Source organism: Coptis chinensis, chromosome 8 (assembly GCF_015680905.1).
Source record: "Coptis chinensis isolate HL-2020 chromosome 8, ASM1568090v1, whole genome shotgun sequence".
Lineage (NCBI taxonomy): Eukaryota > Viridiplantae > Streptophyta > Magnoliopsida > Ranunculales > Ranunculaceae > Coptis > Coptis chinensis.
In genome coordinates, this window is record NC_141463.1 from 6,995,235 (window position 1) to 7,067,323 (window position 72,089).

Below are 72,089 nucleotides of genomic sequence, written 5' to 3' on the forward strand. Positions count from 1 at the left end.
TTCATGTGGTTCATTCATGGGTATGATGTTCGTGCCAGAAGGATTGAAAAACTCGTGAAGAATGGGAGAGGCGAGAAAGTCGAGTGCAAACTCAAGGTTATGTTGAAAGGGTGGAGAATGGGAAATCGTGGTGATAGAATGTGGGTGGGTTTCTATAGGTGGTAACTCATTAGAGGCTCTCAAGAATTCGAAGTATTCGTCATCCAACTTGTCTAGATTGACATGATAATCCTCATCTACAAAAGTATGTGCATCATTAAGGTATTCGTCAATATCCTTAGTAATGAAGTTGGCAAAGAAATTATGATCTTTGTCATCCTCCGTAAGAAGAATGAGTACCAACGTTGGAGTTATGACATCAACCGAACTAAAGATCATGTTGATCACACCATCCATAGTTTGTGGCATCAGTTTGAAAACATTTATTTCTACAGTGAGATTTCCAAAGTACATGGTCATGGAACCATCACGACAATTGATGAGGGTGTTTGCAGTTGCAAGAAATGGATGCCTTAGAATGATAGGAATAGAATCATAGGCAACCTTCTGATCCAGAATGACAAAATCAATGGGATAGTAAAAGTCTTGGACCTGTACCAGGACGTTTTCCATAATGACTTCGAGATACTTAATGGAACGATCGGCTAACAACAGAGTCATGTTGGTAGGTTTAAGCTCATGAAGACCTAGTTGTTTAAACAGGTAATATGGAAGTAAGTTCACACTAGCTCCTAGGTCTAGTAGTGCAGTAGTAGTATATTCGTCACCCAAAGTGCATGGAATGGTTGGTCTACCAGGGTCCTTATATTTGACAACATGATTGGATTCCATGATGGTAGGGAACTATTCGGTGAGGAACGCTTGTTGGGGAACATTGGTTCTCCTTTTTGTTGTGCATATATCTTTCAAAAACTTTGCATGTTTTGGCAATTGTTTAAGGGCATCGAGAAAAGGTAAGTTGATGGTCAAATTCTTAAAAGTTTCTCTAATCGCATTAAAATTTTCATCAGGTTTGTTCTTTGCCAAACGGGCAGGAAACGGTGCCTTGGGTATGAATTTGGCATATGGATCGGCCTGCTCCTTTCTCAAGTTATTAGTTGATAACGTATTTGGAATTGGTGTTTCTAGTGTAGGTTCATTATCAGAAACAGGTACGTACATTGGAAGTGTCAGCTACCTTTGATTGATCATCTGGCATATGTATCTGATTGTCTACGGTGTTGCCAGATCTAAGAGTTATAATTGCATTCACCTCACCTTGGTTTGGATTACTTGTACCAGGTGCATTATTGAGTTCAAAGGCAGTGTTTGCTGGCTTAGGGTTTGGAACAACTTGTCCAGGAAACACGCCTTTCTGACTCTTATCCTGAGCTAAGAGTTGAAGCAATTATTGGATAGACGTCAATATTTGAGATTGTTGGTTCATGTAAGCCAAGAAAGTCTCATTCGTCTTATCAGTAGCGAGTTGCACAGGTGGTGCAACAGGGACTAATTCACGGTTATTGCTAAGAGGTTGAGGATGATAGCCATAACCTGGATTGGCTGGAACAAGGTTGTGGTTAAGATTGGAATTACTTGGAAACTAATTTTGACTTTGTTGGTACTACTGATTATTTCCTTGAAGGTATGGAATATAGTTGGTAAATGATCTAACAGGTGGATTGGCAAAACCTGGAGGAGCCATCCGGTGGTATTTGGGGCAAAAAAAATTTGGATTTTGTCTCCAAAGTGCATTAGGGATGTTGAATGCACAAGCCTCTTTTGATGGTTGTGAAAATGAAGCATATAACAAGGGACAATACGCATCAGGATGGTCAGTACTTAGACAAAGAACACATGGGGAGGTGTTAACGTTCATGACCTGTTTTGGTTTTTGATCGTTTACCTGAACTGCTAGGGCATCTACTTTTTTAGTCAGGGATTCTATCAGATTTTTTAATTCGGGATAGGGTTTTACCTCAAAAATAGATGTAGCTTTTGTAAAAGTGTCCTTAGATGACCTAGAGGAATCAATGTTACCCCAATGTGTACCTCTTGTTGCTTGTTTTTCAAGAAAATTATATGCTTAAGTAGCTCTTTTGTCCATGAAGCAACCGTCGTTCATTATATCAAGTGTTTCTTTTTGACGATCGGAAAGTCTATTAAATAATGAACGAACAAGGACAGCGGTGTCGAGCTGATGATGAGGACATTCTTAAAGAAGATCAGTAAATCGACTCCATGCCTCCGTAAAGGATTTATGAGGATTTTGATGAAAGAATTGGATTTTCTGAAGCATTTCAGTAGTTTTCTTCTGAATATAAAATTATAGCATGAAAGCTTGCACAAGTTTATTCCATGTTTCTATGGATTGTGGTTGTTGTCCTGCTAGCCAAACTAACGCTTTATCAGCTAAAGTGAAAGGAAACAACCTAAGCAAGACTTGTTCGGTAGAGACTGATGGATGGTGAAATGTGGTGGCTACTTGTTGAATCCTACAGAGGTGATTGTACAGTTTCTCATGATCTAGACCATGATAAACAGGTAATTAACAATCCAAAAACGTTAGGCGGGATTCAAAAATCGCCGGCAATATCTTCAAGTTTGATGCAGGAAGAAGGTCCTTCCTGTAAGGCAGTATAGAAGTTCGAAAGGGGCTTCTCAGCTGGTGGAGTTTCGTCAGCCATAATGAATGAAGTTAATGGCGACAAGGGATCATGATGATTTTTATTAATAGATGAAGAACTATGTTGAGATGAGAACTTACGCAATTTCCTATCGTATTTTCTCCTACGATAAGTATGTTCAAATTCTTTATTATTACCAGATCTTAATCTCATGCAAGCATAAAATTAGATCTGATGCACAAAAGGAACTTATTAGTACTTGAATTTTATTATTGTTTGAAACATTAGAAGTGAACAACGTAGGCCTAAGCTGCTGCTAACGTAGCAGTGAAGCTAGGAATACGTGTGCATAAACCAACAGCCAGGTCACAAAAATGATATGAGGGAGATTTTTCGTGCAAACATGGTTCTAATTAAGTAACCTCAATCTTTTAAGTTTCCTAGACACCGTTGGAATATGTTTAAGATTTATAGGATTTTTTTTTTTTTAGTTAATTAAAATTTATGCAAGGGATAAAGGCACAACATTTTTTATTTATTTATTATTATTATTATTATTTTAATTAAAATTTGTGCAAGGGATAAAGGCACAACATTTTTTTATTTTTTAATTTTTTTTTTAAAAGTTATGCATATAAAGTACAATCATACAATCATGGAATCATGCAAATACAACTCATGCGTATAGAATTGAAGTACAATCATGCAAATACAACCTACTTATACATGACTAGATACAGTAGCATGTAAAGTTACTCTACTCATACGTATAGAAATACTAATAGGCAAAGTTGTATCATTAATAAATACTTCGATACTCACAGGCAAATACACATCAGTAATACGTATATGTAGGCTAAGAGGCAAATATATATTACGTATACGTATATCTACGCTAACAGACGAATTTATACTACATGTGTTCTGCATAATAGTTTGATTCCGTCAATAATCATTGAGATTTCAAATGTCATTTAGAGAGCAGCTTCACCCCGAAGGGCTTAGAAACAACTTACCCAACTCAGATTTTAACCCTCGTTGGAATGTTCTCCTCTTTCTTAACAAAATCAAATTATTAAACAAAACATGGTCCTCATACGTAGATAAATACTAAACATGTATCAATGTTTAATTATATGTAGAAATAAATATAACCATGCAAAATAGAATCAATGGCATGGATATAAATATTAAGATGCAATACGAATTCACTTACGCGTATATATTCGTTAATAGGCATACGCACATGATTCATACATATTTCTAACCTAATATGCAAAGAATAATCTATTAACTACGACATATTAGATAACACATGTGAATCATACAATAGTATATTAATATTAGAACCTGGTAGCGTCCCGCAAGTCGGCCAAAGAAATGAAATGGTCGTTACAACCCGTGGACGTCCCTTACTCCAGGAGATATTTGAAGTAACTTTTACAGGTGCAGAGAACTAGGCCTAGTACTGGAACGAGGTAGAACAGGAGGTGCTTGCATTGAAAAATGATAAAAAAAACATAGACAAATCACCAGCGCACTCAAGGTAGCACTAGCACATGCAATCCTCAACCCGCGCACGCGATACAAAACGTGTATAGTCAGCTCAAATTTTTACAGGCGTCTTAGATTATGTTGCAGACTAGTTTCCAGGTCCTAGTCTTTGGAACCTGTAAGTGCAACAAAAAAACAGGAGACGGATCAGTAGCGAAACGTGGGAAAAAAAAATGAAATAATGGATTGGGGGGGGTCCCCTTGGAGCAATTCCATCTTGTAATCAATGGTCCTTTGGTCTTTAGAATGGCAGCGGCGCTATTTGATATTAGCACTTTTGCGGGGTAAAGATTTGAAGTTTTTTTTCCGTTTTCGTACCAACACTCAAGTTCCTTACTCATGTTCTTCGTGTGTATTGTTAGAGTAAGGGTTCGTTTCAACTTAAGACAAGGATGACATTGCAACTAGAATTGTTCAAGGAAAACTAGTGAGAAGGATTTTTTTATGATTGAGTTATACTAAAACTACTTAGCTTACTAGTGAAAACTAGCTTACTATTGATTAAATCTAGTTTATTGCATCTTTAATCTTTCTTAGAATTCATAGACAAATCTTAATAAAGATTAGAGTTTTGATCCCTAATAATATAACTCATCTCTAAAATCATATTGTTAGCATGGGAAACAAAAGCAATGACTTATCTCTAAGAAATCACCTAAATTCCTAACTATACTCTACACCAACTACCATTTTGGGGTAGGATATAAAGTCTAGTTTATTTGTCCTAAACAAATAACTAGAATTCAATAACAAAAGTTATTCCTCACATGAGCTTCATTAACCTTTCACAAAGGAAGGTTTTAGCTCATGATCATGGGATTACCATGCTTATGTGTGATGTTATTATGAAAGAGTAAGAAGAAGAATAAGAGAAGAAACTAACTTTGCCTTAAGGAAATGTAAATTTTATTTAGAAGAACATAAGTGTTCCACCATTAAAACTATTACAAAAAACTTAACATAAAACAAGCAAAAGAAAAAAATACAAAACAAGGAATGAATGCTCTCATTTTCCAACTTACTACATATGAGAGCATTCTCTCTTCCATCCCACGTGAAGCCACCTCCCACATTAAATTCCATCCTATCTAAAACTAAATCAAGACAAAATAATCACTATTGCAATAATCTAAAGTCAAGTCTTGCTAATTAATGAGATGCAAGGTGTCATGTGGTGCCAATTATTTGTTTGACTTGTGAGGTTGACTTGGGACGTGATGACTCATCCAATATTGTGGGATCGCAAAGTGGGTCCACGTGCTGTGTCTAGTGGCGGGCCAATATTTTGACATTTTTATAACTTCTCGCCTTTGCATAGAGTCCATCACACTGATCGTCTGAGCGGCTCACTTGCCGAATTCAGAATCCTGGTTTAAAAGATATAAGCTTCAGAAGCTTGATGCTTTCTGACTTGATTCTGTCTATTCCGTGCTTAAATACTGGTTTTATTATTATTTTTACGTTGGTTGTGCAAACCTGCAAAAGCACGAAATTACAATTATTTCATGATTATTAAGCACATAATTAACCAAAATGTTACGTCTCTACGGGGTTTTATAATACAGTTTTTGGTGCTTATCAATATGCATAAAAGAAGAGCAACAAGAATTATCATAAAGTGGTGAATAAATGAAAGAGCAGAGATAGATAATATCATGATGGCCGGATTATGAATCAGTATAATATTTATATTTGTTGCTGAAGTATAGGAAGAAAATCTGGAAAAAAAAATGATAAAAACAATAGATTTCTATTAGGACATATTAACAAATTTATTACTATTGTTAATAATATTGAGTGACATGTGGTGATGTGGTATTAGACCCACACACCCACATACTTTTTGAGCAACATACTAAATTTTTGAGCAACATACTAAATTTTCTGCTTCTAAGGGCATCTCCAATGGAGAGTGGAAAAATCCACCTCCACATAGGCTCCACATAGGCGCCATTAGGATTATACACTCTAGAGAAATCCCAAATACATAAAGTGTATATTTACTATTTGTGGCTATTCCAATGGTAGGTGGAGGCAAATGTAAAAAATAGATAGAAACGGACTTAAACCGTCACGGCCATTCAAAATAATGTAAAATAACGGATTTGGTCCGTCGCAAAAGCTTAAAACAAATAGTGGTCTACTTTCAAACGTCATTCAAAGCAACGTCCGTGTTTTTAACAGTTTTAAATCAATCGAAATATCGGACTTAGACCGTCGCATAAACAGAAAAAATAAAGCTTCAAACGTGTGTTGAAGTGGCGTCCGAAGTTTTTAAGTTAAACGTGACGTTATTTTAAGTGACGTCCGGGCTTTTTATTAACTAATAGCGAGAGGGGGAATTCCCCACCCTCTCTATTAGCTAATACACTATTACCTACGGTATAACACCCCCATTGGAGAGAGTTTTTTTATATTTAGGGTGTAAAATTTCCACTCTATACGGTTTACATCCCCCATTGGAGATGCCCTAAGGGTGATTGAGAGAGTGTTGAGGACTATTTGGTCTTTTACTCCTTTTAACTAATTTTAGTTTGATACCCTCCCATGGAGGGAGATTGCCATTATGGTAAACTTTGACAAGCACCCTACATGGGCTTTTGTCGTTGACTCTCTAACAGGCTAACAACAACAGCGTCATCTGGAAGTTGATGAGAACACACATCGCATGGTATCCCATTTCAAAAGGAGGTGGTTATAAGATCCACATGTCAAACCTGACCGAAGCCAAGTCTAAACCCCATACTGTAATGACCCACCCCATCCTACCATGTCAATATTGTCACTGCGGACCACCAACAGTGTGTGGTTTCTGGACTCCGGACAGCAGTTTCCCAAGAGGTCACATATTCTTGGACTACTCCTGCCTAAGCACGCTTAACTGTGGAGTTCCCACAGAATCCACAACCAAACGATTCGGAAAATACATCAACGTTAGGATTTGGAGGATCAATTACTCATAGCCAAGATATTTGGATAGCCGCCTAAGCAAAGTGGGATCACACTATGGCACAACTATCACTCATACCCGAGCAAGGCGCCTTTACATCATACCCCTCCTTGGGCCACTCCTAGGAGGTATCACACACACATGGTGCCCTCGCGGATCTCCCACCTAAACTTGATATTGTCCCCAACATTAGCCACCACACTGAGCCTAATCCATAGTTGGGGTTCATATACGGTGTAGGGTTTTCACTCAAAAGGCATCAACGCTATTAGAGGTGAAAGCCCACTCGATGTCAAGAATTTAGAGATGATCATGAACACATAATCTTATAGTAAATGGTGAAAATAAGGTGCAACTAACACATTCTGAACAAGGCCTCAGCCATGCAATGCTTATACAGGTTTGGCTTCTTAAAACTGACCAAAATAAATTTCATGTAGATAAAATTGATGTTTTGTACTATGAGCTTTCACGTTTTTATCACTATATACCATGAACTTTTTTTTAAAAATGATTTAGGCTGCAAACTTTATTGAAAGCTTTACTTTTGGCCACCGTTACTATTATATTACAAAATGTGCTTACGTGGCTAATCGGATAGGTACCACGTCAGCTTCTGTTAGTACATATAGGCACCCCTTCGTACACATAGGCATAAATAGTAACGGTGTCCCAAAGTGAAATTTTCAATAAAATTCGTGACCTAAATCATTCGAAGAAAAAGTTTATGGTCTAAAGTGATAAAAACATGAAAGTTCATGATAAGCAACGGCAATTTTATCTTTCATACACGTACTACAACAATATATACTCAGGGGCAGAGCCAAAAGTGTGCAAGGGTGGGCAGCTGCAGACCCTGAATTTTCCCGGAAAATAAAATAAAATAAAATAATAAAATAAATAAAATAAAAAATCGTAGTCATGTTATGTCATGGGTAACCAAAATGTAGAAGTGTAACTCTATTTTATTCATTAATCAATCACCTTTAAGCAAAAAAATTGTCATGTCATGTCTCAATGTATCATGTGGGTTGGTTGAAAGAGATATTTAAAGTATTGATTCTGAAGCAATCATGCAACACTTTCATAAAATAGATACTAGCGTGTACACTTGTAATTTTTTGTTTGATTTCGAGTTTTCAAAAAATCTTTTTTTTTTAATAATTATTGTACACATATTTGGAATAGGTGTAATAAATTTTGAGTGGCTTTTTTAATTAGTTGAATATTAATTTTCCCACGAAAATACTCGTCGTGGAAAAAAAAAACAGTGCCAAACTATGGAAACCTTTTAGACAAAATATATTAGACAATAGTACAATACCCAACAAATGGTCAATAGTTTCCGACTTTGGTATCACCACAAAATGATTCGACTACTGAAATCAGATCTGAAAAAACGATTTTTAGAAGAGTTCAGAAACCATGAAAGCAAAGTCAAACTGCAAAAGTACAAGCCAGTACCCCAATACCCCACAATAGATAATAACAAAAGTCATGCCGATAGACTAGAAAGGAATAGATTTGTTTTCAGTCCCAGTAGCTGCATGTACAAGCGTACAATAGCTTCCCTTCTACCCAATAATACATTGATTGAACTTCGCTGATTGCATTACAGACTACAGATACCAGAGTACGTGTCACGCGAAATGCCTGGATGCGAGGCAGCAACAAGCTACTGCACGAGAAATGAATCTAAATAAAACTCCCAACAATTAGCCAAAACCAGACCAAATTAAACTTTTACTATCAAAAAACGAAAATACCAAATTAAACTTTGCTACTCCGTGGCTACATTGAATGAAGATTGAACTATTGAAGTAGTTCAACAGACGGGTTTAGCCATTGAGTTTAGCCATAGTTGTGAACTTTCTAGTTTTGATACAAGGCCAGGAAGTTTAGACTTAACTATTTAATTTGGTTCCCGGTTAGCATAGCTCAACACGTAAGGACCCTCCTGATAGGGAATAAAGGGGCGCACGCCCTTGGTTTGTTCTCTATGAAGTGTGCCACGCCTTGTGAGTTATCTTATGACGAGTTTATTTCTTTCGGTAGTTTTGAGCCCTAGTTTGTTTTGGTCCATATTTTTGGGTATGTTTTAGGTCGCCTATATAATGCTAAGTGTAGGGTTTTGAGAGTTACTTCTGGTTTATTCAATTTATTTGATCGACTCTGGGTTAAAAATCGACTTTTATCGATTCTCGATTAGAGATCGATTATTTTAGATTGTTTGAGAGCTAACGCTTCGCCACTCCTACATCAATGTTGGAGTTATCCCTCACATGAGGAAGAAGGAGAGAACCCGGTATTGTTTGTGTGAAGAGGTTTGAGCGAGCACACGCTAAGAAATGGTCTTGCCCAAGGCTCCCTTGGAGAGAAAGAGAAGATAGTTTTTTTCAGCACTCTTACGAAACAAGTCTCCTGGACTTTTCTGAGAAAAATCAAAGAAGGCGCGTGCGCGCTTGGATTGGTTGCACGTGCTCATGCCTAAACTTGTCAGTTTCTATTTTTCTCCAGTAACCGCGAAATTGCAGTTTACTATAAAAACAGAAGTAAGATTTTGAAAAACCTAAGTCTTGCTTAAAAACCCAATTTTGAGAGCAATCAAAATTGAGATAAAACCCTTGTAAAGAGAAAAGTTTGTAAGGAGAGATGAACAATCTAGTAATGTGGAGAGACTTGAGAGGAGTGATTGTAATCTTCCTTCTCATACTTATAAAAGGATTAGCTCTTGTGGAAGTAGACATCATTGGCCAAACCAAGGTACATCTTTGTGTTTGTGGTATATTTTACTTGTTTTATATTTCTATTGCCTGTTTGTAATAATTATATACATAGAATAGGATTGTAATTGTTGGTTGTAATGAAAAATTATATATATTTTTTTATTGAAGTAGTAGATTGTCCAAGTACAATTTATCTTAGTAGGGATCGATTGGTATCATTTTCCCCAACAATCAACTCCTTATCAAGTAGACAACCAACTCCTTATCAAGCAGGCAACCGTATCGATCATATATATTTCAAAAGTATAGAACATGTGTATCACATTTATACTTTGTAAATGAGCGTTTTAGTTTCTTTTACATACAGGGGAGGAAGGATAATGGAATTGGATTTGGGAAAGGGTTTAGACCGAAGTTCTTGCTAAGAATTTAACCCTACATATCTTCTCATGATTCCGGGGCGAAGAATCAAGTCTCACGTAGTTCATATAGGTGGTATTTATAGGCATTGGAAGGTATAGATCCCCGAGACACGTGTTCTGACATGTATATATGTAGGGTGGAGATTGTGTATGAGTATTAGGTTGGTTTTGGTAGGAATTGTGTGATGATTGGGAGTGGGTGCAGTAGTTCATATATCACGCTGATTGGAAATACAGGTATGGCTATGGTGATGATTGCATCTGGATAAAGGATGTTGTCATCACTCGAAGCGTTCTGGTTGAGGTCGTCCATCCGACTTGAGGTATTCTGGTGTGAGCTGAAGTGTACCACCTACATAAAGCGAGTTGCTCACGAATCGATCTTAGAAGTCAATGATATGAGTTCGCTACAATCTCTGCTTATGATTAACGCGTGCTTAATATTCCTCAACCAGAATATTACTCCCTTACATACTTTAACTAAATTATTTGGTATGGTCGCGTTCAAGTTGAGCAAGTGTATCAAATATATATTTTAACTTACTTAGTTGGTCTGGTCGCGTTCAAGTTTCAATGTGTCCTCTATTATATAAATCGCACTACAATTATTGTATCAGTAGATTCTGAACGACAATATCAATATCGGTGGCATGCAATCTGTATAATCTGATCGCAATATTAGCAACGTGATTGCATTAAAAACAATTGGCTATTACGCTTAGTCCAATGGCTCCTTATCCCACAAGAAGCTGCAACTCTGGCGGTTTTTACTCTTCATCTCACCTTTTCTTCGCGCTGTCTCTAAAATACTGTTTTATCCGGTTTTACATATACAAAGTGCCACTACCATTGGACTCAGCCTTAGTCTCTAAATTTCAGTCATCTGACTATGACTATATGAGTGTACTCACATTCCTATTGACCATGCAATACCAATGTCATTGGTAGTGGATGTATCATTAACACTGCCATCGAGATAAGGTAAAGGCAATCCGTTACATGATCCGTTTAGAGCAAGACAGCCTAATATATTGGTGAAGTCTGTACTCTGTAGGGATTCTTTTAACATGCACGTTGACAAGTTGGTGGAACCCATAAAGGCATAAATTAGCTCTCCCAGTGCATTCGTTCAGTTCGAACTGCTGGCATTCAAACTCGGACACCATGGGGTGGGTGAGCTAGACTTCTAAACAAACAATAACCGTTCCAATGGGGCTGCTAGAGTTCTAAATTTGGCTGGTGTTATGAGAATGACTCTTGAATGGTCGATGAAATATGTTGACGGGTATGAAACTTAGGACGTCCTAGAATCTTCTCACTGGACCTTCAGAACATCATTTTATGTTATCTGAGCTAGTTCTACACTTCTACCTATCATTCAAAATAGCAATAAATGCAGTGGTGAAAATGCACCCACATTGATAAGAGACTAAACAGATCGACTAGAAAGAAAGTAACAACACTAGCGAGTCTTGCTTGTATCAAAGCCAGAAAATACAGGTCGATATAAAAGATAGCAACTGAAAGTGAAACATATTATGTAGCTTATTTAGCACTTATTTAATTTTATTGCTGAATTAAAGATATAGATTCAGACACAAAATCGCCAGATCAAATCTGGTCTAAGATGACCTCTCCACCGGAAACTTTGAATTCAGATGGGACTTTTTCCACGTTTAAAGTCTTGACCTTTCCATCTACTACGTAAGCTGACCATCTGCATAACAATGACCACACAAGTATAAGCACATTATATTAAGCTCTAATAACAGGAGCTCATAACAGAATACTAGATTACAGGCTCAAAGCGTAGCCACTCAAGCACGCTATGACAAGCCACATGCATTAACTGGAGTTCCCTTTGTTCATAGACCAAGCGGAAAACCTGCTAGCTTGCTCATGTGCTTGTACTGGCCTAAGAGAATGTAATGCTTCAAAAGAAATGATCCAAATAGGATACTTCAACGTCACACCTCCATAATGAAATACACAATTCTAGGCTCATGTTAAGCCTGAAGTAACATTTTAGAGTTTTAGCACACATCCCCTTTGTTTTATGCAGTTCACGATCATGCTCCAATAACATTAATTAATTAAACAAAGAAGTCGGTAACATGATAGTCATCTTATTTTGGTTCAAGGCTGTCTCTGCGGTACATGTCAATTTTAATAAAAGTCTCATCTATGGAGTCGATTAACTCCAGACTTGTCAGCTATTGTGAACATTGTGGGCTGTTGCACTGGTTCCTTCCCTCAACAGATTTAGGTCTCCTGTTGCTGCACCCTACAAAGCAAGGTTGTGTGGCCCCCGGTGACTGAAAGGTCCAGAAAAAATGCTGGATATCTAGATGCACAAAGTATCTCTCCAAGGGGAGCAGGATCATTCTCATAAAACAACCCTCTACTCTTTTCATATGTTTTTCCTCACTGTCCCTATGAGCATTGCAAAGGAATTAGAGAAGGATCCTAGGAAACTTTCTATGGAAAACCACATTATGATCAGCTCATCAGCAATATGATCTTATTTGTTGGATGAAAGTTTGCAAGTGTGAAATGCCTACTAAAGTACATTTTATTCCGTTTGGCCTCTAATTTTGTGAGGAACAATTTCAACTCATTATTAGAGGAAGAGGGGACAACTCAGGTTACATGGATGTGTGATGTGTGGTGAAGAAGAAAATCCATTCAACAGTACTGTGGACTGTCTAGTTGCTAACACAAAATACACTCTGTTTTTCTGCTCCTCAAACTGCACCCTCCCTTACTAGCTGGCTACCCTAGAAGACCGTCTTCCATGCTATTAGTTATTTAATTGGTGTATTTGGCTTGAAACAAATGAGCGGATCTTTTCATACGGAACTCTCCAGCATTTTGTATGATGATTAGGGCAGGGAACGGGTCGAGTTCGGGTCAGATATGACTGTATACGAATCCGTATCCGAATTTTTTCATCGTATCCGAATCCGAATAGAAACCCGATCGGGTAACACTAAAATTTTGTATTTAATTGAAAATAATATGATATTTTATTATTTCTTTGAATCCGAACCAAACCGGATATATCCGTATCCGTATTCAAAAACAGATATATTTTTTACCCGAACCCGACCCAAATTGGATTCGGTTCAGGTCAACCCGACCCGATTCCCTGCCCTAATGATGATTTAATGGGTTTGAAGTCTCATGCCCTCACTGTTAAGGGACTTAGAATTGACGAACTGGAGTCGAGAGTGGACTATATGACTCTGCCATTGTGATGTCTAAATGCATCTTCCCACTCATTTGGTTCGTAGTATGGATCTCTCAGGCTGAATGTAGTTAATGTACACAGACGTTTCATTTTCATTGAGCCAAAAAAAAAAAAAAACAAAAAAAAAAAGAAGAAGGCGAAGAAGAAAGGAAAGACTTAAATCAATACATATCCACGTGAACGCTGAATAGAGAATTAATGAAGTAATTCATACCTCTGTGAACGAGGTCCAAGCAAAGCACCAGAGAGATCCAGGCCTAAGTCCAAGCTCTTGTGAAAGCTCCCATCAAAATCTCCATAGAATTCAATCTATGATCAAGAAGTAAAAGCTAAATAAGGAATTGATAAAGATCCAGGTGAAGATCGTATCCTTGTCACTGACTGTCTTCATAGCAAGAGAAGCAACTACAACAATGGAATTCACATTCTATTTATACTGTAAAGTATGAATTAATAATAGTCAACAAATAACACTATGTTAGAACACGTAAGAATGTATAATAGTATACTAGTGTGAATAACATTTTGCAGATTATCCACAAACTGTAAGGAGTTTAGAAATTTAAAGTCATTCTAGGGCCTATTGTAAGTGGCAAAGTTGAAAATGATATATATTCACGTTCTCCAAAATTTTGATTCCCTTTATGATATTATATTACCTTAGTACAGTTGGTAACACCTAAATCATGTTCAAAGACAACTGATATCCTAAAATTTTACAAACTTGGAATGCGTTCATTTCCTAACTATGGACCACATCTAAATATGTGCGGTTGCTTGTAACAAATTTTGACCTGGCCCACTATTAAGCAATGCCCAACATTTGTGAGCTAATATCACATTTAGAGATTCAGTCCATAAGTAAACGAGGCATACAAATTTGTGAGCTAATATCACATTTAGAATATTAAGAGACCACCAGACTGTAACCTTATTTCAAAAGCTCTTTAAAATGTACGATTACTTCTAACTGGTTTGCACATCATAAGCTGAGTGAGATTTAAAAATCCTGTATTTTTCAGTCTCCTCGCTGTGGGACAACGTTTTGACACCGTCTAAAGATTACTGACCTCCATCCGTAACACCAATTTCGAGATTGTTCAAGGATCAATAAAACCAAATGTACTTATTTAGGGATGTCTCAATTCTCATGTTTGGTTCCCTACATAATCAATGCGTTCTTCGAGGAACAACAACAGTTTCAAGGGTGGTCGTATATCATTTCCGCACAAAATTTACTATCAACATTGAAGCTCCAATCAGAAATAAGGCCCTCGAAATAGGGTTTGTGGGTTAGATGTGTTTCTAGGTATTCGACGTTCCTGTCACTAGTCACTACTCCTGTCATTCACCCTACTTGCAGTGTGCTTCATAATTTTACAGTTCAATGCCAGAAAAAGGATACCTGACATAAGTTTCTTATTTGTATATGACATTATCCAGGATTGCACGAAAATGCTACATCTTTCAACATCACAGCTAAAGCTATTGAATATTCCAAGGAAGACTTAACACATTACTGGAACATTTCATGAGCTACGTAAGAACGTAAAAGAAACTATCATTTATGGCTTGAAAAATTAGATTTGGATAAAATAGATAAAATTCATGAAAAACATACAGCTTCTTTAGCTTGAAGCTTCTCTGCCCATCCATTCATAACGTATGGATCATTCACAGCTACACAGATTACAGAATCAACTCCTTTGGCCTTAAACTTATCGATGTTGTTTTTGTAGCTAGGAACATGCTGTGCTGAACAAACTCCAGTGAATGCACCCTGCGATGCAAGAAACAGAAAAACACACATAGAAATAAAACAACAATCAACAATGATTCACAAGCTGCATTGCCTAAACCAAAGTATACCATACGCACACTGAAAAGTGGAGTCAAATAATTCATATTCAATAGTCCCTTGTTTTTCCCAATAAGTACACAAGTCATTACAGTGAATTGCATTTATTTTTATTTTTATTTCAAATTGAGACTATCTAAAACGATTGCCTGGCCGACATTGTCACAGCATCCACCCAACATCTCTCCCATTGGGCAGACCCTGAGATTGTACTGCTATACATCTCAAGGACACTCACTGCTCTAAGACTAAATTATCATATTCCAATTAAAGACAAAACTAAACTAATCACATAAACACAAAAACCAAACAGGAAAGAAGTAAAAATGAGGATAAAAACTTACGGGGAGACCAAAAATGACAACTTTCTTGTCCTGAAAAACAACAAATGAACATAAAGTAATCATTAGAAGCTTCAAAACCAAAAACAAACACAAAGGGGCATGTTTAAATTCAATTTTAAGCATAAATAACAAACCTTGAAGAGATCTTTAACAGGAGTAGTAGAGAATTTGGACTCAACACCTTCATCCCAAGTTCTAGCTTTCTGAAGAGAAACTTCAGGTGCAGTTGAAACTAAATCAGTTCCAACTGAAACTGATGCAAAGGATCTTGAAGCAGCTATTTGAAAACTACCCATCATTGTTTTCATTGTAGACAAGCTTGATTTCTTCAACTTTGCAGACGCCATTTTTTTAAACAGTTAGATAATTTAAGAACAACACGCGACTAATTTGTTGATTATTTTTGTGAAAAAAAGAAAATAATTTTGATAATAAAAATGAATATGCACAACATGCTGCCTCGCTCATTACCATTTTTGTTCGTCCAAACCTCACTTTTCTCAGCTCGAGAAATTAACGCGACAAATTGAGTGTTGTGCCTCAATTTGTTCTCAGCTCGAGAATTATCAACAACTTAGTGCAAAAAGTTGCTGACCTCCACAAATTGCTGATGAATTGCAGTGTGGTCCTGATGACCATGGATCTAATTAGGAAAAAAATTGACATTATCGTGCCTTGTTTGGGAATTTACCCTTAATTATGCATGTGACAACATGTGGGCGGTTTTGTTCGTATTGCAGTAACATGCATTATAAATTAAAATTGGTATTTGTTTTCTTATGATTGGAATCTTTGCATTCTGTGGTCTCTACTAATTTCAGCATATAATAATTAAGGATATGATGCGTTAATCAATCGTTTATGTCACACTCATTTAATTTGTTTGACTTATATATATTAGAGCCAAACAGCATCTTAAGTCAAGAGATCCATTACGGCAATTTCAGAAAGGTAAAACTTTGGTTGGTCTTGACGAAAGAATAGTGAGGATCAATGGAGGGACAACTTGAACATGAACTGGAAGTAAGTGTGCCTGCTAGTGAGGTTTGGGATGTTTATGGAGGTCTTAAACTTGGAAAGCTTGTTTGTGAATTACTTCCTAATGTTATTGAAAAGGTTGAACTCGTTGAAGGTGATGGAGGGGTTGGAACAATTCTAAAGGTCGTATTTCCACAAGGTATGCTTTGATTTATAACTGTTGGTAAACAAATTTAGGTACCTGATGATTTTGTATATATGCATGGAGTCTTTTTTCGCTGGTTTGGAATATATATAGTCGTGATTCCTACAAAGTTGGATAGACTTTATAGGCATTTTTCTCCAATTCAAATCCAATAAAGTTGTTATGTCATTTTTGTTTTATTTATAACTGCTACATGTCTTAATTGGGATGGAAATGTTATGGACAAACTTAAAAGTGGATTGAGGTTGTTTCGTTTCTGGTTGACTTAATTCTATATATTCATTAAGGTACGGTATCGTTTTGATCGATATCTGATTAGATATATTTAAGTAGATTAGCATTTTCTAGCTTAACTATTTATTTCAACTAACCGAAATTAATATATACCGGCCTTACAAACAGTTAGGGAGTCTCACTGATGGGTCAAAATCGTGTGCGTCAGACGCATCTGACGATGATTTGTTAGTTCAATCCAGCGTCTTAACCCGTCGTTAGCATAAGAGTTCTTATGGGGATGCTATATCTATTTTGAGGACGATGAAAAATGTGGTTGCAAAATGATGGCTTAAGGTGTAATTCGTACCTATTTTGCTTAAACGGGAAAGGATATTAACGATGTGATGAAAAATGATTTGAAATGAGTGATAAAATCAAAGTTACCTAGCTATTTTACTTCATTCGATGTGGTATAATTTGATCGATATCACACCTTAAACATCATTTCATCCTTTTTGTCATTTATGTGCACTCCTCATTTATGCCGAGTTAGTATCACCAGTCATCATCAGTCAAGAATTATGCTTATGTCAATTATATTACAAGTCATACCTTTTTTTGTTAATAGGAACACCTGGGTTCACATTTTACAAAGAAATGTTTACGAAGGTTGATAATGAGAAGCGCCTCAAAGAAGCAGAGGTAGTAGAAGGAGGATACTTAGAGTTTGGTTTCAGCTTGTACCGGGTGCGCTTTGAGATCATAGAGAAGGATGCAAAGTCCTCAATTATCAAAACAACCATAGAGTATGAAGTTGATACTGCTACTAATGCTTCAATAGTTTCTAGCAAAGCTCTAGAATTGATTGCGGAAACTATTGCCAAGTACCTCACTGAAAAGCAAGTATAATGCACGAATTCTGTGATTGAAAAGCAAGTTTACTGTAAAGTGTTGTTTGTGTCATTGTGAGCGAGGGAGAATGACTTGTCTGTAATTTGTTTGCCTAATTTGTTTACCAGCAAATAAAGAACATTGACAAACTATTGGCCATATTTGCTGGACAATTGCAATTCTACAAGCCTATAAAAGAAAATTGTTCTTAAACAGTATTAGATAATTTAAGAACAACACGCGACTAATTTATTGATTATTTTTGTGAAAAAAAGAAAATAATTTTGATAATAAAAATGAATATGCACAACATGCTGCCTCATTACCATTTTTGTTCGTCCAAACCCTATCCAAACCTCACTTTTCTCAACCCCCCAAAATCGTTTTGTTTCCATTATCTATGCCTTGTGAGTCATGAAGAAAAAAAACCCCTTCTTTTTCCCCTCTCTTTTTTACTAGTTTTCTGGTTTATCCCCAAGATCTATGTTTCTATGGGTTTGATGGGAGTTATGGTGGAGGGATCTGCCCATGCAACCCTTCTCCTTCTAAATGAGGGAGTTTTTCAAAATCCTCTTCTTATTTTGCAACTCCATTTCTTTATGGAAGGATTTTGGTGCTTCGGTGTAGGTGTTTTGGTTGGTTGCTACAAGGCCGACCATCTCTTTTTTGACTGATCTCCCTCATTTTGATATGGAATTTCGGTCATATTTGTTTGTGGTCCTCAATATTTCGGTTGTGCAGTAACAAGTCCTTCCACATCCAATGATATGGTGTATCGATGCCTTAGCGGATTTCTTTGTCGGGCCGTCGCGCTTCACATGGTGAGGTGTCTCCTTCGGAAAATAATGTTAAGTTGACTATTTGGACCTTCGGGTTCTTGTTCTGGACCTTTGGGTCATTGGTATGTGATGCAATATAAGGTTGCCTATATGGGTGTGCCTACAGGTGTCTTTGTTATGTGTTATCTTATTTTAGTGGTTTGTGCATTAGGTAGTTTCTATTTTCGACCTTCTATGTTATGGTATTAAATATTTTAGTTTTTAGTAAATTGTAGTCTATAAAAGGCATCGAGTAAATAAGAGAAAACAGTTTTTGATTTCAATAAAGTTTATTATTCAGAGTAGAGGTTCTTTATTCTTTTGTTGTGAGTGTTGAGTGTTATTTGATCCTATCGCCTTGCATAATCTGGTATTAGAGCCATAAAATTTCCTTACATCATGCCTCGTGCAAGACGTGTAGCAGCAGGTCGTGGTAGAGGTCAGAGGATGGATCCCGGCCTTAGAAGATGTGTATGAGCGAGATCGTGTGGCCGATCTCCAATGGCAGGTTGATGCGCTCGATCACCGGCCAATTGGCAGCTCTCCAACATCAGCAAGAGCGCCGCCGTCGTTCTCTTTTCCTAGACTCGGTGGAAGAAGATAGCGGTGAGGAGGATGTTAATCCTTTTGTTCCTTTAGTTCGACAAGAAAACCATGAAAATAGGCGTTGGGAATCTGGCATCAAGGTAGAAATTCCTGAGTTTCAAGGTACTCTGCAGCCCGATGAACTTATTGATTGAATCTGTGTGGTAGAGGAGATTCTGGAGTTTAAAGAGGTGCATGTTTATAAACAGGTGCCCCTAGTGATCACGAGGTTCCGGGGAAGGGCTTCTGCATGGTATCAACAGGTGAAAACCACTAGAAGTAGTCAAGGTAAGAGCAAAATCGCATCTTGGGATAAACTAAAAAAACATATGCGTGCGACCTTCTTACCATATAACTATAAGCGCGATCTGTTTAATCGCCTCCAAAGTCTTCGACAAGTGTCTCGATCCATTGATGATTATGCACAAGAGTTTAATCAATTGGTGGTGCGTGTTGATTTAATGGAGGGTGATGAACAACTGGTTCACCGTTATATTAGAGGGTTGCGCCAGAATTTTCAAGTCACACTAAACCTGTTCAACCAATGGTCTATATCTGAAGCTCATCAACGCACTTTGTGCCTTGAGAAACAATTCGCACGAAGGGGTGGCTTTACTACTCCAGTTACCAATTCTCACCCTATTGTTGGGAAGCCAAATAGGCTTCCAAATCTGCAAGGTGGGGGTCAACGATTCAAGGATACCACATGCTTCAGTTGTAGGGAAAAAAGCCACATCGCCTCTAATTGTAAAAAGAAGAGTTTGTTTGTTGATAATGACGAGCCAACTGATGCCCAGTTGCACGATTTTGATAACCCGTTGTTTGACATGGGTGAAGATGAGCAGCAGGAGGAGATCATTAATGGTGATCAGGGTGAATTGCTAGTGGTTCGTTGGGTCTGTTTTACTCCAAATGATGAAAGTGGTAATGGCTGGTTATGCAACATCATCTTTCACTCTAGCTGCACTATGTGTGGTAAGGTCTGCCGCCTTGTCATTGATTCGGGGAGTTGTGAGAACGTAGTCTCTGAGGATGCTATCCAAAAACTGAAGCTACCCATCGAAAAACACCCCAAACCATATACTATGTCCTGGTTGAGTAAAACTACTGAGGTAATTGTTTCCAAACGTTGCCTAGTTACTTTTTCTATTGGTGCTAAATACAAGGACAAAGTGTGGTGTGATGTGGTACCAATGGATGCATGTCATATTTTGTTGGGTAGGCCATGGCAGTTTGATAGAGGAGCGGTGCATGATGGTCATCTTAATACTTATAGCTTTTTGGTTGAATCTATTTGAATTGTACTGATGCCTAGTCCGGAAGTGGTGCATAAAAAGAGCACAAGTAATAGTGATTCGACTACCTTGTTATCTAGGCATAATTTTGAAAATGCGATGGTGGAGTCGGGTGTGGTGTATTTACTTTTGGGACAGTCGAAAGGGCTTGCTAGTGACATTCCTAAGTGCGTCAAAGGAGTGTTAGATGACTTTAGTGATGTGTTCCCTACTGATTTGCCGTTGAAGCTACCACCTTTAAGCGATATCCAGCATCACATTGATCTTGTACCGGGGTATAGTCTTCCTAATCGTCCCCATTATCAGATGAGCCCAAAGGAACACGATGAACTCAAGTGACAGGTGGAGGATTTACTATCCAAGGGGCATATTAGGGAGAGCCTTAGCCCTTGTGCGGTCCCAACACTGTTAACGCCAAAAAAAGATAGCACTTGGTGTATGTGTGTGGACAGTCAGCCGGGCCATTAACAAGATCACTATCAAGTACCGTTTTTCCAATACCTCGCCTGGATGATTTGTTAGACCAGCTTCATGGAGCAATGGTGTTCACTAAGTTGGATTTAAGGAGTGGTTACCATCATATATTGATATGGATACGGATTGGGGATGAGTGGAAGACGACATTCAAGACTCGTGAGGGTTTGTTTGAATGGTTGGTTATGCATTTCGTGCTTTCTAATGCACCTAGCACCTTTATGCAGGTGATGAATCAAGTGTTGAAACCTTTCATTGGTCGTTGTGTCGTTGTTTACTTCGACGATATCCTGATTTACAACCGTGACTTAGAGACACACTTGCAGCAATTACATGATGTTTTATCAGTTTTGTGCATGGCACAATTATTTGTTGCACCCCAGAAGTGTTCTTTATGTGTTGACGGTGTCCTTTTCTTGGGCTATGTCATCTCTAAGAATGGCATCTTAGTGGATGAAGCGAAGGTGGATGTTGTTAAATGCTGGCCTAGTCCTGCAACTTTACATGATTGTCGAAGCTTTCATGGGTTTGCATCCTTTTATCGACAATTTATTCCCAATTTCAGTACTGTGACAACACCCATTACAACTTGTATGAAGGCAGGTCCATTTGTGTGGACTAAGGACGCAGAAGATAGTTTTGAATTGCTCAAACAAAAGTTGATTTCGGCTCCTATACTTACTTTGCCCAATTTCTCGATTCCTTTTGTGGTTCATACCGATGCCTTTAAAGTTGGCATTGGGGCCGTTCTATCTCAGAATGGAAGGCCTATAGCTTATTTTAGTGAGAAGTTAACCGGTGCTCGGCAGAATTACAGTGCTTATGATATGGAATTTTATGCTATCCTTCAAACCTTCAGGCACTGGCGGCATTATTTGATTCATACTAAGTTTGTCTTACATACGGATCATGAAGCATTGAAGCACATTGGTAATCAGGGTAAGGTTTCCGCTCGTCAGTTGCATTGGTCTAGCTATTTGCAGGATTTTACTTTTGTACTTAAACACACATTGGGTGCTCAGAATCGGGTGGTTGATGCCCTTAGCTGACGTGTCTCTCTGTTGACTACTATACAAACTCAGGTGGCGGGTTATGAGAGTTTTCATGAGTTACTCATTGATGATCCTTTCATTTCTTCTATATTGTTGGATATGCATAATGGTAAGCAGTTTGATTTTTTATTCCATGATGATTTCATATTTAAGGGTAAACGTTTGTGTGTTCCAGATTGTAGTCTTCATTTAAAGATTATTCAATTAAGGAGTTACATGGGGAAGGACATTTTGGGTGTGATTAAACTTACAAGCTTGCTTCTGATTCTTATTTCTGGCCAAGCATGACTAAAGATGTGTATCGGTATGTCGATCATTGTCGTATCTGTCAGGCCTCTAAAGGTAATGCAACCAATGCTGGCTTATATATGCCTTTGCATGTACCTGCTCAGCCTTGGGCTGATATTAGTATGGATTTTGTTGTGGGCTTGCCTCGCACACAACGGGGTATGGATTCTATTTTTGTGGTGGTGGATAGATTCTCTAAAATGGCTCACTTCATTGCTTGTAAGAACACCACTGACGCTGTGAATGTGGCTCGGCGTTTCTTCCGTGATGTCTATCATCTTCATGGTCTCCCTGAATCTATTGTGTCCGGAAGAGATACAAGTTCTTAAGCCATTTTTGTCGGAGTTTGTGGAAGCTTGTTCATACTGAGCTTAACTTCAGCAGTGTGTATCACCCTCAAACCGATGGGCAAACTGAAGTTGTGAATCACTATTTAGGGAATCTTCTCCGTAGTTTGGCTGGTAGTAACATTAAGAGGTGGGATCAAGAGTTATTGCAGGTAGAGTTCGCTTTTAATAGATCGGTGAATAGAAATACTGGTTACAATCCTTTCCAAATTGTTTATGGGTTTAATCCTGATCGTTCTCCTATTGAACTCGCTCTTGTTCTGGATTTACCACATACCGTACTCATGGCAAAGCCGATGAGTTTATTACAAGGATTCCCGATATCCAGAACACGACACAGAAGCATTCACTATACCAGAAAAGGTGTTTACTAACAGTTATATCCGTTACTTATATTTTTACTAACGCTTATATCCGTTAGCTCTGGGGTGTTACAGTCACTTAGGCTAAATTTAGTAACGGATATAACCGTTACTTAAATTAATCTTAGTAATACTTATATCCGTTACTATAATTCTTTGTAACGGATAGCTAACTGTTGATAGGCAGTTTAATCTTTTAATTTCTAACGGATGTAAGTGTTAGTAACGTTTGGCGCTGCTTTAGTTACTTTTCTAGCGGGAAATCAATTTTCATATGTCACGGATATATCCGTTAATAATAGATGTGTCACTTTCTATTAATATCGATTAGTGTAATGGATATATCCGTTAGTAATAGATGTGCCATTTGCTATTAATATCGATATGTATAACAGATATATCCGTTACTAAATTTTTGTCAGTAAAAAAAAAATTATTTTTTTCCCAGGTCAAAATTTCAAAAAAAAATCACCCTGCACTTCTAACTCTAGCACATGAATATTCCATCTTATAGAAATATCACATTCCACAAACTTAATCAACATATAATAATAAAAAACAAAACCACTAATCAATTAAACATTATTATAAAAATATAGACACCAATCCAAATCCCAATTTACAAATCAAACTTATATAGAAATGACTTCACCTAACCTAATCTTGGAATGTCTAATATGCTGTCATAGAATATCCCATTGTATTGGTCGTCACTGCTCGCCTGTTATTGCTCTCTCGAGTGTTCCCCATCAATTTTAGGGGTGCACATCTACAATTCCCATAACTTCTCCCACGATATCACCACTTATTTGACAAAGCCTGGCAAGAACTGAAAAAAATGAGAGAAACATTACAAAATTTCATATGAAACTTTTCATCGGGTTGTGAGAACTGAAGAAATGATGAGTTGGTTAGTGTGGTGGGCTAATGTCAGCTCTTGCAATAGCACTTCCTCAGCTATTAGACCACTATTTGAATAAAGCTTATGGATAATAACAACTAATTTCTATAGACGAAGGCATACTAAAACATTTCAGCCCATACAAATCACTTCAAGCTGACCCATAATGGTTTTTGTGACTTTACTAACTCTAGTAAAATATTTTTTGACAAAGGCATTAGGATGGAATACTGGTAAAAAAAAATGTCATAGAAGTTAACTAAATGGATGGTATTAGACAAAGATAAACACCTGGAAGAGAAGAGACCGCTACTTTGTTTTCGGATCAAATTGCTTAGTTACCCAATAGCTAGGCCGTCCAATTTTGACTGCAAGTGAAAGAAATAAGTCAAGATTATGTTAAGGATACAAATAAATAAAGGTACAGATCTTACATTCCATTTTTATATTTATCCACACATTACTATTCTTGTATAGATTTTTCTTTTGCCTGTCTAGCACCATTTATATTTATTTCAAAATATCAGCATAGATATTGTAAATGAAATGTATAAACACTAAAAATTATAAAAATATAATATGAAGAACAATACCATTACAGGTATAACTATAAAAAAGGTTACCTAAAAGCATAGATTCGCACCCTCATCAATTAGTCTGTACAGATCCGTTCTTTGACTTGAAAGGAAAAAACATTTGAAGTCATAATCCAATTCCTTAGAAAGTTTTTCTTCATGTTTGTTCCCAGAAAAGGTGACATCAAGAGAATTTACTGCTCCTTCAAAATCCAATTGATTCCTAAAAGACTCATAGGGTACATGAAAAGCAGATGGTGGCAATCCACTAGACTGGTGTGACAAAAAAAATAAGAAGACATTACTAGTTTTGCAGGATACCATGTTACAGAATGTACAGTTCTATATTATCCAGGAAAATATCCTACAACATAAGAAAGTACAAAATAATTTATAAAGAGAATGTTAAGGAGTGAATCTCTCCACATACTCTTAAGAGAATGCACATGAATATATGAAACCCAGAACTTCAGACCTTAAAAAGAAATTATCTCGAAATGAAATTGTTAAACTATATAAAATCATGTTATACATAAGGAAAATGAAAACTTTTCCAGGTGGATAAGGAAAACCATGCAAAGTTCAGAGTTCAAACAATAATCGATGAAGGCATACCTTAATAATCTCAAGACTACGCTTTAAGCGATACCAATCATTTAAAGCTACATGATGAGCCTCCGAATCACCTGCTTTAACAACTAATGCTACAGCTGCATCCCAGTCCCCATTTCTTTGTAAATCTATGAGCTATGAGTGTACTTCAAAAGCAATCTCTGGAGACACTTTTGGAACTTCTAGCTTCCCGTATATATACCTTTCAGTTTAGCAAATATATTAAATACTGTACACCAGAGATGAATTAACACAGTCAAATACTATACAACTTCTGGAGATGCATTGTATCAAATACTATACAACTTGTTTAATAAATTCAGAAATGAAACAAAATCTCCCATTTCAACATTCAAACATAAGACTAGAAAATTAACATAGTCAAACTTACAAAAAAAAAGAGTGAAGCTTGTGTACTTGGACAAGTTACAATCTTTGGGTTGCCAACGCCACTTGGTATAGAGAGGAACCTTGTCTCTGTTGTTTAGCCAACCATCTTGTAGCTTCTTGTATGCTTCATTGATCTTTCCTTGTTTCTCATATAAGATATGCCTTGCTGTAAAAAAAAATCCAAAGGCAATTATTAGCATCATGACAGTAAGGTGAACTAATATAAAACCAAATACAAAACATGTATGTACAGAAAACGAGAGTGAAGTGAGAAATGAGGAAGCAGAAAAAAATGGAGAGGTTCTTTGGAAATGCTTACCAAGGTGACCTGGGGGTTCCACACACAGAGCCAGAACGGTTCATGAATATATGGATCGGTTCAGTTGCCCTCTTTGCAATCTCTTGGTTCCATCCTTACATGTGGCAACTCTCCAACCAGTACAACTGGCATGACCGAGCAATGCCATTTGAGCAACAGCACTGGAAGAAAGCACTGAAGAAGGGGCAGCCATATCAGTTCAATTGGAACCAGTACATGGACAAGGACTTACGGGAATCGTACTACTTCAACTGGCCTGTGTACTTCCCTTAGATTGAGACAGCAGTGGTGTGCTAGTTCTCGTTTATCTGCATCTTTAGACATTCGAAATGGATTTTATCAGAGAGATTACTTTTCTGGTTATACATTTTCAGAGTATTGGATGTTAATATCCTAAAAAGGAATTGTTCTGTTCTTACTTTCGAGACTATAATTTTTCTAAAGAACTAGCCTTTCTATGTACAGAAAACGACCTTTGACGAAAACCAGAAAAAACATTGGTACCACCTAACGCCTTCAGATATAGAAAATTTCATATTTTCCAATAACAAATTAGAACTGGACAGAAGGCTCACCAGTAGAAACACCACATCCAATAGGACGCAAATTATAAATCAGAAATGTTACCTGCAGTGTGTCTTGTGTCAAAACTCAAAACACAATCAAGTGATCAACCCTCTAGCAAATTAACCTTAAATTATATACACTGACATTTCTTATCCTTAAATCCATGCATGATGCACGTACAGCCTACAAACTGTTTTCAAAGATGACTAATAAGATTGTTTCACAATTGATCAGTGATTGATTCTATGATATTAAACAGAAAATAAATAAACTTGTTTCTGGAAAAAGCAAACAATCAATGATTTTAACGTAAACAAACACAAAATAACACAAGCTCAAAAGAATTATACCCATGCCCAAGGCAGAAAGTTCGACTTCTTCATGAAGGCGCATATACTTATGCACAACATAAACAAAAATATATATCATTAGAAAGATGATTAAAAAAAAAACAATTGCAATAATATAACAACTTACACAACAACGAAATTTGTTTACTCTCGAAATCAACATCACAATGCTACACAAGCAAAGAGAGGATTTTGACATACTTACTTTGACATTAACATCGATTCTGCGAATCAACCTGCATTCAGCCCAATCACAGAAACAAATGAAGTCATTTGAGCACATTGCAAGTAAGGTTCCTCCAAAGATACTGAAATTAGCTCGAAACAGTAACAATTATCTCTATTAGAAAAAGAAAAATAAGGATTTCATTATAGTTTCTACAAAGAAAGAGAGACAGAGAGAGAGAGAATCAGCAAAAAAGTAAACCTTTTTTAATCGAGAATCTAAGAAGAGATTGACCTGGTTTGTCGAGAATCTAGTGAAGAGAAATTTGAGAAGATGCAAAGAGAAGCTAGGGTTCTTCAGAGAGTTTTTTTTTTTTTGGTTTTCTACCGTACGAAAAAGGAGGCGAGATTAGAATTCTTTTTCTAAGTGTTAGCCGAAAAAATATAAGAAAAAATAAGGGGGAAATGTGACCGCGTTACCAAATTTGCCCACTCGTGATATTTTTTTTATTTTCCAATTTATTATGCATATTTGTTTCCTTTTCTAACGGATATAAATGTTAGCATATCCCAAAATAACTGTGAAAACATTATTAAATATTAATTCAAGATTTTAAGTAACACTTGTTGTAGTAAGTAACGGATATAACTGTTACTGCCTCAGTAACAGTTATATCCGTTACTTATTGAAAATTTGCACTGTTACAAAATAGCTATTGGTGTAGTGATTTGCTTGACTCTACTTCTAAGTATAAGATTGTTGCTGACCGCCACCGTTGAGATGTTCAGTTTGAAGTTGGGGACTTTGTGTGGGCTGTTTTTACTAAGGATCGTGTTCCTATTGGTGAGTATAACAAGTTACGTCCTCATAAGCTTGGCCCTTTTGAGGTGATTGGCAAGATAAATCCTAATACTTACCGGTTGCAATTGCCCAGTCATATTCGCACATCCGATGTTTTCAATATGAAACACCTTCTCCCTTATTATGATGATTCAACAGATGATGAAGTTCCAAATTCTGGGTTGAATGTTTCTAAAGAAGTGGGGAATGATGCAATATAAGGTTGCCTATATGCGTGTGCCTACAGGGGTTTTTGTTATGTGTTATCTTATTTCGGTGGTTTGTGCATTAGGTAGTTTCTATTTTCGACCTTTTTCTGTTATGGTATTGAATCTTTTAGTTTTTAGTAAATTGTAGCCTATAAAAGCAAGAAATGAGGCTTAGCCCCTTGGTTCTAACCCGGTTAAGCATAAACTCCCTCCCATCGGCCCATACCAATTAACATTCCTATTATTTAGGTCTCATTAAGTAACCTCCCTGTTTTCCAAAAAAAGTGATAAAATTAAATCTGGTCCGTTTTTTATTTCCCATTTTATCTTATTTCCTTTTTTACCCTTTGGGATTGAAAATTTTCGGACACCTACAGAATATATAAAAATGTATTTTTACATAATCATATATATGTAAAACTATATTTACATAGTCATTGGAGCTATGAAAATTTAAATTTACATAGTAACTTTTGGAATTGAATTTTTTTCGATACCTGACATAATATATATGTAAATGTATTTTTACATAGTCATATATATGGAAAACTATATTTGCATAGTCACTGGAGCTATGAAAACTTAAATTTACATAGTAACTTGATCTATGAAAATTTAAATTTAGAAGAGTATGTTTTACAAGTCTGCAAACAAATAAGAAACTATGCATGATAATTTTTTTTCCACATATATAGCATTTCTTTGAAATTGACCAATCTGACATCTGATAGAACGAACTCATGTAATTTTATATGACCTGCTAAAATATATTTTTACACAGTAGATTACTACAACTGATATCTGACATAGCTGATCTATGTAAATTTAAATTTACATAGTAACTTGACCTATGAAAAGTTAAATTTTCTTAGAGAAAACATATCGATCATAATCTATGAAAAATTATCTTTACATGGTATATTTCTGAAACAAAATAAACCCAACTGTTTTACCAACTGAAAAGATAAAATAGATTCTTATTACATCATTTGCCAACAACACATTAAGCCAAATCAGCCTTTTTATATGCATCCAGAATTCTAACAATTATAGTTATTAATTCAAAGATCTAACAAATCCACCTAGAGCTGATTAAACAAAAACCAACTTATCATTTCTTGCATTCTTCTTTTGGATCCCATGTTCTTTGTTGGGATATGATCAGCTCTAAGCAAGCCTTTTCTCAAAATTTGCCACAAGACCAAGTGTATGTAATGCGGAACGAAGCTCTAAAGGCCTTGTACGACTTATTCTCGTTTACCTTTTGTTACAATGAGAGAAAACCAAATAATAATAAACATTATCTATGCAAACTTTGGAATGCATAAATACATTACTATGCAAATTTAAAAGTGCAGAGTAAAACTACTATACAAATTTAAGAATGCAAAGTAAAACTACAACACAAACATGGAAATGCAAAGTAAAACTACTACGTAAATTTAAGAATGCATAATAAAAATATTACACAAATTTAAAAGAATACAAAGTAAAACTACCACCACACATTACACAAACATAAAAAAGCATAGTAAAAATAATACCCAAATTTAAGAATGCAGAGTAAAAACTACTAAGAAAATATAAAAATGCATACTAAAATTATTACATACACAAACATAAAAATGCATAATAAATTCAAACTTGAAATTGCAAAACTATGAAAACTATAAAATACAGAGTAAAATCACTAAACAAATGTAAATTCATATTTACAAACTAACTAGCATATGAATTTTTTTTTTTTTCATACAAATTTATAAAAATATAATTAAAGGTTGAAGGTTCTCACCATATTTGGTTTCTTCACCGTAGTTTTTAGAACATGCATCTTCTCAATTTCATCTCTATCTCTCCTAGAACTTGAAGGGTTGATTTTTTTAGTTTGGATTTTTAACTTTTTCAATTCAAAATTGTAGAGTTATTTCTTTTCTCTTTTGTTGCTTTCATCTTTTTTGTTGATGATTCATCCACTTTATTCTTCTGTACTATGTGAATTTAGATTTGCAGGAGAATGTATTTTAGATATAAAAAACTAGAGAGAAGGAAGTGAGGAGGAAGAGAAAAAATAGAAGGATTCACGGGTCTATTAAGTGGGTATTTTTGTCAGTTTTCTATTTTCAAAAAGCAATGAGGTTTTGTGAGTTGTTAGGATTTGAGGGGGTTTTAATGGATCCGATTTTTAACCGGGGAGATTAAACTCAAATCCTACCTATAAAAGGCATCGAGTGAATGAGAGAAAACAATTTTTTTATTTCAATAAAGTTTATTATTCAGAGTAGAGGTTCTCTATTCTTTTGTTGTGAGTGTTGAGTGCTATTTGATCCTATCGCCTTGCATAAGTATGGATCTTTGGGTCTATGTTTTGGAAGGAAGAGGTTTGTGGTTTCTGTTTCGACGGAGTTGAAGAGGGTGGAGCATGGTGGAGACAGGTCATGATTTCCTCGATGTCTAGATCCGGCAGGAGGATGAAGCTGATTGAAGAAGTTTTATGTGTTTAGCTTGGATATGTTTGCAATGTATTTGTTTTATTTTTTTAGCTTGTTTGTAAGGTTTGGTTCTTATGAATAATACAACCAGTAGTTTTCTATCGAAAAAAAAAGGAGCATTATTTTTTCTCGCAATACATTAACTTGAATTGAGTGCAGTTTTTATTTTACATGGATGTATAAGGAAACCAAACAATTTTTTTTTTGTTCAAACAATTTGGTATGGTTAACTCAAACTAAAATTTCAAACAAGCCAAAAACATATTTAAAATGTTAAACATGAGCCAAAATTTAATTCCTATTTGCGTAAAGACGTTTTACCTAGAAGTTCAACCCTTAAGAAGCATATCAATCAATTAGTACAAAGTAAATTTTCGAACTTGCCATTGACTTAGTGTCCTTTTTTGTCAATTAAGTGAGTTTATTAAGGTTTGAAATGTTCATATTGCTTTGGAACATTCCCGTGACAGCATTAACCAATCTTTGAAACATTTTCATGAAGCCTATAGGAGTGAATGACTTTGTCTCTGAGTCATCTTTCGTTGAATGGGCTTACCAAAAACTGATACATATTGCCATACGTTGAAATCATTTTTCAATGTACCATCGTAAATGTACCGTCATATTGGAAGCCACCGTACACACATGATAACATGGCTAATAAGGTTTGAAAAAGTGACCAATTGGTATTGACTTGGCTTTTAACAAACTTGTCTATACTCCTCTCTCATACTTATTTCGTTGACTTTCTCTAGCTTTCTTTAGTTGTACTTTATCTTACTATCTATCTTTTTTTCAAAAAAAAGAGAGGATATTATGCGGTTTGTAAACCAGATTTTGGATTTAATCTCCCTACTGTTTAAATGGTTGCACAAAAACCCCCTCTAACCGAACACATATATAAAACCTCCCTATTATTTAAAACATAACATTAAAGCCAAAACAGACCAAAATACCCCTATAAAAACCGGGCTGACATCATCAATTTTTACTTATAATTTCGGCTTAAGGACAAATCGGGCTGACGTCATCCTATGTAAATTTGTATTTACATATGACAATATAAAATTACACAATCTTCTTAACCTATTTAAATTTAAATTTTCATATAAATTTTTTTTTCATAAGAAAATTTATATTTATATTTACATATGAAAATTCATATTTACATAACCTGTGTCACCTGTCAGATGTCAGAAAAAATGTCTATAAAATATCATATTTGCATATGTAAATTTGTATGCACATATGTAACTTCATATTTGCATATGTAAATTCATATTTCCATAACCCGTGTCACCAACTCAAATGTCAAAAAAACGTCTATAAAAATTCAGTCATTGTAAATATAGTTTTACAAAATGTGTCTATATAACATCAAAATGAGCAATCAATGGAGCAATACCACCAAGGCCCGACCTGCATTTTATTTGAGAAAGAGGAGCTTGAGCAGGGTTCTACATCGTAGAATTTCGGGGTTCCTATTTAAATCGAATCATAATTCCCCAATTGAAGGAGACTCTTCTTTCTCTTGTTTATCCTGAATTGGAATGCCTTCAAGGTGCACCAAATCCAAATAGTATAGTGTTTGGGCTCTTGTGACCGACTACCTCTTGAGAGTGGGTGCATCAACAATCTGAAAAATCTAACAATGATACCGGACTCGAAGAATTTAACATAGCCCAAAGTTACATAATAAGGGGATTTGTGACCCGATGAAAACACACGAAAATCAAGACCACAACATCTGCACCAGCAATATTATTACAATCCAAATTTTTATAATCATGTCAAAGAGAGGTTCTACAATTGGGGGAAAAAAAGCTTCTTGTCCATCTTTAATGTCTACAAAAAAGAAACTTCAAAAAAAAGAAACTAATCATAAGTTCATAGTAACAAGTACAACTAATGCATCTTTAAAGAATACCATGACAAAAATTGAGGACCACCATGATTTGGTAACCATTCCATCTTTAACCAAACAACTTAGCAGTAAAGCACACACTCTGCTGGCTATCATCCATGAAAGATGCTAAGTAGTTGCAAAAAGCAGAGCAATTAGTTCGACCTTTTATTGGCTTAAAACTCCAAAACAGAAAGGGAAAAAAACTTAGATAATTGTATACAAGTCTAAACTGAATGGGAGAGGATAACAACTTGTGTTAATCACCTGAGGACGAAGACGGCTAGTCTTGAGGCTTCATTGCTGGAAAGAGAATAACATCCTGCACCATAAAACACAAGCAATAACTTCTCAGTCATACAATGGCGTGCATGAAGTCATCTATCACCTAGATATGTTAAACACTTAACCGCAACAGATAATAATATAAATACGGCAGATGTAAGAAGATCCAACAAACCTTGATATTCAATGAGTCTGTCAAAAGCATGGTAAGCCGATCAATTCCCAAACCCCAACCAGCAGTTGGTGGCAAACCATACTCTAAAGCCGTGCAAAATGCTTCATCCAAAGCCATAGCTTCTTCATCTCCTGACTGACGGTCCTTCAGTTGTTCAGCAAATCTCTCACGTTGTACAACAGGGTCGTTCAATTCGGTATATGCATTGCAAACCTGGTCAGTTTCAGATAATTGAGCCATGGGATGAATTGGAACATCAAGCAATAGCACAAAAAAAAAAATGTAAGTCACAAATATGTGTTGTAACCACACCTCATGCTTGTTGATGAACAATTCAAAACACTCAGTCAACACTGGCTTCTGCCTATGCCACTTTGCCAAAGGACTCATTATCAATGGATGGTTGATGATAAAAGTCGGATTTACACACGTCTTTTCCAAAAAATGCCCCACCAGGTGTAATTAAACAACTATAGGTAAAAACAATTTTCATTCTTATATTGCTATTTAACAAAAGAGCTAAAGAAACAAAGATCTAAGTCATCTAACTCGTGTATATGGAAAATATGAGAAAGAACAGAAGTAATAGCAAATGCAAGCACATTCCGTTCAATTCAAAAAACCGGATAGCTTATAAAAAGTATTTTTTTCGACAAAGGGCACGCCTGGGGGATTTTCTCCTCTACAAAAGAATATGCATTTTAGCGAGATGAGAGTTTATATTTTACCTTGTCCAATAACCAAGAAGTTGTCCGAGGGGGGCATTTGACACCAAACCTCTCGCATGCATCTAATAAATATTTATTAGCTTCTTCACTTGAAAGATCCTTGGGCATATTCAGGTTTGCTATCTTTTCCAGCTCCTCTATCATTTCAATCCTTCTATAACGTAAAAAAATCAAATCATTCAATCAACAGTTAGGTATCTTCTTGAAATTTTTTATACTGGTCATTGAATCATAAGTTTAGAATATATTATTTATAAAAGATTATCTCAAACAAAGACACGGACCTGAAAGGAGGAGTGAAGTCAATTTAAATCGGATCTTTCTCGTATTCATTTGCATGGTACTTGATCTTATATCCCTGATGAATCGGTGTCAAATCGTGTTATCTAGATGAATCGGTGTTCTTCTTGGTCGAAATTACGATGAATATGAAAAAATGGTAAAACGGGTAATAAAATAAAATAGAAAATAGAAATCGGACTGGAATTTCGCTGATATTGGAAAGCAGGGAGTTTATGTGACATGGGCCGATAAATAGGGAGATTATGTGACATGGACCGATAGGAAGGGGTTTACACTCATCCGGATTAAAACCAAGGGGCTGAGCCCCATTTCTTGGTTTGTAAACTAGGGGTACCAACGGGTCGGTTGGGTTGGGTTGTAGCGGTTTTGGTTTGGGTTTTAATATTTGCTGTTCTATTGGTTTCGGTTCTCAACGGTTTTAGTATGAAAATTATAGAACTCAACCCAAAACCATTAACCCACGGTTTTTTATCGGTATCAGTTCTAATTTGGGTATTTATTATTTAGCCAATTAGGATTTCCTCCCACTATATGGGGGGAAATTAGGGTCTCCCCCCAGTATACCAAAAAAAAAAATCAACTTGGATTGACCGTATTTTTTTTGTGTGTATTTAGGGGAGAGACCCTAATTGACCATAGAGTGGTTTAACACTAACTAACCCTATTATTTATTATAATTATTAAACAATTTCAATCATTTAAACATTAAAACTTGTTTTTATTTTTATTTTTTTCTTTTCAGACATGATAATATTTTATGTATAATTAGTGATGTATCAACAATCATATTTACATCAATCTATGAACATATATCAATCATACGCGTTAAAACATTTATCATTCATGTGATAATTTTAAGTTTTGACATAGAAATTAAAATAATCAAATATCTAACCCTATTTTTTTTTTACGTATATACACATTTGTTTCCTTGTATTAACTCAATCGTGTACACGTGCAATCACATATATTTGTTACCTTGATATATTTTACGTGCATACACATATATTTGTACACATATATTAACTCGCATTTTAAATCGAACATGCGAGTACATGCGTCTTACAATTATATCTCATCACTAATTTTTAACATGAACACTATATATTGGTTTATAATAAGTGTGTGTACCACAATATATCAAACATTGATGTGTATCATATTTAAATATACACGTATATAAGTTAATAAATATAAAATGTATTAGTTAATTCTTAATATACACGTTGACATTATTATTAACATCTATGATACACTTGTTTAACGTATTGTTATAAAATATATATTTAACAATACACATTCACTATTATGTTATATATATTTAATAGATTTTTACACGTAAAAAATATATTTTATATTATAATGTATGAGCTTGATTATCTTAAATGTAATATAATACTAAATTTTATATATCGAAATCATAATAATTGATTTTAGTTTCGGTTCGGGTACCCACCAATTTTTTACTATTGGTTTCTACAATTTCGGTTCTTTATCGGTTCGGTTCTTAATGACCTATTTTAAATAGGTCTAACTTTTTAAGACCCATAACCAGAACATTCGGTTTCGGTTCCGGGTAATTGGGTACCCATTGGCACCTTATTTTAAACTAATAAGTATGGTTGGGAACGGGTCGGATATGACCAAACCCAAACCCAAATAATTTTACCATATCTGAACCCGAACCAAACCGAAATATTCAACCTGAACCAAACCCGATAGACCCAATTGGATAACACTAATTTTTTTAAAAAAGCTATCCGAACCGACATTCGCGTATCCCAATCCAAACCCAACCTGAATTAAAAAACGGATATGAAAATCAATCCAACCCGGCCTACTAATTGATAAGAATTGATGTAAAACAAGTGGGTTTAGTGTTTGCAAGTTAGTAGTCTAAATGTTAGTGTCTGCAAGTTAGTAGTCCAAGTGGTCTATGTAATTGGCGTAGTGTTTGAGTGGTTTAGGAGTCCGTAGCTATACTTGTGAGTTGTGCTAGTCTTAAGGAGTCTTAGGTTGTTGTACAAGTATAGCCCACGTAGGCTATGCTTCTCTTATAAATAAGTAAGAGAGTCAGTACAATGAAAGTATCGAGTCTTTTAGTTTTCAGAATTCAAGTAACACTTGCAGTCTATTCTCTCTGAGACTTGTACTTGTTCTTTAGCTATTTACTGCATTATTCCAACAGTTTTGGTATCAAAGCAAGGTTCGATTTAGGTTGGGCGAATCACCATTTTTTGGAGATTAGTTGCTGTAGCAAATCTTCATAGAGAAGCATGGCAGTATCCATGGCGTCAAATGGTGTCAATTCTCTTAATGTCTCAAATTCTCACTCTCTAGTTCCGATCTTTAGTGGAGAGAAGTACGAATTCTGGAGCATTAAGATGAAGACCTTTTTCATCTCTCAAGACCTTTGGGAGATTGTTGAAAGTGGTTATCGAGACGGAGCCGATGCAAAGGAGCATCGCAAAGAAGGATGCGAAGGCTCTACTAGTGTTACAACAAGCTGTGACAGAATCGATCTTTCCTCGCCTTGCAAGTGCAATCAAGTCGAAGGAAGCATGGAGAATTTTAAAGCAAGAGTTTCATGGGGACATCAAGGTAACAATGGTAAAACTTCAAACTTTTCGTAGGGAGTTTGAAACTCTCCTTATGAAAGGTAATGAATCTGTGCAAGATTTCATTTGTAGAGTTTCTGTCATAGTAAATCAAATGAAAACTTTTGGAGAAACAATCTCAGATAAGAAGGTTGTTGAAAAGATTTTGAGAAGTCTTCCTTCAAAGTGGGATCATGTAGTTCTTGCTATTGAGGAGTCTAAGGATTTAGATAACTATTCCTTGAATGACTTGATGGGATCTCTTTTAGCATGAAGATTGAATGAAACAGTCTCCGGCAGAGAAGAGTGTTGAGCATGCGTTTCAAACCAAAGTTGATTTTTCTAACAAAGAAGAAAGGTTCATGTAGTCGAGGACGAGGTCGAGGCAGAGGAGGCTATCGTGGTCGCGGTAGAGGAAGAGGCAGATTTGGTATGGGTAGAGGCAACCATAATGGCGGAAACCAATATGGTGATAGAGGCAACCAAAGGCAGAACCATCAAGGGAGGCAATGCTATACGCGGCAATCAAGATGGGCACATTGCGATTATATTGCCCACAAAAAGTTCAGCAACAAGCCAATTTCATTGAAGACAACCGAGAAGACGGTAATCTTTTTCTGACCTGTCTAGACTCTCAAGAAAGTAAGAGTGATATATGGTTCCTAGATAGCGGTTGTAGCAATCATATGACAGGAGATAGAAGTATGTTCCGCAATCTTGATGAATCTGTAAAGTTACAAGTTTGGCTTGGCAATGATAAAGCAGTCCAAATCGAAGGCAAGGGGACTATAGTTGTTATGGCTAAATCAGGTATTGAACGACTAATTCATGATGTTTACTATATCCCTGGTCTAGCTCATAACTTGCTAAGCGTAGGACAGTTGATTCAACGAGGGTACTCTGTTATGTTTGATGATGCTATGTGTGAAATCAGAAAACATAGGTCTAATATTCCTCTTATAAAAATTCCCATGACCAAGAACAAGATGTTTCCTCTTGAGATTTCTTGTTTTGATGATTGTGTCTTAGTTGTCTGCGCTAATGATGATTCAAAATTATGGCATTTACGCTATGGGCATTTACACTTCAATGGGCTGAAATTGTTATGTCAGAAAGATATGGTGTTTGGTTTGCCTTCTATTTCTAGTCTTGATCATGTGTGTGAAGGGTGTGTTTATGGGAAGCAACACCGCTTACCATTTCCAGTTGGAAAGGCGTGGAGAGCCAAGATGCCTTTGGAAGTTGTCCATGCCGATATATGTGGTCCGACAAGAACCATGTCTTTCAGTAAGAGTAGATATTTTTTACTATTTACTGATGACTATACTCGTATGAGCTGGGTATTTTTCTCTCTTACAAATCGAAGCATTTGAAAAGTTTCAAGAGTTTAAAGCCTATGCAGAAAAAAAGAGGCGGTGTACCCTTAAAGTTCTTCGAACCGATAGAGGGGAGAGTTCTTATCCGATGAGTTTGCATCATTTTGAAAGAGAAATGGCATTCACGGGCAGTTGACAAAGAGGAAAACCCCGAACAAAATGGGGTTCTTTGAAAGGAAGAACCGATGGTTGTTGAAATGGCGAGAAGCATCTTTGAATGAGAAAAAGCTTCCTAATGCATTTTGGGCTGAAGCAGTGGCGACATCGGTCTATCTTTTAAACATATCCCCAACAAAAGCGGTGCGAAACATGACTCCATATGAAGCATGGTGGAACAGAAAGCCCAATGTAATTTGTTTAAAGATTTTTGGCAGCATAGCTTATTCACTGATTGAGTCTAGTGCTCGTTCTAAGCTCGATAAAAAGAGTGAGAAATGTATCTTTGTTGGCTATAGTGATGAAACCAAAGGGTATCGGTTGTATAATCCAGAAACTAGAAAACTGATCATTCGTCGATATGTTATATTCGATGAAAACAGTTTTTGGCAGTGGGAAGCTGAACAAAATCAGCATGTTCCTTTTGTATAAGATGCATCTGAACCAACACAGATAGCGCAGCAAGTTGGGCCATCACAATCTTCTCCATTGCGAAGTTCACCTCAGTCTTCTCCATCACAGAGTACTCCAGGGAGCATAGGGAGCACTTCTTTAAGGCGTCAAAGTAGTGAGGGCAGCAACATCAATGACCCTACTCTTGACTCCGACACTCCTCCACATAAATTTCGATCTTTGCAAGATCTTTATGAGACTTGTACTTATGCTCTCATGGTTGCAGAACCTATTAGTTATGAAGAAGCAGAAGGAAAGGAAGAGTGGGAGCACTCCATGGAGGAAGAGATTGCTGCCATTGAAAAAAATGATACATGGGAACTAGTCGAACTGCCACCCAGAAAAGATGCCATAGGTGTAAAATGGGTCTACAAGGTTAAGTATAATGCTGATGGAAGTGTTCAGAAGTTCAAAGCAAGACTAGTTGTGAAGGGCTATGTGCAAAAATATGGTATCGATTACGTGGATACCTTCTCCCCGGTTGCTAGATATGAAACTGTTCGAATTATTTTGGGATTAGCTGCTCAAAATAAATGGCTAGTATTTCAGTTTGATGTAAAGTCGGCTTTCCTAAATGGTTCTTTGGAAGAGGATGTTTATGTTGCACAGCCACAAGGGTTCATTGTTGAAGGACAGGAGGAGAAAGTATATAAGTTGAATAAGGCACTCTATGGGCTTAAGCAAGCGCCAAGAGCATGGTATAGCCGACTCGACTCGTATCTTCGTAAGGATGGTTTTCATCGAAGTGATAATGAGCCTACATTATATGTGAAGATAACAAGTGCTGGTGATATTATTATTATATGTGTATATGTAGATGATATTATATACACTGCATCCTCTAACATTCTTATCAAGGAGTTCAAAGACAGTATGATGAGGGAGTTTGATATGTCGGATTTGGGACTGCTGCACTATTTCCTAGGTCTCCAGGTTCAGCAAACAGATGATGGAATATTCATAGGCCAAGAAAAGTATGCTTTGGACCTGCTTAAGAAGTTTAACATGCTGAATTGCAAGACATCTTCTACTCCCATGAACACGAGTGAGAAGTTGTCAATGAATGATGGAACACCAAGAGCCGACGAAAGATTTTTTAGAAGTATGGTTGGTGGGCTGATGTATCTTACACACTCTCGTCCGGATATAATGTTTGCAGTCAGTTTAGTCTCAAGATTTATGCACAATCCTTCAGTGCATCATCTTGGAGCAGCCAAGAGAATTCTTCGTTATATTCGGGCAACCAACAGCTATGGCATTTGGTATAAACCAGTTCCTCATTTCAGTTTGGTTGGGTCTACTGATAGTGACTGGGCAGGTTTCGTAGATGACCGAAAAAGCACAAGCGGGTTTGTTTTCAGCCTAGGATCGGGAGCTATATCATGGCTCTCAAAGAAGCAAGCGACTGTAGCACTGTCATCATCTGAAGCTGAGTACATGGCAGCATCGTCAGCAACGTGTCAAGCCATTTGGATGCGAAGAGTTTTGGAGGACTTGCACCAAGTACAAGCAACACCAACAGAGATTAACTGCGACAACAAAGCTACTATTTCAATGACGAAGAACCCAGTTTTCCATGGGAGGACAAAACACATTGAGCTTCGTCATCACTTCATTCGAGATGTAGTTGCAGAAGGAACAATCGTGATGAAGTATTGTCCAACAAATGATCAAGTTGCAGATGGATTTACCAAGGCACTCTCATATCCTAAGTTCTGGAAGTTTCGATCCTCACTGAATGTTTTCCTTTTTGCATCAAGGGGGAGTGATAAGAATTGATGTAAAACAAGTGGGTTTAGTGTTTGCAAGTTAGTAGTCTAAATGTTAGTGTCTGCAAGTTAGTAGTCCAAGTGGTCTAGTAATTGGCCGTAGTGTTTGAGTGGTTTAGGAGTCTGTTAGCTATACTTCAGGAGTTGTGCTAGTCTTAAGGAGTCTTAGGTTGTTGTACAAGTATAGCCCACGTAGGCTATGCTTCTCTTATAAATAAGTAAGAGAGTCAGTACAATGAAAGTATCGAGTCTTTTAGTTTTCAGAATTCAAGTAACATTTGCAGTCTATTCTCTCTGAGACTTGTACTTGTTCTTTAGCTGTTTACTGCATTATTCCAACACTAATAAGTAACGAACTCACAAGTAATAACAATAATTGCGCCCTGTCGATAGTGTTGAAGACTTGAAGACAAGAGGCGGTTGTACGTGTTTATTGATGTACTGTCACAAAAGTCAACACACATAATCTTATACGTCACTTTACTATAAATGAGTTTATAATAAGCACCTCGATCAATCAAGAGTTGAATCTCAAAAAGCATTGTGAGAGCGGTGATTGGTATTGAAATTGAAAGAGGATGGAGGGAAAACTTGAGAGTAAGTTAGAAGTGAATGTGCCCGCTAGGGAGATCTGGGACATATATGGAGGTCTGAAACTTGGACAACTTGGGAGCAAATTGGTTCCAGATCACTTTGAAAGGGTTGAAGTAATTGAAGGTGATGGAGGGGTCGGTACAGTTCTAAGAGTCATATTTCCACCAGGTATAATTCCATCCATCATCCATGCATGTCTCCTTCACTGTAATCAACCTTTCCATTATTATACCCCTTGTTTCTGCATTTGTTTAATACTGCACACTAATTACTTGCAATGCAAGTTTTATGGAAACCGAAAGTGGAGCTTCCGATTTTGCTTGGATGCTTGGATTTGACTCAAAACCTAACAATTCTTCATATTTTGATCAAGATCGTAACAGATCTGATATATTTTTTATTTGATTACTAAATCCTGTATATGGTTCAAGTCGATTATGAAAATTCCCATAATCCAATTTTAATTTACTGGACTGGATTTTAACATAAATTGTCGATCTCCATTCGTAAAAATAAAAATGGTATTAAAAAAACGATACTTATTTTTGGTTGAAATACCATATTGAAGACCAAGCTCAATAATTTCATGCTATAACTGTAATCTATAATTGTGTTAACAGGAACACCTAATCTCACTTCTCACATAGAGAAGTTCACAGTGGTTGATAATGAGAAGCGTATTAAAGTTGCGGAGGTGATAAAAGGAGGATACTTGGATCTGGGGTTCAGCTTGTATCGAGTGCGCTTTGAAATCATAGAGAAGGATGCAAACTCATCAATTATCAAAACAACCATTGAATATAAAGTTGATAATGCAGCCCATGCTTCACTTGTGTCTACCACCTCTCTAGATTTAGTTGCTGAAGCTATTGCTAAATATCTCACAGAAAAGAAAGTATAGTGCAGAGTGTTTACTGCAAATATCATTTTGTTGGAATATTGTTGTTTACATGCAAATAAGACAGTGTGTCATCATTTACAAATAACTCTTGATTTTGTTTTGTCTAACCAAATATATATATGATACCCTATGAGAATTGAATAAATAGGGATTGGACAGAAGAAGAAAAAAACGCAGAAATTGGGCTAGTTTACCAAGCAAGTTTGTACGTACTAAATGACTTGGTAAAATCAGATAAACTCTAGCAATTTTTAAATAACAGCGTCCTTTTTAATCTGACATGCTCTAAGCTAAGTGATGGAAACACCTAATAAACAACTCATCCGCGGCCACCAGTTCTAGTTTTATTATCCGTAGTGCTAAAATAGGAATTCAGATTAAACTGAACTTAGTTATGCCTGAGACATTTCTGGGCTGTTTGTTGAATAAAGAAACAAAATCATTTTGTTTATCTACATTTGTGGTACCAAATTTTGTGATCGAATTCATCAACTTGTCAGTCTTATTGCTAGGGTTTGTATGTATTTGACACCATACAAGATGCCCTGTATCTGCTGAAGTTGCAAAAGCTTTGGACTTAATTGATAAATTAAAATATGTATTACATTAAGAGTGTTTGATCTTAGTATGAATGGAATTTAAGATCTATTTGAGAAGTCAAATACCGCCTCTCTGTTATTGGTGTCTTAAAGATGGCTAGTCTTGCTCAGTTGTTCTTGCAATAATTAACGTTCAATTATTACATACATTTTTTAATAATGTGCAATTCTTATGTATAATGTTCAATTGTCGATCAGGATTATTACTTGAACTTACTGCTTTATCTAATATGTTATGTATTGGTTACCATTCGCGGGGAAGCCAAATGCCAAACCTTCTTCTAGTTCCTGAATTCCTGGCATATATGCCAATGTACGTAGGAAATGTACCTAAGGAGAGGCGTTATTTAGATCTTATCTCATTATCTATCTGTACCTGATAGATAGTCAGTTAGTCACACCTCTGACAAATTAGATCCCATAGGCCATATCCTAGAGCTCAATAGCATCTTACATCACGAGATCAACTATCACAATTGGAGAGAGTTCTCAATTGGAGCTAAAGGAGAGCAAGATGTAGGTGGTAAACTGGTTCTAACCACACTAACCAGAAAATATGTGCTTTTAAGGAGAAACCAGTAATGACTGGCCGGTTCTTTTGTCGCTGACGTGCTCTTGCCAACAAGTAATAACAACAAGAAAATGAAACATCAAAGACCATTAATACTGAGTAGTTGAGAATGCTCCTAGGAACCCACGTCAGCCTCCCTTTTTTCTCTGAGGTAGACACCTCAGCTTTTGCAATAATTCGGCAGAAAAAAAAGAATTCCACGCCCTCTTTTCCCCATTATTTTTTCCAGTTTCAATTGTTCGTAACCCAAACAAACAAAAATATTATAATAATAATAATAATAATAATAATAATAATAATAGTAATAATAAAAAGCTCCTAGATACCGTCTATTCTCTGGTATCTAGGAGAATAGACGGTATCTAGGGCCATGATGTCACGGGTAGAGTATCGTTCTATTCTCCGTACCGCCCTCATGATTTCTTTGTACTGATGGTGGTCTATGCCCCGTGCAAAAAGAGCGGACTAGATACTTTTGGGGACCATGCAAATTGTAGATATTTCTCAGGCTTCAAATACCAACATGATCATGTCGAGATATTTTATGTGATACATTTTGGAGGGTGCACATTGAAGAAGGAGGCTCCCCGTGAATTTTCTCAATCGATCCGGATGAGGGGAGATCGACACTTCGCCCGCGGATGTATTGATCTACAAATAGTCCGAGGGGAGGCATCGTGTGTTGATGTAACCGAGCCTCTCCATTAGTAGGGCTTGGGAATGGAGTCTTTGAGGTGGGAGAAGCGAATAATAGAAATGGTAGGGCAAATTGAGAAACACGAGGAGGCTTGTAGAGCTAACCAGCATTGTTTCATTTCTTTCAGTTTTAACACCTTTGGTTTCTTGGCACAACAGTCTGTTGAGCTCCTTAAGAGATTGTAGAAAGTTATGGACTGTAACGTAATGACAGTTGGTTCTAACGAGTTTGTTTTTAGGAGGATAGGTTTTGCCATTCAGAAAGGACTTGCGGAGCAGCTTGTTGTATGCTTGTCCTAATTATTTGTAAAACTCGTTATCATTATTAATAAAATTTCCAAAAAAAAAAAAAAAAACCCCGAGAAAGAGAATAGATATACCTTCACAGATATACCTTCATGAAAAAATAAAACATAATCTAAAATGGTCTCCGCACAGATATCTGAGGGGAATAAGGTAAAATCTTAACTCTTCATATTATTTCAAAGTTGAAATTTAAATCTAAATCTCCTGTAAAAAAAATCAATCAATCGAAATCTCTCTGAGCAAAACCTCCCGAGTTCGCTTCCATATTCAACAAAACCCTTCCTTAAAACTCCAAATCGCTTCTTTCATCAGAAGTAGTATCTATCCGCCATCGCCGCTGGTCTCCGGGCAATTTAATGGATCTAGATCTATGGATTTCAAAGGTTAAAGCGGGCCAGCATCTAATGGAAGATGAGCTCCAGCTTCTCTGCGAATACGTAATAATAATCTCCAATTTATTATCTTCTCCAATTTCGTTAATAGTAATAATAATAATCCCCAAACCCTAATTTCTAAGGTGAAAGAGATTCTCATTGAAGAGTCAAATGTGCAACCTGTCCACAGTCCAGTCATTGTTTGCGGTGACATCCATGGCCAGTTTAAGGATCTTATCATGCTCTTTCAAACCGGTGGACATGTACTAGAGACAAATTACATTTTTATGGTATATCTCTTATTGTGCTATCTCTACGTCTTTCTTTTATTCCTCAAATTAATAATTCTTATGTCAAAGGGTGATTTTGTCGATCGTGGATACAATTGTCTTGAAGTTTTTACAATTCTTTTACTTCTTAAAGCAAGGTATTTACAGTAACCCTCTTCTTCTTTTTTTTTCTTTCTTTCTTCTATTGAATCTTTGTAAGATGTTTTTTTTTGCTTGGTAATCTTTGTAAGATGTTGATCCACGGTGTTTTAACTGTTAACAGATATCCTGGGCGAATATAACTCTTTTGCGTGGCAATCATGAAAGTCGTCAACTTACTAAGGTATTGTATGTTCATTATTTTGAATGCACTCAACCCCCTTTTCTTTTAGCTTTTACCTTCCTGGAACTGATATAACATATGTGCTGGAGTGTGAGTTTGACCATCCATGACTGTGATTTCAATTAAATAACTGTCTATTGGGTTGATTAAGCTTTTACCATTAGGATTTATTCTAATAGGGAATGGTTGAGTAATTGTGATGAGTGATGTGTTGAAATTTTAGAGCTCTACCAACATGAACTTTATATCCAAAGTCACAGCTATTTTAAACATTGATATGTAATTCATGGGTTTCTGTTTGAAATATTGTGTTTTATGTTTATATTAGGCGTTCCTTTCTATTTTAATTAATAATTGGTGTTTTATGTGTATATCTCAGGTTACTATCAATTTGGTTCTTATATCATTATGGTGTTTTTTTTCTTTTTAAAGTTATTCAGCTTCTCTATCCATTTTTCGTTATTATTCAGGTCTTGAGCCAGGGACAAAAATTAAGACACTAATTTTTGGAATAACACTGTTAAATCTTGTAGAATATGCATCAAAAGCTGGGAAAGATGAATTTGAAGTTAGCGTGCCTCTGACTCCCAAGTGGTGACGCTGAACCTCATCCTTCTATATATGTATGTGACTCCTCCTGATATATTTATTGTTTTTTTTTCATGACTGCGTTTCTTGAGTTTTCTGTTATGACCTTGCGCTTTATTTTTTGGCAGTTATTTTTCAGGTTATTGGAACTAAGAACCACACAAGAAAATTCTAAGACAGTGCAGAAAGCAATATCACTAATTCCATTATCTCCCAGGTTAGAAGCGCTCTCATCAGAGAAAGATAAACTTTTGGCTCTTAAAGCAGGTCTGAGAAAAGTGAACATTCTCAAAAATTATGTATCTACTTGAAGAGTAAAGAAGGCACGTGAGGAAGAGGATAGTAAGGGTAGGTGCTCTACTAGGAGTGACGACGCAGACCTCACGATCCGCTTTGACACGCATTCCCTTTGATGATAGCGAGGAAGGGGAGTTGGAGAACAACAAGGATGATTCTAATCTTCGGAAGTCATTTAGTTATGGCACTTTGGCCCATGCAAATTTTGTCGGTGGATCATATTACTCTGATATGAGAATTATTAGACTCTGAGGATTTGATTTACTACATCCATCACAAATCAGATGTTGGTTGTTTGCCTGTTGAGTATTCAACAACATCAGTCCCTCCCTAAGCACTCACTTTTGCAGAATTCAAAAAGAAGCTTTCTTTTGTAGAGGAAGAGGAAACTAAGCTTTAGATCTCCTGAAGCGAAAGGTGAACCACTGTTAAAGAAAGCATATGGAGAAGAAGGTGGGGATGACATAGATTACGATTGCCGGCAGCTCAACTCTTCTGATGAGTCTTTAACCCTTGGGGTAACCATCTACTTACTTTAGTTATATGAATTTTTTTTAATATACTATTAAATGTAAAACTTACTTGAAAGTGAAGATAACAAATTTCATAAAAATCGGAACTGATAGATATGAAACCAATGTTTTTCAAGTGATTTTGCAATTCTTGGCAATGGGGACTGGAGTTATTGGTATGTTTCCCTTGCGATTGGTGATTGCATTAGCTTTGGCTCTCACTCATATCATTCGCCCTGGTGATTGCATAAACATTGCTCGCTGTATTATCCAACAATAGCAAATCAAGTAAAGTATATATAGTTAGTAATAAGGCACATTATGATTCTATTTTCTACTTGGCTTTGTAATGTATGGGATATAATCTAGATTTATAGTAGGTAGGAGGCGATGGAACTTTCCTACATTTGGTGTAGACTACGCAAGCAGACACCGGTAGAGATCTCCTCCTAACCAATAATATCAAATCTCTGAATCTTGCTCTCTGATGGTGCTTCAGTTTCATGACCAAAACCAGGTACATTTTGACCCCTCACAGTTTTTTTACACTTGACCAAGGATGCTTAGGCCAATAGGAAAATTAGTTATGTGAGTATTTGTGATGAGTCTTTAAGTAAGTAGGGGACTAATGGTTTTACGTTGCAATACGTTGCTCACCTTCGTTGCTATGTTGACCTCATTTGAGGGGCAAAGTATTCATTGTAAATCCCTGAGAGTCTGCTAAGATTGCTGGACCTGGGAACTCACAAAAGAGTGTTGCTTAAATGCAAAATGGAATATAGGATTAAAGACCATGTGCAGTGGTCCATTGATATCGGGACCATGTAAGGAACATCTTTTTTCTGTTTCAAGTTGCATTTTAGAGTGAAATGCAGTTGCATATGTTATACAATGACATGTACATTGTGAGAAATGAGTATGCAGAAAATATTACGTTGAGGAATTAAATGAATATGCGCATGATAAAACAAAACTTCATTGGCTTCTTCAACTCCTTGAGACTTTGAATTCTACAAAGAAAAATCTCCTCTGGGGGGGCAAGACGTAGTAGAATCTAGAAAGGAACCTATTATTAAGTTTTAAGAGTCGATGTATATTATTTTTCTTTTTTTCTCTCTCTCAAAGATCTTTCTCTCTCAAATATGATCAAGGCGGTGGGGATGAATGAGTTAATGAAGGAAGTTATGGAATCCAATCCAATGATCTGCAGAACGTGTTTCGGCCGTCCCCCACTTTTCTTCAAAACTCTCTATTTGTAAATTCATATTCATACGACAATACTCGGTTTTTCATTGCACCTGACACACACACACAGACACCATCAATTAGAGTCCTCTTTTTAAGTTAAATTAAAATCTACCTTGTAGGAGGGACATGATATTGATTTTTTTAACTGGAAACTACTTTTCCATATTATTAAATCTTTCCTATGATTATATTGCAGGTGGCTAAAAATTATGATGAGGAATGTAGCATGTGTAAACGACCATTTACAGTTGTAACATTGAATCGAAGTCCCAATGGTACCAGAAAGGCTACAATTATCTGTTTTGCAGTTATCTGTTCTACTTGCAGCTAGAAAATAAACTATTGTCAATTCTATGGTGAACTCCTTCCTCCTCGGGTTAAGCTTCAGAAAGTTGAATATAAGTGGACCAAGAAAGTTGGTCCTGCTCGAGACCATAGCTTCTCCTCCTCATGAGTATGTACATAACTATCTCTTATACTTTCAAATGTTCTGTTCGAAGTTTTGATGGTTGACGTAGTGATCCAAGTTTTATATGATCAATATGTATTGGTGTTTGGTACTGATTAAGAACGTTTTTGTATTTCAAGATTGGCTTGATATTGGATTAGTTGAACGGTGATAAAATAATCAATGGGACTAAATCAGCAGAGAAAATAACCATCGCCAATCGTGTTATTCAATCTACAAATTCTCGGTTTGTTCCTTCTTATTCTTCTCTTACCTTCAATCAATTTCCAACATTTATATCAATTACTTATCAACGTTTCCAAGGTTGACGATGGAAAACTATTTAAATTCCTCTTTCTGAATCTTTCCTGCCTTTAATTTCCATGAACGACACTTGCAATGCTTCTTTTAAGTTTGTTTTTGGCATAACTCGACCACGTGCTTATTCAAATTTGACAACCCAACCTAACCTACTGAGTTATGAACTCCTTCACATGTATATCTTTTTGCTACTAGAAATCTAACTAAAAAGGTTAGTACATGCACATGCTTTACAGATTTGACACCTTCACATGTATGTTCTAAGTTGCTTAATAATTAGCATGATGAATACTTTTTTTTTTTTCGATATTAACTTACCCATATTATAGCTATATGCTTAGAATATCATAGGTTGTATGTTCTGCTCCATCATACACTTCGGAAGATAGCTCAAGGTTAACTGTTGGATAGTCCAACCAGCTAAGTCATGAGCATCCCCATTGAAAATCCTACTTATCCAAAAGAACCTATAAAACTACAAGGAAGCTACAAGATTGTTTATCGAGTCTCTCAAGCTTTCCAAAGCCCAGTGACAACTTGGACTTGTGATAGCTTTAATCACCTCAGCACAATCTCCTGGGAAAATGACTTCATGCCAGCCTGCTACTATGGTTATTCTAGCTGCCGGCCACTTCTGCTGCCAACATCTCGGCTTCTTCCGCAGACCTTGCCTTAAACCTCCTTGTTGCAGCCCCCACAATTCTGCCTTCATTATTGGTTGCAATGCAGCCAGTTGCTGCCCATCCACTCTCTTTTTTGAACGCATCATCAAACGTAATAACCACACATTCATTAGGAATGTCAGCAAAAGCATTTGGATAAACATTCAATTGCATATCTAGATTAGGGTTAGCATAAACTCCCTCCTCCTTGAAGGCTTGGATGCATTTCAAAGCCTCCACAGAGCTTCTCCTTAGCACCCTATCCCTATTGGCTTTCTTTTGTTCAAACTTGATCTCATTCCTGATTCTCCACATGTTGTTGAGAAACCAACAAGCTAACACTCCAGCATAAGATATCTCCTCCTGGGAACTATGGCACCAGAACATGAATTTCTCCACCCAGTTTTTTATGGTTCCCTTTTCAGGTCCAACCACCCTTAGCCCCAAATCAGATGCAAACCATAGAGCTCTTGACCATTCACATTCAAAGAACAAGTAAATATCATACTCTATAGTCTTGTAGCAAAAAGGGCATGATAAGTCCCCTGGAACCTTCTTAGGGGCCAATTTGTCCCCCATAGGTAGTCCCATCATATACAACTTCCAGATGACTAAAAGGGTGTTGGCTGGGAGCTTAGCCTTCCCGATGTGAGCAATAGTCTGTGAGTTATAACTAGAAGATTGTCCCTCCCATTTTCTATGGTTCAGCATGGAATAAACAGACTTCATAGTTAAGCTCCCAGACCTATCCTCACACCAAATCATCTTGTCCTTGCTGGTCCCCAAAGGCCTCACAACCACCTCTAGTATTTTTTGCCTTATAAAAGGCTCAAAGTGAAGTGCTATCATCTCAGGGTCCCAGCCAGACCCATCACTTTTGAAAAGGCTAGACACATTCATGATCTCAATATCAGGGTTAATCACACCCAACTCTTTAAGGGTCCTTGGTTTCCCATTGCAAATCAGCCAAGGATCCTTCATAACTGAAGTGGATTTCCCATTATGGATATTCCAAAGAACCCCCTCACTGATAGTATTGAACACCCTATGTATACCCTTCCAGAAGAAGGATGCATAGTCAGGGGGCTTCTCAACATCTCCAATCCAATTTTTGCTATATATGCTATAAAGAGTTTTGGTCCACATGGACTCCACATCAGTGGTAGCCTTCCATGACAACTTTGCCAACATGGCCACATTCATCTCCCTTGTTTTTCTAAACCCCAACCCTCCATATTTTTTAGGTTTACACATGTGTTCCCACCCAATAGTGTGTACACTTTTTGATGTTTCTGTCCCATTCCAGAAGAAATCCCTACATGCCTTGTTAATTTTTTCACAAGTCGAAACAGGCAACATGTAGGTAGACATGGCATACAGAGGTGTTGCTTGGGCCACAGAGCTTATAAGAGTAGCGCTTCCAGCCTGAGACAACACTTTGGCTTTCCAGCCCTTAATCTTTTTGTGAACATTATCCACCAGGAACTCAAAATCCTCAGCTTTTCTTTGGGATAACATAACTGGAATCCCTAGATATTTCTCTTTGGATTCAAATTGCCTCATTTTCCAGAATCTTTTCAACCTAAGCTTGTTTCTGAATCTCACATTCCTACTGAAAAACATACTGGACTTATCAAAATTGATTTTCTGTCCAGATGCCTCACAATAATCATCAAGAATCTGCCTGAGGTGACCCCCATCAGTAGTGTTGACCTTACTAAAAATGATCAAATCATCTGCATACAACAGATGAGTGATGGGGAGAGATCTCTTTTTTATTTTGATACCATGTATCAGCCCCTCTTGCTCTTTTCTAGCTATAAGCCTAGACAGAGCCTCAAAAACCAGGATAAAGAGATAAGGGGATAAAGTGTCCCCTTGTCTTAATCCTCTTTCAGGTTTGAACTTTTTCAAAGGAGACCCATTAAGTAACACTTGAAAAGTGACAGAAGTTAAACATTGCTGGATCATACCTCTCCATTTCTTATTGAAGCCAAGCTTCTCAAAAATGATATCCAAGAAGGACCATTCCACCCTATCATAGGCCTTAGCCATGTCCATCTTGAGAGCCACCCAACCATCCCCCTTAGTTTTCATGTTTTTCATGTTATGAAAAAGCTCACAAGCCAACCCAGTATTGTCCCCAATACTCCTACCCTTGATGAAAGCCTCTTGAAAAGGGGACACAATCTTATTAATATGACATTTCAGCCTGTTAGCCAAGAGCTTAGAGATAATCTTGTAACGGAAGTTACAGAGGCTTATGGGCCTAAACTTAGATACATGGTTAGGATTAGATATTTTTGGTATAAGAGCAATAAAAGTTTCATTAAAACTAGGATTTAGAATCCCAGTAGTAAAAAAACTTTGCACAAAAGTTACCATGCTAGGCCCAACAATGTCCCAACAACTCTGGAAAAAAACCCCTTGGAACCCATCTGGGCCTGGGGCTTTAAGACTCCCCAACTTCTTGGCCACTCTCCAAATCATATCACTGGTAGGAACAGTAGTGAGAATCTCATTCTCCCTCTCAGTTATACAAGGATTGAATAGATCAAGAATACGGTCATTTTTTTGGGGATGATCAGAAGCAAAGATTTGAGAAAAGTAGTCATTAATATTAACTCCTACTTCCTCTTCTCCAATGCTCCACTCCCCCTCATCTGTTTTAAGTTTCTCAATTTTGTTCTTCCTTATTCTATAAATAGTAGAGAGGTGGAAGAACCTTGTATTCATCCCCCCTTCTTTAATCCAGTGATTAGTAGATTTCTATTTCCAGAAATCTTCTTCCTTGACCATCCAGTCAAACAACTGAGATTTCAGAGTCTTGGCTTTCTCATAATTGGTGATAAAGAAAGGCTTTGAGAGGACATCATTGAGCTCTCTCTGAATCTTTCTGATATTAGTAAATATATTGCCAAACACATGCTTATTCCAATGATTTAGACTATTATGAGTAGACTTTATCCTATACAAAATATTCAAATCAGGCATATCATGCATAACCAAGTTCCAAGCATTAGCAATCACAGGCATACAAATGTCATCCCTAAGCCACATGTTATAAAACCTAAAAGGTTTGGCTTGCTTAATAGTGTTATTATCCTTATTAAGAGTTATCATCATAGACAAGTGATCAGAAGAAGTTGTGGCAAAAGTATTAACTTGCATATTAGGAAACAACATTAACCAGTTATCAGTAGCCAAAGCTCTATCTAACCTTTCTAGAATATGATCTTTAATCCTCTGTTGGTTACTCCATGTGAATTTGGGACCTTTATATCCCAAATCTATCAGCCCTAAAACATCTATCATGTTGTTAAACTCTAGCATACTCTTATTCATGACACTCCTACCTCCTACCTTCTCATCCAAGGAAGAGATGACATTGAAGTCTCCAAAGCGACACCAAGGGCCAGGGATAAGAGGAGTTATATCCCTAAGCCCATTCCAAACTTTATTTCTCTAACTCACAATAGGATGCCCGTAAGTAAAAGTAAAGAACCAAGGATCAATATACTGGAAATTCAAAATTTTACCTGTTACTTGATTCTGTGTAGCCCCTAAAATTTCCAGCTCAACTTCTTCTTTCCACATCACTGACAAGCCCCCACTCTGACCCATAGCCGACACACTAAAACAGCTACCCTACTTGATCAACTTACTAACATTATTCATCCTTAAACTAATTGCTTTTGTTTCCGAAAGACATATCACATCTGGACTATGACTCCCCACTAGGTCCTTTAGTTGTTGAATTGCCGTGGTGGTACCAATATCCCGGCAATTCCAGGCGTAAATACTCATTATGGTGAAGGCGGCTGTGAAGGGACAGCCACCGCGAACCCTGGAGGAGTAGTGCATAGACCCCCACTGCTTGTCATTCCAGACCTGTTTTCCACCCTTCTGCTTCCCACATTTCTTGAGCTTTCACCTCTCTGCAATCTAGTATTCCCAAAGAAGCTATCTTGATTTCCTTGCCACTGTAGTCCTCGTGATACTTTAGATGCATACACAACAAGGGGTGGTGGTTGGTCCACTATTTCATATCCTCTCATTGCATGAGATCCATATATAGTGAGTCCTCTCTCCATATTCAGCTGGCTAGCCTTTTGCCTTTCTTCATTACCCATCATTATTTGAAGATTTTGATTCCCATCCGAATGATCTATGACTTCAGATGTGTCAGACTCTTCATCCTCCTCTGAATCAGTTTGAGTATCTTCCATAGAATCCGAATCCGATTAAGATGGCTCAGTAGAAGTAGCCTGTCCCATAGAATCTGATTGTCTCTGAGATCCAGTAGAATCACTGGAAATGGGAATGATTTGAGCATCTTCAGGAATCAGTTCTTGTCCTAACCCACGCCTCCTCATCTCATCAGCATAAATCTTTGCCTTCTTTGATCGGCCTGCCATCACCCTTATACTCCTCCTAGCCCAATACCCATTGCCATTATGTGTCATGTCTTCCCTTTCTGTTATCCCAACTTGTTTTCTTTTTTATCCAACCTTTATTTTTCCTTGTTCTTCTTGACCACTTTGTACTACCCCAGTTCTGTAGACCTCTCTACTTCCCCATCATTTTTTTTCTTTTCGAGACCATGTTCTTAACTCCCTTCCCACGCGTAGGCCTACTATTGAATTGATAAATGTGCTCTTGATCGGATGATAGGAGAAAAGGCGCTGGTACTGGAGTAGACACTTCATGAGGCTGGTGGGAGGCCTGGGAAATAACATTTTTTGGTTGGGAGGCCAAGCTATCTTGTCTAACCTCCTTGATTTCCAACACCACTGTGGTAGCCCTGTGTCTAGAGACCTCTCTCTTGCACAGCTCTAGATTCGTTGTTCTCTTATCTCCTTGCGTAGATCTATTTTCCACAGTTGTTTCCCAGTTGTCCAAGATGTTTTGGGCTTGGGCCTCCTGAATGGCTACTTCATTCTTCAGGCCTTGATATGTTACTAGAGACTTTTCCACCTCAACACCTTCACAATCCTTCTGTGGGCTTGGGCCCAGAATCCCCAACCCAATCGGGTTATTACCCATACCATTTACTGCTATCCGCAAATTGGGATTTGTTTCCGTTGAATTAGCCATTGGGTCTGTACCTTGGGTCCTAGTTGCGCTCCTGCATGGTGACCCTCTTTCCTTGTCGTCTCTTGCCTTCATGCCTGCTGACAAAGCCTTCTCCCTCTTGTCCTGTCTGACTTGCCTGTTATAATTCTGGCCACCGTACTCGTGCATTTCGCCTCCAATGGCCGGCATCTCATCTATCCTAAGCTTTGCTGGTGTTCCTGATATAGTGACCGTTTGTTTGCATGTGTAAGCTATTTCATTATAGAATTGATTGGCCCTCAACTAACTCATAAAAAACGGTTTGATGTCCTTTGGTGAACCACATTTGAGGAGATCATATTTGTGTTGTGCACGTATTCTACAGGTGTATTGATCATGGCCAATCACTCCACAGAAGAAACATATTACCTCCAGTTTCTCATACTTTAGCCTTACCATGATCGTTTCTCCCGTTTCCAGTTTTACCTTTTGATCTTTCGATAACCTTTCTTTGATATCCATTTCCACCCTTACACTGGCCACTGGTTTATTGAACTCAGGAGGACATGAAAGGTCCACCTCCATGACCGTACCCAACTCTGCCCCTATCCTCCACACATTAGCTTTATTTATCCTATCTTTTGGCAAATCCCAAATCTGAATCCAGAATTTAACAAACTCGAAGTGATATTCTTCAAATTTGTTCGTCCTTTTCCATTCCTTGACTGAAAATATATATCCATACAAGACCCAAGGACCATTCTCTAGCACATGTTTCCTTTCCAATTCATCATCAAACACAACCTTCACGTGATCTCTATCCATAAGCTCCAGGTTGATTTGCCCTTTTGTTTGCCAAGTCCAATGTAAATCGTCCCCTAGACCTTCCAAGTCAATACCTTGGCTCCCATACATTTTTCCTACTATGGTCAAAGCATCATTCACCGGTTCCTCAATATTGAGGCAATATATCTCCACTACAGATTTCTTTCTTGAAAAAAAGAGTTTATGCATATCCTGTTGGAGCTTTTCTATTTTACTATGATCTCTATTATTCCCTGAGGATGCTTCCCCCAAGGTTATCTCCTTCATATTCATGGTCTTTCGGCTTAGGCCCTCAGACCAATTCCACATCCCTTACCTGATTCCAACAGCCAAAGAAACTAGGAGAGCTAGACCCCATAAAGATAAGGAAAAGACACGAACAAAGTGACAAGACCAAGGAAACAAGCGGCTCCTGTGTTTCCCAAGATCCACCTACCTCGTACTATATCTCATCTGACCCTACTTAAGAGAACCTGTTCAAGTTTGAATTGAGAAAAGCAAAGAGAGGGGGGAGATCAGAATTTGAATAAAGCAAAAGAGGGGGGAGAATAAAAGCACTTTTGATTCTGCTATTGCCCGCAGTAGAGGCTCCAGATACTCTGGTAGAGAAGAGCTTCCATGACTGGAATTTTCTTAACTTTTAACTCGAATGGCCTAAAGATAGCATGATGAATACTTGGTACTTAATGCTACTGATGTATTGGTGCACTTACCATTTTTTCCCCTTTTCAAAAATTGGACCTTATAGATCATATCGAGGAAAGCGAGGACGAGTGGGAGTATATTGATTGGAATTGATGCTTCAAACCACAATCAATTCCAATCCATTAAAAGAAATCCACTTTGGTTAAGACCAAGGTCTTTAATCACAACACAGTACAACTTTAGAGGTTGTTTATTACAAGGTAAAATCTTGATTTTTGTTGCAAAACCAGCCACTACAGTCTGACTATAATTACTAAGAGTGATGGTTGATTATTCAAATTTGTCGAATAAAAGTGTGTTGATCTCTGTACTGTGTTGTTTTAAGTGGGTGTACTATGAGCCTATGATGAGGAATGTTCATTTTTCTTCAGGGTCGGTTGTTATGATCTTCTGTTTGGGATGAATCAAAATAATGTTTACTAATAGCTTGCAGGTGTGGCAAAACTACTAGACATAAGTCAGAAATTAGGACTAAAATAATGGATCATGAAGTATGTACTTTTCATCCACTATGCTCATGCTTCTATTCTTTGAGTTTGTAGTAAATTTAATTCTAGATGGATGACTTGATTATGAGACCTTTTGTTTAAGCCATTGCGGCTATTAGAATTGAGATATAGGAAAATTGAGGATACAATGAATATAGACTTATCACCTAGGACCATAAATGAATATAAAGAATGCCTTTACACTTTTGAAAATATCTCTCTTTGGTTGTGTTACTGTTATATATATTGGAAAAGAAAATGGTCAGGGGAATAGGATATGGGTCACACTTCCTTCCTAATGGTAGTTTTGTAGCGTACTTATTTATTGATCTTAGGTAGTCTACAATTAGGTAAGAATCAAGATCATAATCTGGTATATATATCTTAAGTGACACTAGGATGGTCAAGACGTGGTTGGAAGCTATTTACTTTATATAGAATTGTTGTGATGAGAGATGCATCTCTACAAATAAATTTAGTTTAGGTGCATCTTAACACTTTAGATTGGCATCCATGCTCTAGCAATTCAGTTGGTATAACTTTTCTTTTCTTTGTTTGCAATTCCTTTTTTCTAATTTATTTAAAATTTTCATTATTAACTATTAAGTATAGTGTTGACAATAAATCATTGATTAAGCCTAGCAATTATGTGTGTTGCCAGTTTTTGTTTAAATGAGTGCATTTCTTTTTAATCTTAATATCATTTTAATTTCTTCTTGCATTTGCTTCTCTAGATTTCACACTTGCACCTTCAGACATGGAAGTTGCATCTTTGGATTAAGATGATGAGTGACTCCAGTATGAGGCCAATTAATGATTGAACCAATGAGTTCAACGTGGAATTTCATGGGGCAAAAGAAAGTATGTTGTTTATGATTCCTCCTTCCTCCTGCTTATCTTTTATATTCTTTTGTTCTTTTTCTAGACTAGCCGTAAGACTATCAAAGTTGTTTATGAGAGAATCCTAGCTGAGAATATGTTAATATTGTTTCAAGTGTTAATAACTCCTTGGTTATTCACATTTGACGACTAGCACATGTTTATGGATTAGTCAATAAAAGGAGTGATATCTCTAGAATCCATTGGTAGAAAACAGATTGAATTTCACCTAGAAATAGACTATAGGAAAAAAACCATGAAGAAAAGTTAACACTAAAAACACCACTGTTTTTTTTTTTGGCAAAGTCGGGGGTTTGTTGTTTTTTTGGGGTTAAGAATGGCGAACAATTGAAATAGAAAAATATGGCCATAACAAAATTGATTCGAGCCTAAAGGTAGAAGGAATATAAAAAACGATGACACGATTGAATATCACCAAACCATTGTTTCTCCACTTTGAAACTCCCCTCTTTCTGAAATTCCAGACAATGAGAAATCAAGTTAGAATAAATCTATTAAAGTATTACGGATGCTATAATGTATGTAGTGTAAGAGTTTCTTTTTTGAACCAATTTTTATTTGGCTTGCTTATTGTAGCATTTAGAAGGCATTTCGTATAATCAGAAAAGGAGATTTCAGTCCATGGGACAATACGATCAAGGCGGCCTGCAAAAGGTAATAGCAATTTGCTTCAAGGTTATAAAATTTAAATTTTCTTCTATCTAAATAATTGCAATCTCAGTAGTTCCATATTGCATTTGTGTTTGACTGGATCATGTTTATCATGGTTCTAATGTTAGAAAGTGAGCTAAATATATGTATTTCGCACAGTTAGTTTTCCATACATGTATTTTTGCAATCTAAACGTGTAAACTTCAATTATCCTGACCGTAAAGTGGACCTGTACACGTTTTATGGTTATGATAATATAATTCAACCAATGAGAATATACTAATGAGTAAGGCTTGGTACCACTGAAAGCCAGTTCAAGGAGAGTGAACGAAGGGACTATCCTTCCTGGAAGTCACATAGTATATAAGACTCTTGATTCCAGCAATTCAAATTCAAAGGACTTGCCCAGACTAAGGCACATACCTATGCTTTTTCCCATCACACACACTGACCATGCCGATAGATACTAAACACTGAACTTGGCCCAGGGGCCCATATAAGACATGAATAAAGCAATGATAGAGCCAGGAATAAGTGTACTTTAGTCGGTTCTTTTATGATGTCTTTATTGAAATATTGGGTCTATTGTTTATATACTGTTTCGGCAGTAAACTGCTTCAACACAACGAGAGCAATGGTAAAGAACGCACTAAAAAACAGATGAATTTGATGTTGGGGGAGATGAAACTGAACCAAATAATGGCTGCCTACGTACCCAAGATCTATTCTCTAGGGATCAAGTTTCTACGTAGTTCCTTATGAAAAATAATGTGGTATTTATATAGGTAGAGTAGAAAGTCCTTGTAACTCAAGTAATCTTGTTGCTTGAGCAATTGTGATAGAATATAACTCTCAACCGATAATTATCTTTTTGATAAGAAATGAATCACGGACATAAATCAATGTACATTAGTGGCAAGCCATGTGGCTAAGGTTCACCTTAGACACATGAGTTAATGGCCCTTATACATTGATCCATGATATTGCGAATGGGTTTTTAGCCCCGCTGATTAAAACGAATAAAATGGAGACCCCTAATAATGGGCGTTTGCCCGCGTATGTGGGGTCGAACACGCCTTCTTTGTCATGCGAACAAAGTTCACATGGCAAAGAAGAGAAGAAAAAGCAAGGAAAAAATGGAATAAGAAAAAAGTGACGTAGTGTATAACGAAGTATCATGCAAAAGGAAATGATAGAAAAATGGAATGTCAAGAAAAATGCCTGAATTATTGTGTGTTAAATAATTTTAAACTAATTTATATGAGGTTGCAATGTAATTAATTGATAGAGGGGGAAGCAAGAAGTAAAATAGGTGACAAAAAATCGATAAAGAAAACCAATCCGGATTGGCAGATCTAGTATTAATAGAAGTATGGAAAAAACTAGATTCTTTTCAAGAAAGTGGTTGGTCTGTAGTGGCACACGGACGAACACAACAAAATCCGGATTAAGAAGTGATAAACTCCGTAACTTGGAACAGTGGACGAACACAACAAAATCCCGGATTAAGAAGTGATAAACTCCGTAACTTGGAACAGTGGACGAACACAACAAAATCGCGAAGGAAAAAAAAATAATGAAGATTAGGAAGTGATAAGCTCCGTAACTTGGAACAGTGGACGAACACAACAAAAACATAACTCGCGAAGGAAAAAAAAAATAATGAAGCTGATGAAAATTTTTGTTCGGAGAATTTTTCGTAGAAAGATCGGCACAATACCTTAGAAAAAATAATGAAGGGCGGCGAAAATTTTAAACCGGAAAATTTTTAAAGAAAAAGATCGGCACAATGCCTTAGAAAAATAATGAAAGCCGAAAAAATTTTAATTTTCGCCGGAAAAATTTTTTTCAGTGAAAAAAAGATCGACAATGCCTTAGAAAAATAATGAAGGCGTGAAAATTTTAAGCCGGAAAATTTTTTCAGAGAAAGATCGACACAATGCTTTAGAAAAATAACGGCGTTGGACGAAAATTTTTTCAGTAGAAAGATCGCACAATGTCTTAGAAAAATAATGAAGCCCGGCGAAAATTTTTAATTTTCGGAAAATTTTTAAGAGAAAAGATCGGCACAATGCCTTAGAAAAATAATGAAGGCGAAAATTTTCGTCGAAGAAAATTTTCAGAGAAAGATCGGCCGGAATGCCTTACAAAAAATAATGACGCCGAAAGGTGAAAATTTTAAAAATCGAAATTTTTTTCGTAGAAAGATAAGTTCGGAGACTATGACAAAGCGGTGGCAAAAAATTCGACGAAGATGAAACAGGTATGTCAATATTTTTTTACCAGTTAGCTTCAAATTTTCGTTAAGTCTGAAAGACTAACGAAAAGATTTGTATTTAAGTCACAAGTTGAAAAGGCGGAATTACGAGCAAAAGATATTGACGAAAAGTTTCGAACGGAAAGATTACAATGCCGTAGAGAAAGAAAAAAAAATAATAAAGAAGCTGAATAAAGTTTTCGCTCATAAAGTTAACGTAATGCGAATTTTTGCCGCACGGAGAAATGACATTTGTACGAGCCTCAGAAAGTTTCGCTCAGAAAGTTCGGCTTAATGCCTTATAAAAAAATAATGAAGGCTGGAGAAAGTTTTCCGCGAAGAAAGGTGGCGTAATCACGAATTCGCCCGCATGGAGAAACGCGGTATTACTAGCAAATTATATTCAAAAAGAGTCGACGGAGAAAAGTTTTGCCTGAAAGAGGCGTCAATTAATGTCGTAGAAGAATTAAAAGAAGGCGGCGAAGTTTCGTTGAGAAAGAGTGGCAAAATGCCTTAGAAAAAAGAATGATCAAGGGGAAAATAGTTAACCGAAAAGCGCTAAAGCGAAGCGAATGCAGATTTCAAGAAGAAAATGAAGATTTAATCGAACAACCGTAAGACAATTGATGAGACAATTGATTAGGTAATTATGTGAATGTAATACCATAGAGCTAAAACTTCTTTTGATGAAAAATGAAAATAAAGATGAGTTTGTTATTGAATATTGTTGTTGTGTCGGATAACATACCAAGGAAAACCGACAATGTTGTAGATTTATGCAATTGAAATGAAATAGAGCGAGGCAGCCCCATGTAGAGAAAAATGCCCCAATGCTAACTTAACTTCGGCAAAATTAGACTAAGCAAGTGTAAAACGCGTTAGAACTTCGATTGTCAAAACGAAACGCGGTGACTTAGTCGGATATTGTCGTAGTGATAGTAACGGACTAAGCGGCGTAAAAGCATTCAAACTTAGGCGATAAAAGCTAAACGTGGTAACTTTGTCGATTTGTTATAGTGATAAATAACGAACTAAAAGCGTAAAAAAGCTTCAAACTTAGATTTGGCGGTTAAACGTAGTAACCGTCGGATTTGTTGTAGCGATAGTAATGACTAAGCGGCGTAAAAACGTTCAAACTTAGGCCGACACAACGCTAAATGTTATAACTTCCGATTTTTTGCAGTGGCGATAGTAATGAACTAAGTGAGCGTTAAAACGTTCAAACTTAGACTGACAAAGCTAAATGTGGTAACTTCGTCAGATTTTTTCGTAATGATAGTAATGAACTAAGTGAGCGTTAAAACGTTCAAACTTAAATTAATGAAAAGATGACTGCAAAAGTGATGTGTCAAATCCTTAAGCTTCTAATGGAGGAGAGATAAGCCAATGAATCTGCATGACGTAAGTCATTTCGGGGTCTTTGAGTGATAGAGATGCTATCAAATTGTCGAGCAAGACTATGTATCAAACTAAGATAAGCCATCATACGCTCATCTCTTGCTTCAAAAGAGCCACCAAACTGATTTGCAACAAAGGCAGAATCCGTGTATAACTGAGCTTTCAGCTTTTGATCATTAAAGCCGTTCTCAAGGCACAAATGGCGACCTCATACTTTTCCGTTATTTAAAGCGGGCGAAGCCAAGTCGCACAGATTTTCCAATCTTTTCTCCGCCGGGTTTAACAAAAACACATCCAATTCTAGATCCAAATTTACTATGGGAGCCATCTGAGTAAACAATCCATATGTCAATGGGATTAGGAATTGCGTTTTCATGTTGGTCTTCGTTGCCCCCAATTAGCGGCGAGTAATGTCTTCCATAGATTTTTCCATCATCAATGAAAAGAACAAAGACTAACAGCTTGAGTTGTAGGCATCCGGGGTATATGCCACTAGGTTGACCCGTTGAAGGACTTGTCAATATAGGAGGACTGACCAAGCATTTCTTCAGTTGTTGCAATGTCATCTCATAATCAATGTTCCAAGTTGCCGCCTTCTTTAAAGTCTGGAAGAAGGGATGACAACGATTGAAATATTTAGAAATAAATCTATGAAGAAGCGGCGTCCGACCCGATAAGTCGTTGAATTTCCTTCTTGTTTTTGGGTGATGGCATATCAATAACGGCGCGTATCTGATCAGGATTAGCCTCAATACCTCTACGAGTCATGAGGTATCCCAAAATTTTTCCAGAAGAGAGGCCCAAAATAACATTTGGTGGGATTGAGTCACATGTTATAATTGTTAAGCCTATAAAAAATAAGTTAAAGATCGGAAAGATGATCACCCATATCCTTCGATTTAACGACTATATCATCGATATAAGCCTCCATTATTTTTCCCAGCAGATCAGAAAAAATTGTATTGAAGAGTGAAATCCATTTCACCCAGAAGATTTAAACAGACAGACGCCCCCGGTCGAACCTATGTGGAAGATGACACCTGCCATTACCTCTTACAAGAGTTAGAGATTTTAGGCGGTACACACTTTCGGTCCGGACTGAGATTGTCTTTTTCTTTGCGTGTAACCAACCTATCTAGGTCGGTAGTTTGCCTGGGATTGTGGTCTTCCCTGTCAGGTCAGTCTCGTTTGGGATATTGGTATTCCTTATATTTTCTTCTGTGACACCTTCTTTCCCTGTCTGGTCGGACCTGTCTGGGATGACAATTTTTCTCAAATTTGCGAGGTTGGCCTTCCCTGTCAGGTCGGTCAAGTCTAGGATGAAGGTTTTCCTTATACTTTCTTCCGTGACGCCTTCTTTCCCTGCCTGGTCGGACCTGTCTAGGATGGCGATTTTCCTCAAATCTGCGAGGTTGGCCTTCCCTGTCTGGTCGGTCCAGTCTGGGATGAAGGTTTTCCTTATACTTTCTTATGTGACGCCTTCTTTTCCTATCTGGTCAAACCTGTCTAGGATGGCAATTTTCCTCAAATCTACGAGGTCAGCCTTCCCTGTCAGGTCGGTCCAGTCTGGGATGAAGGTTTTCCTTATACTTTCTTCCTTGATGCCTTCTTTCGGAGGCGTTTGTATCGCCGTTTGCAGTAGCGGCGGCAGCGGTACTGCTGCAGTTGGATGTTGAGAATTGATCCTACCACTAGGAGCAACTCGATTGTTCAACGGTTCTTGCATTGCCTGACTTGAATTTCGAGGGTTGCGATTCCTATTGGCAGGAGGAATATGTTATCTGTTCGGTCTGCTTCTTGTGCTTACCATCTTGATTGTTTTACGTGATAATGGATTCAAAAACCCACGGGACGGCCAATTATGTTTCGGCGATGGCTGCTTCAACACAACGAGCAATGGTAAAGAACGCACTAAGAAACAGATGAATTTGATGTTGGGGGAGATGAAACTGAACCAAATAATGGCTGCCTACGTACCCAAGATCTATTCTATAGGGATCAAGTTTCCACGTAGTTCCTTATGAAAAATAATGTGGTATTTATATAGGTAGAGTAGAAAGTCCTTGTAACTCAAGTAATCTTGTTGCTTGAGCAATTGTGATAGAATATAACTCTCAACTGATAATTATCTTTTTGATAAGAAATGAATCTGGACATAAATCAATGTACATTAGTGGCAAGCCATGTGGTTAAGGTTCAGCCTTAGACACATGAGTTAATGGGCCTGTACATTGATCCATGATATTGCGAATTGGGCCTTAGCCCTGTTGATTAAACGAATAAAATGGAGACCCCTAATAATGGACGTTTGCCATGTATGTGGGGGTCGAAACATATACCAAAATTGATATTATCATTCGTACTACAAGGTAAAATACTATGAATCCCCACTTTGGGAAAAGCTTTAAGATCCCATCGACATCTCTTTCCATCTTTGTGATTTTAAGTTTTTCTTATGGATGACAGATTTAGAAAATTGAGTGCAAGCCAAAGTTTGAATCAATCCACTTTCGAAAGAGATTATCTAGCAGTGTATTCTAGCAATCCACATTGGTCATAAAGGTTGACATGAGTGTCTATGTCTGGAATTCTAATCTGGTGCGGTGTAATGTTATGAAAAAACCATATTTAAGCTGACTTTGTTGTAAATCATTGTGTCAGACTTATTTGGTATAAATTAATTTGTAACACTTTACTTTCTCAGCAGAAACTGAAAAAGAATTGTCTGTGTTTTGCTTCATTGTAGGTTTATCCAGAGATACTTGGTCAAAAGAAGTGGCACATATCATTGCATACAAGATCTCTTTAAATAACCAACTAGCTGTATTGCTTGCTGAATGCTGCTAATGATGGTAAGTTTATATTCATTTTAGCATAAAATTATTTATTCTCAACCACCACTTTGTGCTTGCTTGCTTGGTAGAACATATATTAATGCGTGAAGAACAAGCTTACAGTGTAGCCTATTGCCTGAGATAAACTTTATTTAGGATGTCATAGTTAATATGCCTTTTGAGCTCAATTAGAGTGTGCACGTCATTGAGCTCAGTTATAGTGTGGACCTAGGAAGAAGTCAATTTTAGATACACAGAGTAGGTTCGATATAGTTCTAAGATTGATATCCGGATTTACAATCACAAAACATGGCAGGCAACTCATCCATACATCAATTGGGACTTGAAATCTAATTTATTTGCATATCAAATAGACTATAAAATGTGTTCCTAAAGATTGACCTCTAAAGAAATCGACTCTTTTGGCTATCAGTCGCTAACTTCTACAAACTAACCCTGTATTATTTTTCTGTTCAACAATAAACAAAATGTTGATTTTATTCTTTTCAGTGTTATCTTTTTCTCATCCCAAGATTGTCTCCATAAGTTTTGTTTTGATCGTGTTGTTGCGATTTGATCTAGTGATTTTCACGAATGAGGTGCTTCTGCTAAAAAATGAAGAAAATGTATTTGAAATAAATATTCAAATGTAATTTTATAAGACAAAGAGGTTAGCACAAACAACCCAAGAGATCTTTGGGGATTTTGAAGAAAGATGCTACAAAAACTGTTGTTCTTGATGGGACTATACATCCTTTGACAAGCTCTATCATTAATTATGTGAAGTTTTTGTTTGAGTAAGTCTATCTTGAGTACTCTACTTTGGTCACTCCTTCTGCTTCAGTTATCTGCAGTGTTTACATTTGATGGGGTTGTATGTCTTCAACTTAATTATCAGGTATTAATTTTCCTCTCTTTTTTGGTGTTTATAAAGCAAACAAAATGAGTAAGTTATGACAAATTGAAATTGTTATTGGAATTTGGAAATGAGGATATGGCTGCATAAAATATCTATTTGGTTTTAGATTCATAAGGACTCATAGAATTTAGTAATAAGTTGGCAATATATATGTATTACTTATTTAATTTCACAGTTGAATTGTTTGAATATGTGATTTTTTTATTAAAAGATGAAGCAATTTGTTTAGGGACAATTGCAACTAATATATAGAGACTGGTCAATTTTAAGACAATCAATCAACAAGTATCTACATACTGCACCTGATGATAATTTTCCTTGGCTTTCTTGCAGGTATCATGATTATCATCTCCCTGAGATATTTGTGCAAAATAACCTAAAGGAACTACATGAGATATTTGTGCCTATTGATTATTTCGTGCATGAAGTTAGCGTTAAACAAACCGGTATATTTCGTGCATTAAGTTAACGTTAAACAAACAGGTATATTGATTGGTGGCTGATCCAAGTACTGACCAAAGAAGGCGTTACAAACTGGATTTGCAAAGGTCGAATATCACTTAATGGAATTTTTTGTTAAAAACAATGGCATCATATAATTGATCATATTATGGGTGTTCAACTTCGACTTTTGTTTATCCACCACCATCAACTATATAATCTTTTTGCCTCAATTAAGATGTTAATTGATCTTCTCAGTTGAAAGCTAACTGATTTTCTCAGTCTCTGCTTTTCTCTCTGTGTTCACAGTGAGCTGAGGACATGGACAGGTATTGGCACCATCATCCTCCTGAAGGACAAAATCCAACAACATAATATGTATTTGAGTCTGAGACTTGCTATTATCTGAAGCATTGATATTTTTAGGATATACCTAGAACACAAAGGGATCCAAGGTTTTGCCTCCTTAGAAAACTTTGTCTCTCATTATATTCGATGACGAGATTTACACCTTAGTTATAATCCATGGTTCTGTTGCATTTTTTATAAGTGTTTCTCCTTTAATTTATTGAGATTTGAATGCATGTGCTCGACTTAAATCAGATACTTCATTCTTTCATTTATTATGGATTTATTAATGCTATCATTATATAGATATTTCTACTGAAGCTGGGGAAGCTTCATAACAAAATTGGCTTCATCCTTGGAAAGATGAAAGGAGAAATTATAGTCGGCAACAATAAGAGAAAAGATCTATCACAAGAGTTGCACCATAAAGGCTTCACACCATTCCCTAGAAATATTAAGAATGTTGAAGTGGTACTTACAAGGGTAACTGAAGATGGAAAGGAAACTGAAGACAACTTAGTGGTAGGCTGGACGCTAGGAGCAGAGGAGGTTATTAAAGTGATCATGAATATCTATTGTGATTGGCACTTGGCACATTGACAGTGGAGAAGGTTCAGGAGCTAATTGCCAGTAAGGATAGACTGGGTAAATATTTTGAGCAATTGAAAAGAAGGATCTCCAAAGTACTTGTGGTTGAAATTTCTAGATTCACTTGAGACAGACTTGATGTACTTCTGAAAGATTGTAATTCTCCATATCAAGCTAAGGCCGATGTAAAAGGAGAGTTGTAAGTGAGCAGTTAAAAGGCGAGGTGAAGAACGAAGGTGGCATGAAAGGCTTAAAAACTACCAATGCGGAATCCAACAAAGTACATTTCAATAAAGACCAGCCATTTCTGTTACTGAAAATGGAGCAAATTATGTTAATTAGCTCTACAACTGAAACAGGTTTAATACTCAACCAAGTAACAACTTATTTTATGATATAAATATTAACGTGTTTAACATTGGACTTGGTGTGTTGTTAACTTAGGGAATGTTGTCGTCTTGATACTTTTCCAGATTAGTTGGTAGGTATTGTCATTTTAACATTGTTAGCTTTCTCAATGTTCTACTGCTAATTGTGAGCTATATATTAAACTTATATCTGGTTTTGTGTTATTCTTTCCACACCCATGGAAACTGAAGAGACCATCCCAGAAGAGACAATGGTAGAGAAAGCAGATGAAGACAAAGAATTTGTAGCCGGGCCCAAAAGGAAAATAGGAGATAAGAAACCTGCTGCAACTGCTAAAACAGCTAAGCCTGCAGCAACTAGAAGGAATAGAGGTCAAACCAGTTTAAAGCCAAAGCTAATAACTGATGTACTGAAACCACAAAGGGCCAACTGTCGAGCGGGAAAGTATGTATTGAGTGAAAGTGAAACTGAGGACACTACGGATGATTCTTAGTATGATGTCATAGAGGTAGATGCTAATGAAAATTAAAGATGACACATTTTATTGTCACGCTATGGAAAGGGTTTTTTCCTTCTGATTGTTAGATGGGCTTGTTCTCATTAGTGTCGTTGTACTGCTAAAATCGTTATTTCTGTTTAGTTGATCAAATTGTATAACAAATCGCTTTTTCCCTGAATCTTCAACCCTGGGCTTTTATTTTTTTTCAGATTCTTATTCTTTGTGGTTTTTGTTTTTCCTAAGAATGGATCTTAAAGGTTTCTGAAAGATTGAACCTTTACGATTCTGAACTTGCTACATGTTTCAATTTCTTAAATGCAGAATGGGCAGGGTTTAACTACAATGGGTCCTTAACTCCTTATCATTACAAGGCATTCATCATGAGTTTGAACACATAATTTTAGTCTCTATAGGACCACTATCTCCCTTTATTTTTGTTACTGATTGCATCCATTCGTGTTAAGGGTGCCTAGGAAATATTTCCCCTTAGTTTCTGTTTATGTCAAGATATTGTAATTTGTGTTGTCTGCAAGATTCTCTCACATTACCATGAATGTGTAGAAGTAGATGTGGCTGTACATCCAATTGTAATTCTTCATTGGACATGGTAGTGGATCGGAGTGGGTTCAACGTCGATTAGGAGTTATATCTACAGATTATTTAGGGTCAGTTTAATTGTACAAAGGTACCCTGCTTGGTCTACTAAATGAATGTTTTAGTATAAAATCTTCGAGAATTAGAAATGTTCACCAACATCAAGAATTTTTGAGGATCCCAATAGAAGTTTATACACGTACTATCCCCATGTAAAAGTTTTTATCAAAATGTTACATAATTATAGTAGTTCATTGAGTTACTGGAGTGTATCATTTAAAAACGTTGTTCAAGCATTTACTCTGACGTATATGTGTTTTGGGAGTTGGGACAGGCTTATTTACTAAGTAATTTAAAAAGCTTCTCTGGTTCTCCTTGAGATGGAAAGTTACGCAATATTTTTAAGTTTTACCATTGCGAAATATTTCATAATCATTAAAAAAGTGTAGTATTTCTCGGTAATCATGCATAGATTGAACCCAGTAGATGGTTTATATGTGTTTCGCCGATTGGAAACGGTGGATGCATAAATCAATCCTCTGCCATTTATAATGTTGTATATGACTCAAGTATGTTCAATGGATTATCCTACTCATATCAAGACTCAAGCAATGGCCTGATGCTTTGCTCGCAATGTACGTGATGGGTTCTAGTGACACCCAAGCAATGGCCTGATGCTTTGCTTGCAATGTTGATGGCTTCTCAGTGAGACCTCAAGCAATGGCTTGAGCTTTGCTATTATAGGTTAAATTTCAGTATTTACTCATTGATGTTTTGGATATAAAATTTCTATCTATCTCAATATTCACTTATTGACTCATAGTTAGATATGACATAGGTTATGTGCAACTCAACAACAAGATACGGTATGTGTATATGTGCGTTAATTATTTGGACCTGTATTATTTTAACATGTCCTGGTGTGTCCGATGCCTTTTGATTTTTACATATCCCATCTTTTTGTTTCCATAGGTGGAGCAAGGCATCTGCTTGGGAACCCCATCTATTAGTTGTTGCCACTGATTGGAAAAGAATTGCAGAGCATGTGATGAGATTGTATACAGAGACAACTGGTGGATCTTGGATAGAATCCAAGGAGAGTGCGTTGGTCTGGCACCATCAGGATACAGATTCGAATTTTGAGTCCTACCAGTGCATGAAGCTATTGAACCATTTCGAAAGTGTACTTGCAAATGAACCTGTTGTTGTTAAGTTGGGGCAACATATTGTCTAAGTTAACCCACAGGTGTGATAGTTCTTCTTATCTTACATAAAAGTGTTATTCTTTCTCCTCATTTAGTTGCTAAGTGTTTGTTGGCTTGCAAGGAATCAGTAAAGGTTTAGTTGCAGAGAAGGCAGCTGATTTTGTTATGTGTATGGGAGATGACAAATCTGACGAGGACATGTTTGAAGCTATATCAAGTGCAGCTTTTAATCCATCACTTCCAGAAGTCTTTGCATGTACAGTTGGGCAGAAGCCAAGCAAGGCCAAATATACCATTTAAATGGCCCAGTCTAGTAGTATGTTCCAAGTGATGTACAACCGACCTACCAGTTCTACACTCAATTTGCATCACTCAAGAGTCGGGGCTTCAAAAGGGTTTCATCTCTCACTGTACTTAGCAACCAAGTAACCTCTCTTCTCTGCATTCTTGATTTCAATTAATTTAATTTCCAATTCAATTAAGAGGAAGAAGTACTACAATAAGATTTTAGAAGAATTGTATTAAGATTTTAGAAGGATTTTATTTGAAGCACACACTAAACTAACTTTGGATACAAAGTGCTTTAGTATGATGTAGACCTACGCCATCTCTCTCAATAAACTCGAATAACATAGCTATCTTTAATTAGCATTTTTTTTCTTGCTTGGTTAATGATTATTTGTTAGAGATATCAAACACATTTAAAATTGATGAGCAAACACTATATAGTAATTGGTATGCAATATATATTTTGATGGTGCTTATGATTGGGGTTACAAACAGCGCAGCAACGACAACCTTATGTAAAAGACATGACGGACGACTTCTAGGTGCAACTTATAGTAGGTTCAAATGTCATAATGCTATGCAAGCAAAGTTTATGGGAGGAGAATTAGCAGTACTGTTAGCAAAAAGATTACATACAACCAACACAGTGGTAATAGGTGACAACCAAAAGCTCATGAAGGCTTTTACAGTAAGGGATAGCAATCTGACATGGAGATTAGAAGACCACTGTAATAGTATTCAAAAAGCTTTTGAAGAGTATTTTTCAAGTGATTTTACAGCCGATTTTAAGTTTTTGTGGGTTCAAAGTAAATCTAATTATAATGCTCATAGTATAGCTAAATGGGTAGTTTGGTATTTAACTCTGTACGCCTATGTTTAATTTAAGTTTTAAAGTATCAATGCAAAGTTCCTAATTTCATATCCATACTCTTAAGACGGATAAGGCATGACTTTAAGTCACGGTTAAATCAAGTAAAGCAATAATTTATGCTGGCTTAACTCTATCGGTTTACATATCCCTTAATCATAGTGATATTCATCAAGTTTAAGAATGTATCATATTTTGTTATGAGAATGTTCTTTCAAGAATGTATTGAGAAACCTTATAGCAGTTCGTGATAGGTAGCCCATTTTACAAAGTTAGAAAAATTATTGATAGATCTCACTTGGACTTATTTTCAAATTCATGATCGAGTCTTACTTAACTCATAATGTTTTAGCACTTATATACTTTCAACTTTAACTTTTTGTATATATGTCTTCTTATCTATTGCTTTATTTTAGATTTACTTTGTTTTTTCCCAAGCCATTATTATATATTTAAGTGTTTCTGGGTAGTGTGTTAGTATTGAAATTGGCCCATTTCATTCCTTCAAGCATATGGTATGCAGATGGAGAGATTATTGTGCGTAATGAATATAATTTGGTTATCGCTTAAACATATGGTATGTTTTGAGTGTTCTATTTCTTGATTGTTGGGTTATATTTTGATAGTTTATATAGGTGAGGATGATAAGAAATGTTATTTAGGACAATAATAACCCAAAAATATAATCAAAACCTTTCCAAAAAAATTAGAAAAACATAAGCCCTTCAAACAAAGTATACATATATTATAAGCAATGAGTCATTAGCTATCAATATACATATATTATTTATTCAAGTGGACTTTAGGCTTTTGAGTCATTAGCTATCTATGTAGCAAGTCCGACCATAGGCTGGGCCAAATGGCTAGTGCTTAACAAACAACTCAGTCTTCGGAAACTAGTTCTACTAATCTAGCCTTCTTTGTCTATAATGTGATATAGTGGTTCAAATAAAAATAAAACTTAAAACTTAATGGGTTAGTTAGAGATACCCCCTTATTATTAGTTGCAATTAGTGTTACCCCCCATTTTTAAAAATATTAGTGATACCCCCAGTTGCAAGATCTAACGGCTACGAGATGATTTTTTTTTTTCACATGAAGAAACATGACCATATCGTTGGATCTTACAAAGCGAGGGGGGGAGGGGTGTTATGTTATTAGAGTCTGATTACAACCGCCAGCACATGAAGCCTTATCGAAATCGGTTTTAGTTTTGATAACCATTAATTCATAGAGTTGGTTATGTACTACGACTCTATAAGTGGAGTTGGTTATTATAGCCAACTACTACACATGATCCTTATCTCAATTTGTTTTAGTTTCTCTTTTGCTTTACGACTTATATTCGATGGGAGTCTATAAATAGAACCCCATCCTTAGAGTTTTAAGAACACACATTAGAGAGAAACTTGATAGCATAGATTACAAATTAGGTGAGCTATTTTGTGACTGCTTTGTTTGAGATTTATTAAGAGAGAGATATTAGTGTTTGTAACTACTTCTTGATAATAGTGAATTGTGGTGCACTTGTGGATTAAGGCAATTGCCTAACCACGTATATTTGTATGTTCCTCTTTTTTGTTTCTTTCGTCTGAGTTTTCTAGATTCTAAATTCGTCGTGTTGGTTAGGGTAGATCCCTAACAACTAGTATCAGAGCGTAATGGTTTATTGTGGATCTTGGGTATTGATTGTTCCTGTGTGAGCAATGACGAATGACGAAGGAAAGCTGAAGATCGAAAAGTT

The 72,089-nt window shown here is 36.7% G+C and overlaps 7 protein-coding genes across 8 annotated transcripts; 4 read left to right on the plus strand and 3 right to left on the minus strand.

Moving 5' to 3' along the window:
- Positions 1–11,657: 11,657 nt before the first annotated feature.
- LOC147479619 (peroxiredoxin-2F, mitochondrial-like) lies at positions 11,658–16,549 on the minus strand. Of its 2 annotated transcripts, XM_086576952.1 has the most exons (6): positions 16,182–16,549; positions 15,845–16,042; positions 15,711–15,740; positions 15,130–15,288; positions 13,723–13,817; positions 11,658–11,975 (listed from the first exon to the last, which is right to left on the minus strand). In XM_086576952.1, exons 1-6 carry the CDS (start codon positions 16,182–16,184, stop codon positions 11,870–11,872), a joined length of 591 nt encoding a protein of 196 aa, XP_086433078.1. In that variant the 5' UTR covers positions 16,185–16,549; the 3' UTR covers positions 11,658–11,869. The 2 variants fall into 2 exon arrangements, with proteins under 2 accessions (XP_086433078.1, XP_086433077.1); XM_086576951.1 differs by lacking the exon at positions 16,182–16,549 and having other exon boundaries at positions 15,845–16,172.
- A 73-nt stretch (positions 16,550–16,622) lies between these two features.
- LOC147479620 (norbelladine synthase-like) lies at positions 16,623–18,213 on the plus strand. The gene is made up of 2 exons (XM_086576953.1): positions 16,623–16,887; positions 17,738–18,213. The coding sequence occupies exons 1-2, from the start codon at positions 16,704–16,706 to the stop codon at positions 18,016–18,018; spliced, it is 465 nt and encodes a 154-aa protein (XP_086433079.1). The 5' UTR covers positions 16,623–16,703; the 3' UTR covers positions 18,019–18,213.
- Positions 18,214–25,991: 7,778 nt separating this feature from the next.
- On the plus strand, positions 25,992–26,430 carry LOC147479621 (uncharacterized). Its single transcript, XM_086580355.1, has one exon. It carries the CDS (start codon positions 25,992–25,994, stop codon positions 26,289–26,291), a length of 300 nt encoding a protein of 99 aa, XP_086436481.1. The 3' UTR covers positions 26,292–26,430.
- Positions 26,431–36,484: 10,054 nt separating this feature from the next.
- LOC147479622 (uncharacterized) lies at positions 36,485–36,904 on the plus strand. The gene has a single exon (XM_086578456.1). The coding sequence runs from the start codon at positions 36,485–36,487 to the stop codon at positions 36,902–36,904; it is 420 nt and encodes a 139-aa protein (XP_086434582.1).
- Positions 36,905–40,621: 3,717 nt separating this feature from the next.
- LOC147479623 (norbelladine synthase-like) lies at positions 40,622–41,964 on the plus strand. The gene is made up of 2 exons (XM_086581104.1): positions 40,622–41,146; positions 41,599–41,964. Exons 1-2 carry the CDS (start codon positions 40,963–40,965, stop codon positions 41,877–41,879), a joined length of 465 nt encoding a protein of 154 aa, XP_086437230.1. The 5' UTR covers positions 40,622–40,962; the 3' UTR covers positions 41,880–41,964.
- A 9,918-nt stretch (positions 41,965–51,882) lies between these two features.
- On the minus strand, positions 51,883–52,428 carry LOC147479624 (uncharacterized). Its single transcript, XM_086578457.1, has one exon. It carries the CDS (start codon positions 52,426–52,428, stop codon positions 51,883–51,885), a length of 546 nt encoding a protein of 181 aa, XP_086434583.1.
- A 2,043-nt stretch (positions 52,429–54,471) lies between these two features.
- Positions 54,472–55,266, minus strand: LOC147479625 (uncharacterized). Its single transcript, XM_086578458.1, has one exon. It carries the CDS (start codon positions 55,264–55,266, stop codon positions 54,472–54,474), a length of 795 nt encoding a protein of 264 aa, XP_086434584.1.
- Between the last annotated feature and the right edge of the window lie 16,823 nt (positions 55,267–72,089).

Excerpts from the sequence above, each read along its gene's own strand:
- LOC147479619 (XM_086576951.1), bottom strand. The coding sequence starts at position 16,057 with ATGGCGTCTGCAAAGTTGAAGAAATCAAGCTTGTCTACAATGAAAACA. Across the intron at positions 15,741-15,844 it reads CTGTTAAAGATCTCTTCAAG|GACAAGAAAGTTGTCATTTT; the intron begins GTTTGTTATTTA and ends GTTGTTTTTCAG. Across the intron at positions 13,818-15,129 it reads AGCTTCAAGCTAAAGAAGCT|ATTGAATTCTATGGAGATTT; the intron begins GTATGTTTTTCA and ends TCTTGATCATAG.
- LOC147479620 (XM_086576953.1), top strand. The coding sequence starts at position 16,704 with ATGGAGGGACAACTTGAACATGAACTGGAAGTAAGTGTGCCTGCTAGT. Across the intron at positions 16,888-17,737 it reads AAAGGTCGTATTTCCACAAG|GAACACCTGGGTTCACATTT; the intron begins GTATGCTTTGAT and ends TTTTGTTAATAG.
- LOC147479621 (XM_086580355.1), top strand. The coding sequence starts at position 25,992 with ATGGAGAGGTTCTTTGGAAATGCTTACCAAGGTGACCTGGGGGTTCCA.
- LOC147479622 (XM_086578456.1), top strand. The coding sequence starts at position 36,485 with ATGCAAAGGAGCATCGCAAAGAAGGATGCGAAGGCTCTACTAGTGTTA.
- LOC147479623 (XM_086581104.1), top strand. The coding sequence starts at position 40,963 with ATGGAGGGAAAACTTGAGAGTAAGTTAGAAGTGAATGTGCCCGCTAGG. Across the intron at positions 41,147-41,598 it reads AAGAGTCATATTTCCACCAG|GAACACCTAATCTCACTTCT; the intron begins GTATAATTCCAT and ends TTGTGTTAACAG.
- LOC147479624 (XM_086578457.1), bottom strand. The coding sequence starts at position 52,428 with ATGATAGATGTTTTAGGGCTGATAGATTTGGGATATAAAGGTCCCAAA.
- LOC147479625 (XM_086578458.1), bottom strand. The coding sequence starts at position 55,266 with ATGAATATGAAGGAGATAACCTTGGGGGAAGCATCCTCAGGGAATAAT.